This window comes from Triticum dicoccoides, chromosome 7B, assembly GCF_002162155.2.
Source record: "Triticum dicoccoides isolate Atlit2015 ecotype Zavitan chromosome 7B, WEW_v2.0, whole genome shotgun sequence".
NCBI classification, from domain to species: Eukaryota; Viridiplantae; Streptophyta; class Magnoliopsida; order Poales; family Poaceae; genus Triticum; species Triticum dicoccoides.
The window spans coordinates 721,085,062-721,156,330 of record NC_041393.1 but is presented as its reverse complement, the minus strand read 5'-3'; the positions used below and the strand labels follow the sequence as shown (position 1 = coordinate 721,156,330).

At 44.9% G+C, this 71,269-nt stretch overlaps 4 protein-coding genes, 1 non-coding gene and 1 pseudogene across 5 annotated transcripts; 2 read left to right on the top strand and 4 right to left on the bottom strand.

Annotated features, from left to right (window-relative positions):
* Window positions 1-13,360: 13,360 nt before the first annotated feature.
* On the bottom strand, window positions 13,361-14,880 carry LOC119339528 (annotated as a pseudogene).
* Window positions 14,881-15,304: 424 nt separating this feature from the next.
* On the bottom strand, window positions 15,305-17,531 carry LOC119340569. The gene is made up of 5 exons (XM_037612497.1): window positions 17,219-17,531; window positions 16,547-16,664; window positions 16,178-16,365; window positions 15,716-15,889; window positions 15,305-15,613 (listed from the first exon to the last, which is right to left on the bottom strand). Exons 1-5 carry the CDS (start codon window positions 17,414-17,416, stop codon window positions 15,527-15,529), a joined length of 765 nt encoding a protein of 254 aa, XP_037468394.1. The 5' UTR covers window positions 17,417-17,531; the 3' UTR covers window positions 15,305-15,526.
* A 14,079-nt stretch (window positions 17,532-31,610) lies between these two features.
* On the bottom strand, window positions 31,611-34,521 carry LOC119336986. Its single transcript, XM_037609076.1, has 5 exons — window positions 34,069-34,521; window positions 33,076-33,232; window positions 32,349-32,575; window positions 32,077-32,250; window positions 31,611-31,969 (listed from the first exon to the last, which is right to left on the bottom strand). Exons 1-5 carry the CDS (start codon window positions 34,273-34,275, stop codon window positions 31,883-31,885), a joined length of 852 nt encoding a protein of 283 aa, XP_037464973.1. The 5' UTR covers window positions 34,276-34,521; the 3' UTR covers window positions 31,611-31,882.
* A 6,683-nt stretch (window positions 34,522-41,204) lies between these two features.
* On the bottom strand, window positions 41,205-47,123 carry LOC119336589 (PX domain-containing protein EREL1-like). The gene is made up of 10 exons (XM_037608637.1): window positions 46,754-47,123; window positions 45,458-45,586; window positions 44,901-44,999; window positions 44,493-44,585; window positions 44,301-44,409; window positions 43,509-44,182; window positions 43,152-43,316; window positions 42,821-43,063; window positions 42,355-42,573; window positions 41,205-41,944 (listed from the first exon to the last, which is right to left on the bottom strand). The coding sequence occupies exons 1-10, from the start codon at window positions 46,883-46,885 to the stop codon at window positions 41,663-41,665; spliced, it is 2,145 nt and encodes a 714-aa protein (XP_037464534.1). The 5' UTR covers window positions 46,886-47,123; the 3' UTR covers window positions 41,205-41,662.
* Window positions 47,124-58,762: 11,639 nt separating this feature from the next.
* Window positions 58,763-58,834, top strand: TRNAW-CCA. The gene has a single exon. It is a non-coding gene; the product is annotated as a tRNA-Trp (tRNA).
* A 98-nt stretch (window positions 58,835-58,932) lies between these two features.
* On the top strand, window positions 58,933-62,932 carry LOC119339879 (phosphopantothenate--cysteine ligase 2-like). The gene is made up of 8 exons (XM_037611778.1): window positions 58,933-59,315; window positions 59,411-59,455; window positions 59,630-59,715; window positions 59,923-59,975; window positions 60,102-60,161; window positions 60,663-60,764; window positions 61,986-62,105; window positions 62,296-62,932. Exons 1-8 carry the CDS (start codon window positions 58,948-58,950, stop codon window positions 62,539-62,541), a joined length of 1,080 nt encoding a protein of 359 aa, XP_037467675.1. The 5' UTR covers window positions 58,933-58,947; the 3' UTR covers window positions 62,542-62,932.
* The last annotated feature ends 8,337 nt before the right edge of the window (window positions 62,933-71,269 follow it).

Here is a 71,269-nt window from a genome sequence, read left to right as displayed (position 1 = left end):
GATTGCGGAGCGAACCTCTAGGTCTTTCCAATATGGCAGGTCCCAAAATATAGATTTCTTCTTCCACATGGGTGCGCGTCCGTCAGCGTCCTTCGAAACAGGTTGTCCGCCAGGACCCTTTCCAAAGATTACCTTCAAATCCTTGACCATATCATGTACATCAGCACCAGTACGGTGGCGAGGCTTCGTCCGGTGATCCGCCTCACCTTTGAAATGCTTGCCTTTCTTTCTTACGGGATGCCTGCTCGGAAGAAATCGACGATGTCCCAGGTACACATTCTTCTTACAACTATTCAAATATATACTGTCGGTATCATCCAAACAGTGCGTGCATCCGCGGTATCCCTTGTTTGTCTGTCCTAAAAGGTTACTGAGAGCAGGCCAATCATTGATGGTCACGAACAGCAACGCCTTTAGGTCAAATTCTTCCCCCATGTGCTCATCCCACGCACGTACACCTGTTCCATTCCACAGTTGTAAGAGTTCTTCAACTAATGGCCTTAGGTATGTTGGGGAACGTAGTAATTTCAAAAAAAGTCCTACGCACACACAAGATCATGGTGATGCATAGCAACGAGAGGGAGAGTAATGTCCACGTACCCTCGTAGACCGTAAGCGGAAGCCTTATGACAACGCGGTTGATGTAGTCGTACGTCTTCACGATCCGACCGATCCAAGTACCGAACGTACGGCACCTCCGAGTTCAGCACACGTTCAGCTCGATGACGATCCTCGGACTTCGATCCAGCAAAGTGTCGGGGATGAGTTCCGTCAGCACGACGGCATGGTGACGATGATGATGTTCTACCGGCGCAGGGCTTCGCCTAAACTCCGCGACGTTATGACCGAGGTGGAATATGGTGGAGGGGGGCACCGCACACGGCTAAGGAACGATCACGTAGATCAACTTGTTTCCTATGGGGTGCCCCCTGCCCCTGTATATAAAGGAGGAGGGGGGAGGCGGCCGGCCTAGGGAGGAGGCGCACCAAGGGGGGAGTCCTACTCCCACCGGGAGTAGGACTCCTCCTTTCCTTGTTGGAGAAGGAAAGAGGAGGAGAGGGAGAAGGAAAAGGGGGCTGCCCCCCTTGTCCAATTCAGACCAGAGGGGGGGCGCAGGCCTCCTTCCTTTTGGCCTCTCTCCTCTATTCCCGTATGGCCCAATAAGGCCCATATACTCCCCGGCGAATTCCCGTAACTCTCCGGTACTCCGAAAAATACCCGAATGACTCGGAACCTTTCCGACTCCGAATATAGTCGTCCAATATATCGATCTTTACGTCTCGGCCATTTAGAGACTCCTCGTCATGTCCCCGATCTCATCCGGGACTCCGAACTCCTTCGGTAAATCAAAACTCATAAACTCATAATATAACTGTCATCGAAACCTTAAGCGTGCAGACCCTACGGATTCGAGAACAATGTAGACATGACCGAAACACGTTTCCGATCAATAACCAATAGCGGAACCTGGATGCTCATATTGGCTCCCACATATTCTACGAAGATCTTTATCGGTCAAACCGCATAACAACATACGTTGTTCCCTTTGTCATCGGTATGTTACTTGCCCGAGATTCGATCGTCGGTATCTCAATACCTAGTTCAATCTTGTTACCGGCAAGTCTCTTTACTCGTTCTGTAATACATCACCCCGTAACTATCTCATTAGCTACATTGCTTGCAAGGCTTAAGTGATGTGCATTACCGAGAGGGCCCAGAGATACCTCTCCGACAATCGGAATGACAAAACCTAATCTCGAAATACGCCAACCCAACATGTACCTTTGGAGACACCTGTAGTACTCATTTATAATCACCCAGTTACGTTGTGACGTTTGGTAGCACCCAAAGTGTTCCTCCGTTAAACGGGAGTTGCATAATCTCATAGTTACAGGAACATGTATAAGTCATGAAGAAAGCAATAGCAATATACTAAACGATCAAGTGCTAGGCTAACGGAATGGGTCATGTCAATCACATCATTCTCCTAATGATGTGATCCTGTTAATCAAATGACAACACATGTCTATGGTTAGGAAACATAACCATCTTTGATTAATGAGCTAGTCAAGTAGAGGCATACTAGTGACGTTATGTTGGTCTATGTATTCACACATGTATTGTGTTTCTGGTTAATACAATTCTAGCATGAATAATAAACATTTATCATGATATGAGGAAATAAATAATAACTTTATTATTGCCTCTAGGGCATATTTCCTTCAGTCTCCCACTTGCACTAGAGTCAATAATCTAGTTCACATCGCCATGTGATTTAACACCAATATTCACATCTGTATGTGTTAATACCCATAGTTCACATCATCATGTGATCAACACCCAAGGGGTTTACTAGAGTCAATAATCTAGTTCACATCGTTATGTGATTAACACCCAAAGAGTACTAAGGTATGATCATGTTTTCCTTGTGAGAGAAGTTTTAGTCAACGGGTCTGTCGTATTCAGAGCCGTATGTACTTTGCAAATATTCTATGTCCACAATGCTCTGCACGGAGCTACTCTAGCTGATTGCTCCCACTTTCAATATGTATCCAGATTGAGACTTAGAGTCATCTGGATTGGTGTAAAAGCTTGCATCGTTGTAACTTTTTACGACGGGCTCTTTTATCACCTCCATAATCGAGAAACATCTCCTTATTTCTCTAAGGATAATTTTGACCAATGTCTAGTGATCTACTTCTAGATCACTATTGTACTCCCTTGCCAAATTCAGAGCAAGGTATACAATAGGTCTGGTACATAGCATACTTTATAGAACCTATGACTGAGGCATAGGGAATGACTTTCATTCTCTTTTCTATTTTCTGTCGTGCTCGGGATTTGAGTCTTACTCAATTTCACACCTTTGCAACACAGCAAGAACTCTTTCTTTGACTGTTCCATTTTGAACTATTTCAAAATCTTGACAAGGTATGTACTTATTGAAAAACTTATCAAGCGTATTGATCTATCTCAATAGATCTTGATGCTCAATATGTAAGTAGCTTTACTGAGGTCTTTCTTTTAAAGAACTCCTTTCAAATACTCCTTTATGCTTTCCAGAAAAAATTCTACATCATTTCTGATCAACAATATGTTACTCACATATATTTATCAGAAAGGCGGTGGTGCTCCCACTCACTTTATTGTAAATACAGGCCTTTCCAAAAGTCTATATAAAACCATATGCTTTGATCAACTCATCAAAGCGTATATTCCAACTCCGAGATGCTTGCACCAGTCCATTGATGGATTGCTTGAGCTTGCACACTTTGTTAGCATCTTTAGGATTGACAAAAACTTACTGGTTGCATCATATACAACTCTTCTTTAATAAATCCATTAAGAAATGCAGTTTTGACATCCATTTGCCAGATTTCATAAAATGTGGAAATTGCTAACATGATTCAGACAGACTTAAGCTTCGATACGAGTGAGAAAATCTCATCGTATTCAACACCTTGAACTTGTTGAAAACCTTTCGCAACAAGTCGAGCTTAGTAGATAGTAACACTACTATCAGTGTACATCTTCCTCTTAAAGATCCATTTATTTAACATGGCTTGCTGATCATCGAGCAAGTCAATCAAAGTCCGTACTTTGTTCTCATACATGGATCATATCTCAGATTTTATGGCCTCAAGCCATTTCATGGAATCTGGGCTCATCATCGCTTCCTCATAGTTTGTAGGTTCATCATGGTCTAGTAACATGACTTCCAGAACATGATTACCGTACCACTCTGGTGCGGATCTTACTCTGGAAGACCTACGAGGTTTGGTAGCAACTTGATCTGAACTTTCATGATCATCATCATTAACTTCCTCACTAATTGGTGTAGGAATCACTGGAACTGATTTTAGTGATGAACTATTTTCCAATTCATGAGAAGGTACTTTTACCTTATCAAGTTCTACTTTCTCCCACTCACTTCTTTTGAGAGAAACTCCTTCTCTAGAAAGGATCCATCTTAGCAACAAATATCTTGCTTTCGGATCTGTGATAGAAGGTATACCCAATAGTTTCCTTTGGGTATTCTATGAAGACGCACTTCTCCGATTTGGGTTCGAGCTTATCAGGTTGAAACTTTTTCACATAAGCATCGCAGCCCCAAACTTTAAGAAACGACAGCTTAGGTTTATTGCTAAACCATAGTTCATACGGTGTTGTCACAACGGATTTAGATGGTGCCCTATTTAACGTGAATGCAGTTGTCTCTAATGCATAATCCCAAAACGATAGTGGTAAATCGGTAAGAGACATCATAGATTGCACCATATCCAATAAAGTACGGTTATGACGTTCGGACACACCATTAAGTTGTGGTGTTCCAGGTGGCATGAGTTTGTGAAACTATTTCACATTGTTTTAACTGAAGGCCAAACTCGTAACTCAAATATTCATCTCCACGATCAGATCGCAGAAACTTGTTACGATGATTTTACACTTCACTCTGAAATTCTTTGAACCTTTCAACTATTTCAGACTTATGTTTCATCAAGTAGATATACTCATATCTGCTCAAATCATCTTGTGAAGGTCAGAAAATAACGATACTTGCCACGAGCATCAACACTTATTGGATCGCATACATCGGTATGTATTATTTTCAATAAGTCAGTAGCTCGTTCCATTGTTCCGGAGAACGGTGTTTCAATCATCTTGCCCAAAAGGCATGGTTCGCAAGCATCAAATGATTCATAATCAAGTGATTCCAAAAAAAACATCAGCATGGACTTTCTTCACGCGCTTTAGACCGATATGACCCAAACGGCAGTGCCACAAATTAGTTGCACTATCATTATCAACTTTGCATCTTTTGGCATCAATATTATGATTATGTGTATCACTACGATTGAGATCCAATAAACTATTTTCATTGGGTGTATGACCATCGAAGGTTTTATTCATGTAAACAGAACAACAATTATTCTCTGACTTTAAATGAATAACCGTATTGCAATAAACATGATCAAATCATATTTATGCTCAACGCAAACGCCAAATAACATTTATTTAGGTTTAACACTAATCCTGAAAGTATAGGGAGTGTGCGATGATGATCATATCAATCTTGGAACCACTTCCAACACACATCGTCACTTCACCCTCAACTAGTCTCTGTTTATTCTGTAACTCCTGTTTCGAGTCACTAATCTTAGCAACCGAACAAGTATCAAATACTCAGGGGCTACTATAAACACTAGTATGGCACATATCAATAACCTGTATATCAAATATACCCTTGTTCACTTTGCCATCCTTCTTATCCACCAAATATTCGGGGCATTTCCGCTTCCAGTGACCATTTCCTTTGAAGTGTAAGCACTCAGTTTCAGGCTTTGGTCCAGCTTTGGGCTTCTTCGCGGGAGTGACAACTTGCTTGCCATTCTACTTGAAGTTCCCTTTCTTTCCCTTTGCCCTTTTTCTTGAAACTAGTGGTCTTGTCAATCATCAACACTTGATGCTCTTTTCTTGATTTCTACCTTCATCGATTTCAGCATCACGAAGAGTTCGGGAATCGTTTTCGTCATCCCTTGCATTATAGTTCATCATGAAGTTCTACTAACTTGGTGGTGGTGACTAGAGAATTCTGTCAATCACTATCTTGTCTGGAAGATTAACTCCCACTTGATTCAAGCGATTGTAGTACCCAGACAATCTGAGCACATGCTCACTAGTTGAGCGATTCTCCTCCATCTTTTAGCCATAGAACTTGTTGGAGACTATCTCTCAACTCGGGTATTTGCTTGAAATATTAACTTCAACTCCTGGAACATCTCATATGGTCCATGACGTTCAAACGTCTTTGAAGTCCCGATTCTAAGTCGTTAAGCATGGTGCACTAAACTATCAAGTAGTCATCACATTGAGCTAGCCAGACATTCATAACGTCTGCATCTGCTCCTGCAATAGGTCTGTCACCTAGCGGTGCATTAAGGACATAATTCTTCTGTGCAGCAATGAGGATAAACCTCAGATCACGGACCAAGTCCGCATCATTGCTACTAACATTTTTCAACTTAGTTTTCTCTAGGAACACATATAAAAACATAGGGAAGCAAAAACATAGGGAAGCAACAACGCAAGCTATTGATCTACAATATAATTTGCAAAATACTACCAGGACTAAGTTCATGATAAATTAAAGTTCAATTAATCATATTACTTAAGAACTCCCACTTAGATAGACATCCCTCTAATCCTCTAAGTGATTAAGTGATCCATATCAACTACACCATGTCTGATCGTCACGTGAGATGGAGTAGTTTCAACAGTGAACATCAATATGTTGATCATATCTACTATATGATTCATGCTCGACCTTTCGGTCTCCGTGTTCCGAGGACATATCTATTATATGCTAGGCTCGTCAAGTTTAACCTGAGTATTCCGCGTGTGCAACTATTTTGCACCCGTTGTATTTGAACGTAGAGCCTATCACACCCGATCATCACGTGGTGTCTCGGCACGAAGAACTTTCGCAACGGTGCATACTCAGGGAGAACACTTCTTGATAATTAGTGAGAGATCATCTTAAAATGCTACCGCCAAACTAAGCAAAATAAGATGTACAAAAGATAAACATCATATGCAATCAAAATATGTGACATGCTATGGCCATGATCATCTTGCGCCTTTGATCTCCATCTCTAAAGTACTGTCATGATCTCTATCGTCACCGGCACGACACCATGATCTCCATCATCTTGATCTATATCAATGTGTCGTCACATGGTCGTCTCGCCAACTATTGCTCTTGCAACTATTGCTATCGCATAGCGATAAAGTAAAGCAATTATTTGGTGCTTGCATCTTATGCAATAAAGAGACAACCATAAGGCTTCTGCCAGTTGCCGATAACTTCAACAAAACATGATCATCTCATACAACAACTTATATCTCAACACGTATTGACCATATCACATCCAACATGCCCTGCAAAAACAAGTTAGACGTCCTCTACTTTGTTGTTGCAAATTTTACGTGGCTGCTATGGGCTGAGCAAGAACCGTTCTTACCTACGCATCAAAACCACAACGATAGTTCGTCAAGTTAGTGATGTTTTAACCTTCGCAAGGACCGGGCGTAGCCACACTAGGTTCAACTAAAGTTGGAGAAACTGACACCCGCTAGCCACCTGTGTGCAAAGCACGTCGGTAGAACCAGTCTCGCGTAAGAGTACGCGTAATGTCGGTCCGGGCAGCTTCATCCAACAATACCGCCGAACCAAAGTATGACATGCTGGTAAGCAGTATGACTTGTATCACCCACAACTCACTTGTGTTCTACTCGTGCATATGACATCTACGCATAAAACTAGGCTCGGATGCCACTGTTGGGGAACGTAGTAATTTCAAAAAAAATCCTACGCACACGCAAGATCATGGTGATGCATTGCAACGAGAGGGGAGAGTAATGTCCACGTACCCTCGTAGACCGTAAGCGGAAGCGTTATGACAACGCGGTTGATGTAGTCGTACATCTTCACGATCCGACCGATCCAAGTACCGAACGTACGGCACCTCCGAGTTCAGCACACGTTCAGCTCGATGATGATCCCCGGGGATGAGTTCCGTCAGCACGACGGCGTGGTGACGATGATGATGTTCTACCGGCGCAGGGCTTCGCCTAAACTCCGCGACGATATGACCGAGGTGGAATATGGTGGAGGGGGGCACCGCACACGGCTAAGGAACGATCACGTAGATCAACTTGTTTCCTATGGGGTGCCCCCCTGCCCCCGTATATAAAGGAGGAGGGGGGAGGCGGCCGGACTAGGGAGGAGGTGCACCAAGGGGGGAGTCCTACTCCCACCGGGAGTAGGACTCCTCCTTTCCTTGTTGGAGAAGGAAAGAGGAGGAGAGGGAGAAGGAAAAGGGGGCTGCCCCCTTGTCCAATTCGGACCAGAGATGGGGCGCAGGCCTCCTTCCTTTTGGCCTCTCTCCTCTATTCCCGTATGGCCCAATAAGGCCCGTATACTCCCCGGCGAATTCCCGTAACTCTCCGGTACTCCGAAAAATACCCGAATGACTCGGAACCTTTCCGAACTCTGAATATAGTCGTCCAATATATCGATCTTTACGTCTCGACCATTTAGAGACTCCTCGTCATGTCCCCGGTCTCATCCGGGACTCTGAACTCCTTCGGTACATCAAAACTCATAAACTCATAATATAACTGTCATCGAAACCTTAAGCGTGCGAACCCTACGGGTTTGTGAACAATGTAGACATGACCGAAACACGTTTCCGATCAATAACCAATAGCGGAACCTGGATGCTCATATTGGCTCCCACATATTCTACGAAGATATTTATCGGTCAAACCGCATAATAACATACGTTGTTCCCTTTGTCATCGGTATGTTACTTGCCCGAGATTCGATCATCGGTATCTCAATACCTAGTTCAATCTCGTTACCGGCAAGTCTCTTTACTCGTTCCGTAATACATCATCCCGTAACTATCTCATTAGCTACATTGCTTGCAAGGCTTAAGTGATGTGCATTACCGAGAGGGCCCAAAGATACCTCTCCGACAATCGGAGTGACAAAACCTAATCTCAAAATACGCCAACCCAACATGTACCTTTGGAGACACCTGTAGTACTCCTTTATAATCACCCAGTTATGTTGTGACGTTTGGTAGCAGCCAAAGTGTTCCTCCGGTAAACGGGAGTTGCATAATCTTATAGTTACAGGAACATGTATAAGTCATGAAGAAAGCAATAGCAATATACTAAACGATCAAGTGCTAGGCTAACGAAATGGGTCATGTCAATCACATCATTCTCCTAATGATGTGATCCCGTTAATCAAATGACAACACATGTCTATGGTTAGGAAACATAATCATCTTTGATTAATGAGCTAGTCAAGTAGAGGCATACTGGTGACGTTATGTTGGTCTATGTATTCACACATGTATTATGTTTCCGGTTAATACAATTCTAGCATGAATAATAAACATTTATCATGATATGAGGAAATAAATAATAACTTTATTATTGCCTCTAGGGCATATTTCCTTCAAGGTACACATCAATGTCGTTGCCGGGTTGCTTAGGGCCTTGGATGAGCACTGACATCATAATGAACTTCCGCTTCATGCACAACCAAGGAGGAAGGTTATACAAACATAGAGTCACAGGCCACGTGCTATGGTTGCTGCTTTGCTCCCCAAAAGGATTAATGCCATCTGCGCTTAGACCAAACCATACGTTCCTTGGGTCACCTGCAAACTCCTCCCAGTACTTTCTCTCGATTTTTCTCCACTGCGAACCGTCAGCGGGTACTCTCAACTTTCCGCCTTTCTTACGGTCTTCTGCGTGCCACCGCATCGCCTTCGCATGCTCTTTGTTTTGGAACAAACGTTTCAACCGTGGTATTATAGGAGCATACCACATCACCTTGGCAGGAATCTTCTTCCTGGGGCGCTCACCCTCGACATCACCAGGGTCATCGTGACTGATCTTATAATGCAATGCACTGCATACCGGGCAAGCATTCAAATCCTCGTACTCACCGCGGTAGAGGATGCAGTCATTAGGGCATGCATGTATCTTTTGCACCTCTAACCCTAGAGGGCAGACAGCCTTCTTTGCTTCATACGTACTCTCGGGCAACTCGTTATCCTTTGGAAGCATATTCTTTATCATTACCAGCAACTTTCCAAATCCCTTGTCAGATACACCATTCTCTGCCTTCCATTGCAGCAATTCAAGTGTGGTGCCCAACTTTTTTTTGTCAGCTTCGCAATTCGGGTACAACAATTTCTTGTGATCCTCTAACATGTGCTGCAACTTCGACCTCTCCAGATCACTTGCGCAGTTTCTCTTTGCATCGGCAATGGCCCGACCTAGATCATCAGCAGGCTCATCTGATGCCTCTTCTTCAGCTTCTTTCTGCATTGCTGGCTCAGCTTCTTCCCCCATTGTTGTATCATCGTATTCAGGGAACCCATGGCCAGGATAGCCGTTGTCGTCCTCTTCTTCTTCATTGTCTTCCATCATAACCCCTATTTCTCCGTGCTTGGTCCAAACATTATAGTGGGGCATGAAACCGGACTCAAATAGGTGGACGTGAATGGTTCTTGACATAGAGTAACTGTGACCATTCTTACAGCCAGCACATGGACAAGGCATAAAACCATCCGCCCGCTTGTTTGCCTCAGCGGCAAGCAGAAAAGTATGCACGCCATTAATGAACTCGGGAGAGCATCTGTCATCATACATCCATTGTTGGCTCATCTTCATTACACAACACCGAATAGACCAAATTAATACAAGTTCATACATAAAGTTCATATACAACACTTAATTAAATGCAACATACAAATAACTCTCTAGCTAAAGAATTTAAATGCAACAACAAATGCGATGAAGATCGCAATTAAGGTAACAATTGATCCAACAGCATAATGATACCAAGCCACACTATCAATGGCATATTTTCTAATCTTTTTAATCTTCAACCTCATTTTCTCCATCTTGATCTTGTGATCATCGATGACATCGGCAACATGCAACTCTAATTCCATCTTCTCCCCCTCAATTCTTTTTCAATTTTTCTTTCAAATACTCGTTTTCTCTTTCAACTAAATTTAACCTCTCGACAATAGGGTCGGTTGGAATTTCCGGTTCACATACCTCCTAGATAAAAATATCTATGTCAACTTGATGTGCATAATTTGTCATAAACACGAAATGCAACAACTAGTTTTAAAAGAGAATATACCACATCCGAATCATAACAAGGACGAGGGCCGACGGGGATGAATATCAAAACCATGGCACTATGTATAACAAACAACGTACGGGTAAGATAATTATATGAGTAACTATATATCCAAATCACATAAACATCAATTTGGTAATGTAAAACATTCATGAACAAGAGCCTCACCAGAAGGTGGTGCCGGCGACGGGACGGTGCGGGCGATCGACGGTGGTTACGACGGAGATTTAGAAGGCACTAAGTAAACCACACCTACATATGCAAACTAAGTGTTATTTTTATGCTCAAATTGCATATAAATCAAATACTAGCAAATATAATTATTCCTCCCAAATTAATCACTATACAAAGCATTGCAAGAGCTCATCTAGCAATGAGAGTTGAAAGGACAAAGTTGCTAACCTTTGTGATCATTTGAATGGATGGGGGCCTTCAAATCTTGACAAATTTTGGGCAAAATTTGTGAGGAGCTCGAGGAGAGAGGGGGAAGAACAGAGGAAGTGAGGGGAAAGGGGAAGAATAGAGTGGCTCGGGGGGGCGAAGGGTTTATGTACGTCGACCTTTAGTACCGGTTCGTGCCACGAACCGATACTAAAGGTGCTGGACGGGCCCCAGACTGACAACACCCTGCCACCACCCTCTTTAGTACCGGTTCGTGGCACGAATCGGTACTATAGGTTCGCCACGAACCGGTACTAATGAGAACGGCCGGCTAGCCATTGGAACCGGTACTATTGGACACATTAGTGCCGGCTCAAAACCAAACCGGCACTAATGTGTCTCATATTAAGTCCTTTTTCTACTAGTGCATGAAGAAAGCAGTAGCAATAAAACTGAACGATCAATATGGTAAGATAATGGATGGGTCTTGTCCATCACATCATTACACTAATGATGTGATCCCGTTCATCAAATGAAAACACATGTCCATGGCTAGGAAACTTAACTATCTTTGATCAACGAGCTAGTCTAGTAGAGGCATACTAGGGACATGGTGTTTTGTCTATGTATTCACACATGTATCAAGTTTCCGGTTAATACAATTCTAGCATGAATAATAAAGATTTATCATGAATAAGGAAATATAAAATAACAACTTTATTATTGCCTCTAGGGCATATTTCCTTCAGGAACTGCCCAGCGGAGTGGTTGCAACCAGCAGGCAGAGGAGCTGCCATCATTGGGCGGCCGAGCTAGGGATCGTGAAAAGGTTGTGCTGGCACATGTGGGCTGAGAAGGTGCAACCAGCGAGCGACCATGCTAGGACCATGAACCGGCAGTGCAGGAACCAGCGGGTGACGAAGCTACAACCGGTAGGAGCCGAAGCTACGAGCAGTGGCGAGATGGTGGAACCAATGGTTCGGGATGTTGGGACTGGGAACTCTGGGTGCTACAACGGTTACCACTAGATGTTGGGCTCAATCACCCAGGATGCTTCGACCGGGCACAACAAGATGCTGGAACCGACCAAGAGGGATGAGACCACGGGCACCACAATGTGCTGCAACTAGCCACTGGGGGGATTGCTGGACCCGTGCTGGGAAAAGCTATGATAGGGGCACCCAATGTTGCAAGCGGCGGGGCATTAGTTATGCAGCAAGAAAACCCAAATATATTCAATTGAATTCAATTAACATACTCCGGCGCCCTGAGCGTCACACATCCTTTCATGTGCCAGCCTTCAATAAACACCTCTCCTGACGCCTCGCATCCATCCGCTATTTAAGTGTGGCCACGCAAGAAACATACAACACCTCTGCTCTCCATATCCTTGTACCACACCCGCCATGGCCTCCTTGAGCTCCAACCCTTTGGGGCAACCTCTCATCCTAGCAGAAGAAGGAGATCACCGGTATTGCGGCCGGCTGGGTGGCCCAACGAGCCAACAGAATAGAGTTTGGCTTGTCGGCAAGCTCTCTGGAGTCGGCACCACAGTCATCGCCAGGCTATCCTCTCCAGTCAAGTTGGCCAATGTCGTCTCTCGACAAATCGGTCATGAGCGATGGCGGCAACACGTCCAGCAAGCGGAGACAAAAGCCATGTTCGTGGAGGTCGATGCGTCGGTGGAGAAATTTGACCAGGGCACCGACGACATCCTTGTGATGGACATGTGTCCTTAGACTCCGCCTTTGCGACGGCATTTGCTCCAACGTCAGTGCGGAGCTTGGGAGGTAGTCCAGGAGCAGATGTAAATTGTGGTCTGCATCGACGAGATCTGGAAGACGGGATTTTTACTTGGCCCATGGTTGATTGATGGCAGGTATAGTTTCCTCCTTGGGCGTCTTAGTCGTGGTGGGGTGCCGGATCTGGAGTTCGATGTCGTGTCCAGAGTGTTGCCCTTGTCTGAATCGGTCAACAGCAAGGGCTTCACTTTTGGTGAACCACCTTGGAGGTCCGCAAATCTACATATCAGCGATGGAGCCGCGTTGAGCTCGCTGAGGAGGTGATCCGTCATTTTCTTTTTCGTTCGGTGGCTGGTACTTGAATAATTTTCGCCATGAACTACTTCGAGAATTTCCCACAGATCCAAAACTTGAATAATTTTCCACAAGCATCGTGTGAATTTTGAGTCAAATTTGCAGAGCCGCGAGCTAGAAGATCGATCTCCACATGCAAATTTACTTAGAGAGGTGGCACGACGACGGTGGCATGCAGCCACAGGTCGCTCTTCCTCCTCGCCGTGATCCCGAACGCCTCCGCCATGTCCAGCTCCCTCGTGCCGCCGGGGAGCTCCCAGTCGAAATGGAAGAGGAGGCTCGCCAGCGCGAGCTCCATGACGGCGAGCCCGAACGTGATCCCGGGACACATCCTCCGCCCCGCGCCGAACGGCAGCAGCTCGAAGTCCGCCCCTCTGAAGTCCACCGCCGCCGCCGACTCTTCCTCAAACCTCTCCGGCCGGAACTCCTCGGCGTCCGGGCCCCAGCTCGCCGCGTCCCGGCCGATGGCCCATGCGTTGACGAGCACCATGGCGCCCTGAGGCACGTCGAACCCCAGGACGCGACGGGGTTCCCGGCACTCCCGCGGGAGCAGCAGCGGCACCGTCGCGTGCAGCCGGAGCGTCTCCTTGATCACCAGCCGCAGGTACGGCAGCTCCTGCAGGGCCTCCTCCCGGACGCGGCTCTGCCCGGCGAGCGCGCCGCGCACCTCCGCCTGCGCCCGCCGGAGCGCCGCCGGCCTCCGCATCAGCTCCGCCATGGCCCACTGCAGCGTCGACGCCGAGGACTCGCTCCCGGCCCCGAAGAGATCCCTCACCACGGCACGGATGGTCCCGATGTCGAGGGGCGCATCGCCGCCGCCGTCCAGAAGCACGTCCAGGATGTCCTCCTCTTCCTCCCTGCCGGCGCCGGCCGCCTTCCTCGCGCGTTTCTCCTCGATGACGCCGTCCATGAGCCCGGACATCTCCCGGATCATCGCCTCCGCTCGGCGCGTCGTCCTGCTGAGCGCGCGCGCGAGGCGCGACGACGGGAACAGGTCGGCGAGGCTGAACCCGGCGGACACCCTGAGGCCCTCCTCCAGGCACGCCAGGAAGGCTTCGCGGTTCCCGATCCGGCCGCCGACCATGACGCGCACCACGGCGTCGACGACGTACGTGGCGACGAGGGAGCTCACGTTCACGACGGCTCCGGACGTCGACGCCGACGCCGCGGCCACGGACGCGACGAGGGCGGCCGCCTCGGCCTCGCGCGTCCCCCGGAACGACCGGACCCGCGGCGCGCCGAGAAGCTCCGTGGCGCAGAGCTTGCGGACGCGGCGCCAGTGGTCGCCATACGGCGCGAGGGCGATGCCGACGCCGTCCCCATTGAGCGTGGCGATGGTGTTGGTCCTCGGCCGCGTGGCGAAGGCGGCGTCGTGGGTCTTGAGGACCTCCCTCGCCGCGGCCGCCGACGAGGCCAGGACGACGGGGAGCTCGCCCATCGGAGCAGCATGAGCGGGCCGTGCCGGAGGGCGAGGTCCCGCATGGCGCGGTGCGGGAGCGCGCCCACGAGGTGGTGCATGCTGCCGATCACCGGCAGCTGCCACGGACCCGGAGGCGGGTTACCATACTGCTTGCGGCGTCGCCGGAGCTTGACAACGAGAAGAAGAGTGAGCAGTACGATGGCGGCGGCCAAGAGCAGGCCATGGCTCTCGTGGTTCGCCGCCATGGCTTGGGAGTTCTCGTGGTTCCTATGGAGCGTATATGTAGGAGCTTATATCTAGGAGCTAGCCATTGTTGCCATTGTTGCTCCCAAAATGGACAGGTGATGGATGCCATTTGAGCAGCCAGCAGATGCTTGCTAGCTCCATTCCAAAACAGATATATATATATACATTGTTGCTCCCATTTGAGCTAGCCATTGTTGCCATTGTCGCTCCCAAAATGGACTGGTTTCCGTTGTAGCTGTCTAAATCATCATCACTTAGAGTAGTTTAGTAGCCCTGATCAATCAGCGTCTTACTCCCTCCGTCCCATAATATAACACCGTTTTTGACACTGCACTAGTGTAAAAACGCTCTTATATTTTGGGACAGAGGGGGTATTTGTTAGTAAAAGCTAATCACTTATTGCATCTCATCTAAAGTGGTGTTGCCAGACATAACACCCAGTGATCACCATCATATTCACACATGATCCTCCATAATACCGACACGAATTCAAAAAGATCGTGCAGCGCAAAACGTGTACACATATTGTGTCAAACATATAAACTACACAGAGATGTTTTCTTGTATATATGATGATTCCTTCGACAATCGAAGCTTCAGGATCTCGCGTCCGAATCGCAGCTTCAGTGGCACAGCGGTGGCCGCCTAGAAGACGTCGGGGTTGCGGCGCCCGGATATGACACGCGGTTGATTCGCCTGCCTGATATGGGTAGACAGCGCATAGTTCACATCCTGCAACCAAAGGCAACACAAGAGCTGATGAGCAAGCAAAACCATGGAGAAAGGAGATGAAACGCAGATTAAGGCAATACGTTTTCAACGAGTTTCACAGACCTGTAGCTCCTTGATCTGCTGCTGGTACTTGGCGACGATCTCGTTGAACTGGGACCGCTCCTGCACCATGTTCTGGTAGTCCTTAAGCCGGTTGTCCTGGATGACGACGGCTCGCTTCAGGATGCTGGCCTGCTGAAGCAGGGCTCCCAGCATCTGCTTCAGTATCTTGTTCTCCTGGATGGATGGTGCAAACAGCATAAAAGCCACACAGGTGAGCACATCGAAATTTCCAGAAACACATCCCAGAAGTAGCCGGCAATTTGGCAGTATCAACTACTTCCTCTTTTCCAGAAATATAATGTGTTTTTTGATTTTCTAGGCTCAAATTTGATATCATTATACTTGTGCCTTATGTTGTGATTTTCTAACTATTGTACTGTCAATGTCTGAACTTGGACGATTATGATATGCAATGCTTTTGAACGGAGGGTATCAAGTAACTGCAGCAGATGCATTAGTTACCTCACGCAGTTTCTGCTCTTCATCAGGAGTACTGCAGTTTGCCATAGATTTGCCGAACATTTCAAGTATCCTGAAGGCTCGATTCCTGGCATCGGCCAAATCCGAAGCGGCTGACATCTCCTTGACAATTAGCTCCACCCATTCAGTGCTGTTGGTTGGAGCATTCATCACCGGCGCATCAGATGCCACTGCGATTCACAATCATTCTAGTGTCAGACAAGATGCACATTGTACGATTTGTTCTTTTGAGCAACTGCACATTTTGTAAGATTATTGTTGGTCTACACAAGTTACACATCTCCGGTCATTGTTATCAGATAACAAGAGGAACGAGCAGACGGGCTTCTTTTTCAGTCGTGTCGGCCATACCTCCAGATGAGGAGGCACCGGCATTGGTCGTCGCTGAATCCGATGCCAAATAATCCCTGAAGCTTCTGATGGCAGCGTCCAGGACATTTCCCGACGCTTCGAGATAGCCTCGCAGAAGCTAACAAAAATCGCCAAAATTACCCATTAGACGAGTACAGAGCAACAGGGTGCAAATCAAAGATATGTCAGGATTTCAGAACACCATGGATTCTGTGCACAAGGAGAGAACATATGCCCATGCTGTTTGTTTCGAGATATTTAGTTCAGACAGTTTGTTTCTGATGAATCCTAAATTTAGCCATCATATGTGAGGATTCAAAGTGGAATGATCCTCATGGGTGATTCCTACCCTGCTTCCTCTGTAATTTAGCCATCGCGCAAGAGGGAAATCGTGGTGGGTGATTCTTCTGAACTTATGATTTCCAATTTTATCAATCTCTGAACTCTGGTCTAGTCTGATTCAAGAAAGGGGATATGGATCGACAACAGAAAAGAGAATTCAAGATTCAAGGCACTGTCTTTCTTGCATCGTAACCAAGTTCAGCTGGTTCTTGCGGTCAACTAGATGTCTAAATCGGAGGGCTCTATACGTCTGCGCACGACCTATCAATCAACCGAAAGAACAAGAAGCGCGAAAGAAAGAGGCACGGCGGGGGCGGGGGCGGGGGGTACCAGCGGCTCGGCGCCGGGGAAGATTTCCTGGAGCGCCGCGACGGGGTCGAACTCCATGCTGATGCCGAGGTCGGCGACCGCGGCGGCGGCGGCGGACGGCGAGCGCCGGCCCCGCTTCGCCTGCAGCAGCACCTCGAAGGGGTCGTCCAGGAAGGCCGCCGCCCCGCGCTTCCGGGCGCCCTCGACCTCCGCCGCCATGGCCGCGCCCGGCGAGAAAGGGGCCGCGGGCTTGGATGACGACGAGCTTGCCGCGTGCTCCTCCGCTAGGTGCCCCTGCCCGCCCTCGATGGTTTGCGGTGCGGCGAGGCGAGGCGAGCTGTGTGGCCGGTGGATGCGGGCGGGGCGGGCGTCGTGAATGTTTATACTCAGGCCGTCAGGCGGGCGGTGGCGGCGGAACGGCCGTTGGGAGAAGAAGGTGACCAACGGGCCGGCCCGGGCATGCGGTGGCCCGTTTGTAAGCGGGCCGTGCTAAACGGGCTGGCCGGGCCCGTGTGGCACTTATTGGCCGTAGACTACTTCAAAAAAAACTTCAAAAAATGCAGAAGAATACATGTAGGGAGAAAACTAAAAATGAGGCAAAGAGTTCATGTGGGATAAAATCCAGCATGGAAGGATTTCACAGCGACCCCCCTCCCCATCAGGATTTCACAGCGCCACATCAAATTTGTAACTGGCTTCCCGTAAGGGTAAAATCCAGCGAACGGTCTTTTCTTTTATTAGGAGATGGCATTTTTATTATTAAGAGATGTCATTTTAATTTAAGAGATGGCATTCAATTGATGGAATTTTTTGTTTATCAAGAGATAGCATTTGTATTATTAATAGATGACATTTTATAATTGCATTTTTCTTTATTACAATATGGCATTTTTACATTAAGAGATGGCATTTTATTAAGAACTAATATTTTTTATATTAAGAGACGCCATTTTTATTATGTGATTTTTATGGGGTTTCTCACAGTGGGGCAAATAAAGTAAAGCAATATTTTTCATGGCATTTTATTAAATTAACATGACATTTTTTTTATGAAGTGGTAAATTGGGCCTTTGGCCAATGGGGTCCCTCCTTCCCAGCGACTGATCACCAGATATTGGCCTCCATTACAAAAGGATAAGAAAAATACAAAAGAACAAGGAAAATTACAAAAAGGATAAGAAAATTACGATGTGTCGTGCATGTATCAGCCCACTATTAGACATTTTCGTGCTTGGCACGCGGGCCTCACTCAACGGACAGGCATGGCCCGTTTAGTCGCGTGTCAGGCGGGGCTCGTTACGTGTCAGGCCCGCGTGCTCATGGGCCGGCCCGTTTGGTCAGGTTTGGAGGAAGAAACCTTGGAGGAAACGGCCATGGCACAACGATCAAATCTGTAGTTTTAGACTCGTGCACGATAGTACAACATACAAATCTCTACTACTTAAAAAGAACATAATGTTCCCATTCCATCTCTCTTTCACCCGACCTACCTTATATGCGTCCCTCTCTTTTCTTCTCCTGTTTAATTTTTTCATCTCATCTCTGATTTTTCTCCCATCCATTCATCCTAAAATAGAATCAACTGTCTCATCTTTTATTAACTTATCAAAATAAAAACATATTTTCTTGATAAGTCATTAAATTCCTACCAAATAAGTGCTTAACAATAAAATGTCAGGTAAATCATGCGATTGCATACAAAACCTTGGTAAGATTTTAGAGCGCCAATATAATAATAGACGTGCAGTCATGGACTAATCTAATAGAATGTTTATACTCCCGTTGTAACGCACATGCAATTGTTAGTGGTAGAAATATGGCTAGCACCTAAAAAGACGTTTTTTAGGCAATTTGGCCCAAGAACACAGTGGCAATGGCAAAAACTTTGGGGCAGCCGATACAATAGATGTGCAACTGCCCCAAAACAAAATCATGGTCGTGCGCAGCCCAACCGCTACCGGAAACTTCCAGTCTCGCAACCGTTGCCCGCACACGCCAACGCCGCCACCGATTTTGACCACCATCACCGCCACCGCCACATTCCCCCAAGAGCCATTTTTTTTCCGACTAAAATAGCTAGATGGCGATATGGACTCTGACTAGCTCTTATAACTCTGGATTTTCAGTAGTTGATACACTTGTTTTTCCGATTCATTTCTCTTCATATGGGGTACTCTATATGGTCACAGTCTGGAAGGGATCTCATGGTCACAGCCTCTAACTGGAGGTGGTCCTTCAAGTTCTTTGAAAACTTCAGGGAATTGTTGCAAATGTTTTCCTATTTCAACTAGTGTGATATGTGTCATATGACCACAGACAGTTGTATACTATGGTAGTTTGCAGTACATAAGCTGGAGTTGCACTAACCAATAACTTGTTACAGATTCTCCCTTAAAAAAACTTGTTAAAGATCCTATTTTAGTTGCTGGAGAGAGTGTTTCACAAGAAGGGGTAGTTACAAGAGTAGTGCCATTGTAAAACCTTTAACACCAGACTTATAACCAAGAAAGATGCACTTAACAGCTCTAGGCTCCAACTTTCCTGGTGCTCGCATTTATTCCTGAATTTATTTCAGGATTTCTGGCGATGCGCATTCAGTGGGAGGAGACGTTCCATTGACGACGAGGCGCCTACGGTGACTTCGTAAATCTCAAGATGATATGCCAGCTCAGTCTTTCGGAGGTGCTCACAGGGGTAGGGTGTGCGTGTGTGCGTTCATAGGGGTGAGTGTATGCGTGTGTATATGAGCGCTTCTTTCTGTACTGATGTTCAAGAAAAACATAATGTTCCCATTTCATCTCTCTTTCATCTGACCTTCCTTATATGCGTCCCTCTCTTTTCTTCTCGTCTTTGATTTTTTTCATCTCATCTCTGATTTTTCTTCCATCCATTCTTCCTAAAACAGAATCAACTGTCTCATGTTTTATTAACTTATCAAAATAAAAACATATTTTCTTGATAAGTCACTAAATTCTTACCAAATAAGTGCTTAACAATAAAATGCCAGGTAAATCATGCGATTGCATACAAAACCTTGGTAAGATTTTAGAGCGCCAATATAATAATAGACGTGCAGTCATGGACTAATCTAATAGAATGTTTATACTCCCGTTGTAATGCACATGCAATTGTTAGTGGTAGAAATATGGCTAGCACCTAAAAAGACGTTTTTTAGGCAATTTGGCCCAAAAACACAGTGGCAATGGCAAAAACTTTGGGGCAGCCGATACAGTAGATGTGCAACTGCCGCAAAACAAAATCATGGTCGTGCGCAGCCCAACCGCTACCGGAAACTTCCAGTCTCGCAACCGTTGCCCGCACACGCCAACGCCGCCACCGATTTTGACCACCATCACCGCCACCGCCACATTCCCCCAAGAGCCATTTTTTCCGACTAAAATAGCTGGATGGCGATATGGACTCTGACTAGCTCTTATAACTCTGGATTTTCAGCAGTTGATACACTTGTTTTTCCGATTCATTTCTCTTCATATGGGGTACTCTATATGGTCACAGTCTGGAAGGGATCTCATGGTCACAGTCTCTAACTGGAGGTGGTCCTTCAAGTTCTTTGAAAACTTCAGGGAATTGTTGCAAATGTTTTCCTATTTCAACTAGTGTGGTATGTGTTGGAAATATGCCCTAGAGGCAATAATAAAAAGATTATTATTATATTTCCTTGTTCATGATAATTGTCTTTTATTCATGCTATAATTGTGTTATCCGGAAATCGTAATACATGTGTCAATACATAGACCATAATATGTCCCTAGTGAGCCTCTAGTTGACTAGCCTGTTGATCAACAGATAGTCATGGTTTCCTGACTATGGACATTGGATGTCATTGATAACGGGGTCACATCATTAGGTGAATGATGTGATGGACAAGACCCAATCCTAAGCATAGCACAAGATCGTGTAGTTCGTTTGCTAGAGCTTTTCCAATGTCAAGTATCTTTTCCTTAGACCATGAGATCGTGTAACTCCCGGATACCGTAGGAGTGCTTTGGGTGTACCAAACGTCACAACATAACTGGGTGACTATAAAGGTATACTACGGGTATCTCCGAAAGTATCTGTTGGGTTGACACGGATCGAGACTGGGATTTGTCACTCCGTATGACGGAGAGGTATCTCTGGGCCCACTCGGTAATGCATCATCATAATGAGCTCAAAGTGACCAAGTGTCTGGTCACGGGATCATGCATTACGGTACGAATAAAGTGACTTGCCGGTAATGAGATTGAACGAGGTATTGGGATACCGACGATCAAATCTCGGGCAAGTAACATACCGATTGACAAAGGGAATTGTATACGGGGTTGCTTGAATCCTCGACATCGTGGTTCATCCGATGAGATCATCGAGGAGCATGTGGGAGCCAACATGGGTATCCAGATCCCGTTGTTGGTTATTGACCGGAGAGCCGTCTCGGTCATGTCTACGTGTCTCCCGAACCCGTAGGGTCTACACACTTAAGGTTCGGTAATGCTAGGGTTGTAGAGATATTAGTATGCAGCAAACCGAAAGTTGTTCGGAGTCCCGGATGAGATCCCGGACGTCACGAGGAGTTCCGGAATGGTCCGGAGGTAAAGAATTATATATGGGAAGTCGAGTTTCGGCCATCGGGAAAGTTTCAGGGGTCACCGGTATTGTACCGGGGCCATCGAAAGGGTCCCGGGGGTCCACCGGGTGGGGCCACCCATCCTGGAGGGCCCCATGGGCTGAAGTGGGAGGGGAACCAGCCCCTGGTGGGCTGGTGCGCCTCCCCCTTGGCCCCTCCTGCGCCTAGGGTTGCGAACCCTAGGGGAGGGGGCGCCTCCACTTGCCTTGGGGGGCAAGGCACCCTCCTTGGCCGCCGCCCCCCCCCCCCCCTAGGAGATCCCATCTCCTAGGGCCGGCGCCCCCCCTGGGGACCCTATATATAGAGGGGGGAGGGAGGGCAGCCGCACCCTTGCACTTGGCGCCTCCCTTCCCCCTTGCTACACCTCTCCCTCCCGCAGACGCTTGGTGAAGCCCTGCCGGGATCCATGCTGCATCCACCACCACGCCGTCGTGCTGCTAGATCTTCATCAACCTCTCCTTTCCCCTTCCTGGATCAAAAAGGATGAGACGTCACGCTGACCGTACGTGTGTTGAACGTGGAGGTGTCGTCCGTTCGGTGCTAGGATCTCCGGTGATTTGGATCACGACGAGTACGACTCCCTCAACCCCGTTCTCTTGAATGCTTCCGCTCGATCTACAAGGGTATGTAGATGCACTCCTCTCTCTCGTTGCTAGATGAACTCATAGATTGATCTTGGTGAAACCGTAGAAAAAAATTTATTTTCTGCAACGTTCCCCAACAGTGGCATCATGAGCTAGGTCTATGCGTAGTTCTCTTTGCACAAGTAGAACACAAATCTGTTGTGGGCGTAGATGTTGTCAACTTTCTTGCCACTACTAGTCTTATTTTGCTTCAGCGGTATTGTGGGATGAAGCGGCCCGGACCGACCTTACACGTACGCTTACGTGAGACAGGTTCCACCGACTGACATGCACTAGTTGCATAAGGTGGCTAGCGGGTGTATGTCTCCCCCACTTTAGTTGGAGCAGATTCGATGAAAAGGGTCCTTATGAAGGGTAAATAGAAGTTGACAAATCACGTTGTGGCTTTTTCGTAGGTAAGAAAACGTTCTTGCTAGAACCCTATTGCAGCCACGTAAAAGATGCAACAACAATTAGAGGACGTCTAACTTGTTTTTGCAGCAATTGCTTTGTGATGTGATATGGCCAAAAGTTGTGATGAATGATGAATAATATATTGTGATGTATGAGATCATGTTCTTGTAATAGGAATCACAACTTGCATGTCGATGAGTATGACAACCGGCAGGAGCCATAGGAGTTGTCTTAATTTTTGTATGACCTGCGTGTCAATGATTTAACGCCATGTAATTACTTTACTTTATTGCTAAACCGTTAGCTATAGTAGTAGAAGTAATAGTTGGCGAGCAACTTCATGGAGACACGATGATGGAGATCATGATGATGGAGATCATGGTGTCATGCCGGTGACGAAGATGATCATGGAGCCCCGAAGATGGAGATCAAAGGAGCTATATGATATTGGCCATATCATGTCACTACTATTTGATTGCATGTGATGTTTATCATGTTTTTGCATCTTGTTTACTTAGAATGACGGTAGTAAATAAGATGATCCCTCATAATAATTTCAAGAAAGTGGTCCCCCTAACTGTGCGTTGTTGCGACAGTTCGTTGTTTCGAAGCACCACGTGATGATCGGGTGTGATAGATTCTAACGTTCACATACAACGGGTGTAAGACAGATTTACACATGCAAAACATTTAGGTTAACTTGACGAGCCTAGCATGTACAGACATGGCCTCGGAACACAAGAGACCGAAAGGTCGAACATGAGTCGTATGAAAGATACGATCAACATCGACTAGTCCGTCTCACGTGATGATTGGACACGGCCTAGTAGACTCGGATCATGTAACACTTAGATGACTAGAGGGATGTCTAATCTGAGTGGGAGTTCATTAAATAATTTGATTAGATGAACTTAATTATCATGAACTTAGTCTAAAATCTTTGCAAAATATCTTGTAGATCAAATGGCTAACGCTCATGTCAACATGAACTTCAACGCGTTCCTAGAGAAAACCAAGCTGAAAGACGATGGCAGCAACTATACGGACTGGGTTTGGAACCTGAGGATCATCCTCCTAGCTACCAAGAAAGCATATGTCCTAGAAGGACCGCTAGGTGAAGCACCCATCCCAGAGAACCAAGACGTTATGAACGCTTGGCAGTCACGTGCTGATGATTACTCCCTCATTCAGTGCGGCATGCTTTACAGCTTAGAACCGGGGCTCCAAAAGCATTTTGAGCAACACGGAGCATATGAGATGTTCGAGGAGCTGAAAATGGTTTTCCAAGCTCACGCCCGGGTCGAGAGATATGAAGTCTCCGACAAGTTCTATAGTTGTAAGATGGAGGAAAATAGTTCTGTCAGTGAGCACATACTCAAAATGTCTGGGTTGCACAACCGCCTGTCCCAGCTGGACATTAACCTCCCGGACGAGGCGGTCATTGACAGAATCCTTCAGTCGCTCCCACCGAGCTACAAGAGCTTTGTGATGAACTACAATATGCAAGGGATGGTGAAAACTATTCCTGAAGTATTTTCAATGCTGAAGTCAGCAGAGGTAGAAATCAAAAAGGAACATCAAGTGTTGATGGTCAATAAAACCACCAAGTTCAAGAAAGGCAAGGGTAAGAAGAACTTCAAGAAGGACGGCAAGGATGTTGCCGCGCCCGGTAAGCCAGTTGCCAGGAAGAAGTCAAAGAATGGACCCCAAGCCTGAGACTGAGTGCTTTTATTGCAAAGGGAAGGGTCACTGGAAGCGGAACTGCCCCAAATACTTAGCGGACAAGAAGGCCGGCAACACTAAAGGTATATGTGATATACATGTAATTGATGTGTACCTTACCAGTGCTCGTAGTAGCTCCTGGGTATTTGGTACCGGTGCGGTTGCTCATATTTGTAACTCAAAGCAGGAGCTGCGGAATAAGCGGAGACTGGCGAAGGACGAGGTGATGATGCACGTCGGGAATGGTTCCAATGTCGATGTGATCGCCGTCGGCACGCTACCTCTACATTTACCCACGGGATTAGTTTTAAACCTCAATAATTGTTATTTAGTGCCAGCTTTGAGCATGAACATTGTATCTGGATCTCGTTTAATACGAGATGGCTACTCATTTAAATCCGAGAATAATGGTTGTTCTATTTATATGAGAGATATGTTTTATGGTCATGCCCCGCTGGTCAATGGTTTGTTCTTAATGAATCTCGAACGTAATGTTACACATATTCATAGTGTGAATACCAAAAGATGTAAGATCGATAACGATAGTCCCATATACTTGTGGCACTGCCGCCTTGGTCACATTGGTGTCAAGCGCATGAAGAAGCTCCATGCAGATGGACTTTTAGAGTCTCTCGATTATGAATCATTTGACACATGCGAACCATGCCTCATGGGCAAAATGACCAAGACTCCGTTCTCCGGAACAATGGAGCGAGCAACCAACTTATTGGAAATCATACATACTGATGTGTGCGGTCCAATGAGCGTTGAGGCTCGCGGAGGATATCGTTATGTTCTCACTCTCACTGATGACTTAAGTAGATATGGGTATGTCTACTTGATGAAACACAAGTCTGAGACCTTTGAAAAGTTCAAGGAATTTCAGAATGGGGTAGAGAATCAACGTGACCGAAAGATAAAGTTCTTGCGATCAGATCATGGAGGAGAATATTTAAGTCACGAATTTGGTACGCACTTAAGAAAATGTGGAATCGTTTCACAACTCACGCCGCCTGGAACACCTCAGCGTAACGGTGTGTCTGAATGTCGTAATCGCACTCTATTGGATATGGTGCAATCTATGATGTCTCTTACCGATTTACTGCTATTATTTTGGGGATACGCTCTAGAGACAGCTACATTCACTTTAAATAGGGCTCCGTCTAAATCCGTTGAGACGACACCGTATGAATTATGGTTTGGGAAGAAACCTAAGCTGTCGTTTCTAAAAGTTTGGGGATGCGATGCTTATGTCAAGAAACTTCAACCTGAAAAGCTCGAACCCAAGTCGGAAAAATGCATCTTCATAGGATACCCTAAGGAAACCATTGGGTATACCTTCTACCTTAGATCCGAAGGCAAGATCTTTGTTTCCAAGAACGGATCCTTTCTGGAAAAAGAGTTACTCTCGAAAGGAGTAAGTGGGAGGAAAGTAGAACTCGATGAAGTACTACCTCTTGAACCGGAAAGTAGTGCAGCTCAGGAAAATGTTCCTCTGGTGCCTCCACCGACTGGAGAGGAAATTAATGATGATCATCAAGGTACTTCGGATCAAGTTGCTACTGAACTTCGTAGGTCCACAAGGACACATTCCACGCTAGAGTGGTATGGCAACCCTGTCCTGGAAATCATGTTGTTAGACAACGGTGAACCTTCGAACTATGAAGAAGCGATGGCGGGCCCAGATTCCAACAAATGGCTTGAAGCCATGCAATCCTAGATAGAATCCATGTATGAAAACAAAGTATGCACTTTGACAGACTTGCCCGATGATCGGCGAGCGATAGAAAACAAATGGATCTTTAAGAAGAAGACGGACGCGGATGGTAATGTTACCATCTATAAAGCTCGACTTGTCGCTAAGGGTTATCGGCAAGTTCAAGGGGTTGACTACGATGAGACTTTCTCTCCCGTAGCGAAGCTGAAGTCCGTACAAATCATGTTAGCAATTTCCGCATACTATGATTATGAGATATGGCAGATGGACGTCAAAATGGCATTCCTTAACGGCTGTCTTAAGGAAGAACTGTATATGATGCAGCCGGAAGGTTTTGTCGACCCTAAGAATGCTAACAAGGTACACAAGCTCCAGTGATCCATCTATGGGCTGGTGCAAGCATCTCGGAGTTGGAACATTTGCTTTGATGAGATGATCAAAGCGTTTGGGTTTATGCAGACTTATGGAGAAGCCTGCGTTTACAAGAAAGTGAGTGGGAGCTCTGTAGCATTTCTCATATTATATGTAGATGACATACTTCTGATGGGAAATGATATAGAACTTTTGGACAGCATTAAGGCCTACTTGAATAAGTGTTTTTCAATGAAGAACCTTGGAGAAGCTGCTTACATATTAGGCATCAAGATCTATAGGGATAGCTTGATACGCCTCATAGGTCTTTCACAAATCACATACCTTGATAAGATATTGAAGAAGGTCAATATGGATCAGTCCAAGAAAGGGTTCTTGCCTATATTGCAAGGTGTGAGATTGAGCTCGGCTCAATGCCCGACCACGGCAAAAGATAAAGAAGAGATGAGTGTCATCCCCTATGCCTCAGCCATAGGATCTATTATGTATGCCATGCTGTGTACCAGACCTGATGTAAACCTTGCCGTAAGTTTGGTAGGAAGGTACCAAAGTAATCCCGGCAAGGAACACTGGACAGCGGTCAAGAATATCCTGAAGTACCTGAAAAGGACAAAGGACATGTTTCTCGTCTATGGAGGTGACGAAGAGCTCGTCGTAAAGGGTTACGTCGACGCTAGCTTCGACACAGATCTGGATGACTCTAAGTCACAAACCGGATACGTGTATATGTTGAATCGTGGAGCAGTAAGCTGGTGCAGTTGCAAGCAGAGCGTCGTGGCAGGATCTACATGTGAAGCGCAGTACATGGCAGCCTCGGAGGCAGCGCATGAAGCAATATGGATGAAGGAGTTCATCACCGACCTAGGAGTCATACCCAATGCGTCGGGGCCGATCACTCTCTTCTGTGACAACACTGGAGCTATTGCCCTTGCCAAGGAGCCCAGGTTTCACAAGAAGACCAGGCACATCAAGCGTCGTTTCAACTCCATCCGTGAAAATGTTCAAGATGGAGACATAGATATTTGCAAAGTACATACGGATCTGAATGTCGCAGATCCGTTGACTAAACCTCTTCCGCGAGCAAAACATGATCAACACCAGAACTCTATGGGTGTTCGATTCATCACAATGTAACTAGATTCTTGACTCTAGTGCAAGTGGGAGACTGTTGGAAATATGCCCTAGAGGCAATAATAAAAGGATTATTATTATATTTCCTTGTTCATGATAATTGTCTTTTATTCATGCTATAATTGTGTTATCCGGAAATCGTAATACATGTGTGAATACATAGACCACAATATGTCCCTAGTGATCCTCTAGTTGACTAGCCCGTTGACCAACAGATAGTCATGGTTTCCTGACTATGGACATTGGATGTCATTGATAACGGGATCACATCATTAGGTGAATGATGTGATGGACAAGACCCAATCCTAAGCATAGCACAAGATCGTGTAGTTCGTTTGCTAGAGCTTTTCCAATGTCAAGTATCTTTTCCTTAGACCATGAGATCGTGTAACTCCCGGATACCGTAGGAGTGCTTTGGGTGTACCAAACGTCACAACGTAACTGGGTTACTATAAAGGTATACTACGGGTATCTCCGAAAGTATCTGTTTGGTTGACACGGATCAAGACTGGGATTTGTCACTCCGTATGACGGAGAGGTATCTCTGGGCTCACTCGGTAATGCATCATCATAATGAGCTCAAAGTGACCAAGTGTTTGGTCACGGGATCATGCATTACGGTACGAGTAAAGTGACTTGCCGGTAACGAGATTGAACGAGGTATTGGGATACCGACGATCGAATCTCGGGCAAGTAACATACCGATTGACAAAGGGAATTGTATACGGGGTTGCTTGAATCCTCGACATCGTGGTTCATCCGATGAGACCATCGAGGAGCATGTGGGAGCCAACATGGGTATCCAGATCCTGCTGTTGGTTATTGACCGGAGAGCCGTCTCGGTCATGTCTACGTGTCTCCCGAACCCGTAGGGTCTACACACTTAAGGTTCAGTGACGCTAGGGTTGTAGAGATATTAGTATGCAACAAACCGAAAGTTGTTCGGAGTCCCGGATGAGATCCCAGACGTCACGAGGAGTTCCGGAATGGTTCTGAGGTAAAGAATTATATATGGGAAGTCGAGTTTCGGCCATCGGGAAAGTTTCGGGGGTCACCGGTATTGTACCGGGACCACCGGAAGGGTCCCGGGGGTCCACCGGGTGGGGCCACCCATCCCGGAGGGCCCCATGAGCTGAAGTGGGAGGGGAACCAGCCCCTGGTGGGCTGGTGCGCCTCCCCCTTGGGCCCCCCTGCGCCTAGGGTTGCGAACCCTAGGGGAGGGGGCGCCTCCACTTGCCTTGGGGGGCAAGGTACCCTCCTTGGCCGAACCCCCCCCCCCCTAGGAGATCCCATCTCCTAGGGCCGGCGCCCCCCTGGGGACCCTATATATAGAGGGGGGGAGGGAGGGCAGCCGCACCCTTGCACTCGGCGCCTCCCTTCCCCCTTGCTACACCTCTCCCTCCCGCAGACGCTTGGCGAAGCCCTGCCGGGATCCCTGCTGCATCCACCACCACGCCGTCGTGCTGCTGGATCTTCATCAACCTCTCCTTTCCCCTTGCTGGATCAAAAAGGAGGAGACGTCACGCTGACCGTACGTGTGTTGAACGTGGAGGTGTCGTCCGTTCGGCGCTAGGATCTCCGGTGATTTGGATCACGACGAGTACGACTCCCTCAACCCCGTTCTCTTGAACGCTTCCGCTCGATCTACAAGGGTATGTAGATGCACTCCTCTCTCTCGTTGCTAGATGAACTCATAGATTTATCTTGGTGAAACCGTAGAAATTTTTTTATTTTCTACAACGTTCCCCAAGAGTATGTGTCATATGACCACAGACAGTTGTATACTGTGGTAGTTTGCAGTACATAAGCTGGAGCTGCACTAACCAATAACTTGTTACAGATTCTCCCTTAAAAAAACTTGTTAAAGATCCTATTTTAGTTGCTGGAGAGAGTGTTTCACAAGGAGGGGTAGTTACAAGAGTAGTGCCATTGTAAAACCTTTAACACCAGACTTATAACCAAGAAAGATGCACTTAACAGCTCTAGGCTCCAACTTTCCTGGTGCTCGCATTTATTTCTGAACTTATTTCAGGATTTCCGGCTATGCGCATTCAGTGGGAGGAGACGTTCCCGTCAACGACGAGGCGCCTACGGTGACTTCGTAAATCTCAAGATGATATGCCAGCTCAGTCTTTCGGAGGTGCTCATAGGGGTAGGGTATGCGTGTGTGCATTCATAGGGGTGAGTGTATGCGCATGTATATGAGCGCTTGTGTCTGTACTGATGTTCAAAAAAAACATAATGTTCCCATTTCATCTCTCTTTCATCCGACCTTCCTTATATGTGTCCCTCTCTTTTCTTCTCCTGTTTGATTTTTTCATCTCATTTCTGATTTTTCTCCCATCCATTCTTCCTAAAATAGAATCAACTATCTCATGTTTTATTAACTTATCAAAATAAAAACATATTTTCTTGACAAGTCAATAAATTCTTACCAAATACTCCCTCCGTTCCAAAATAGATGACCCAACTTTGTACAAAGTTAGTACAAAGTTGGGTCATCTATTTTAGAACGGAGGGAGTAAGTGCTTAACAATAAAATGACAGGCAAATCATGCGATTGCATACAAAAACTTGATAAGATTTTAGAACGCCAATATAATAATAGACGTGCAGTCATGGACTAATCTAATAGAATGTTTATACTCCCGTTGCAACGCACGGGCAATTGTTAGTGATAGAAATATGGCTAGTACCTAAAAAGTCGTTTTTTAGGCAATTTGGCCCGAAAACACAATGGCCTTGGTGTTACAAAAACTTTGGGGCAGCCGATACAGTAGTTGTGTGACTACCATGCGACTACCACAAAACAAAATCATGGTCGTGCGCAGCCCAACCGCTACCCGGAAACTTCCAGTCTCACAACCGTTGCCCGCACGCGCCAGCGCCGCCACTGATTTTGACCACCATCACCGCCACCGCCACACTCCCCCAAGAGCCATTTTTTTCTGACTAAAATAGCCGGATGGCCATATGGACTCTCAATAGCTCTTATAACTCAGGATTTCAGTAGTTGATGCACTTGTTTTTCCAATTCCTTTCTCTTCATATGGGGTACTCTATATGGTCTGGTGTTGGGGGGACAGTACCAGATTTCAGAGGCATCTCATGGTCAGTCTCTAATTGGAGGTGGTCCTTCAGGTTCTTTGAAAACTTCAGGGAATTGTTGCAAATGTTTTTCCTATTTCAACTAGTGTGGTATGTGTCATAGGACCACAGACAGTTGTATCCTGTAGTAGTTTGCAGTACATAAGCTGGAGCTCCACTAACCAATAACTTGTTACAGATTCTCCCTTCAAAAAAACTTGTTAAAGATTCTATTTTAGTTGCTGGAGAGAGTGTTTCACAAGAAGGGATAAGTTACAAGAGTAGTGCCATTCTAAAGAACAGATAATTTTCTTGGATCGTAACTGAAAGACACTGGGTTGTGTTTAGTCATCCAACCACATCCTAGCACAAGATCATGACCAGGATGGTACGACACTCTGAATTTTTGTTGAAACTGAACTTTACCTGCAGTAAGTGTTATTGTTGCAATCCCTCCACCAGCAAGAGTTACCACATTGCTTCTAGCCGACAATTTTTGAGCAATAGAGCAATTTTTGAACTCATAAAAGTGAAATTTTTGCCTGGGTCTACTAAAGCAATTTTTGGCTGGATGGGGAGCAGACGAGGGTGACAGTTTTGAGGGATCTACTAGAGATGCTCTAGCTCCCAACACGACAGCTTCAAGGGTTTCTTAGGATCTACTAAGAGTTACACGATTCAACGCACACAAAAAAAATCAAGTTTCAGACTGAATGGCAAGCATGCAAAGAATCGGGATTGTTTTGTATATATATTAAATACGAAAATCGTTTTGTTTAAACGCAACACGTTTGAACCAACAACACATGATCTATCATGGGAGCCTTGCGCCCCATCCCACGGGCCAACTGCAACGGGTGGTCAGCAAACCAACATCCACCCAACAAATCCCAGACAACAACATTTTTTCTAGTCACCTTCATCATCATCATACGGCAGAGCACCACTCTCAGTCCCCAAGGGCCAGGGCTCATCATCATCACCCTGGAGACAAGCTAGAAGACGTCCGGGTTGTAGCGCCCGGGCATGGAGCTGCTCTGCTGGGCCTGCTTCAGATGCATCTGCAGCGCGTAGTTGTTGATCTGCGACACCAAAGTAGATTCTTCAGTTCACATGTCAAACAGAAAAGGATGCATGAGTTTGCCCGAAGGAGGGGCCTAAGGGCGAGGAGGGAGGGGTCGACCGTCACCTCGAGAGTCCTCAGCTGCTCCTGGTACTGCAGGACGAGCTGCTTCAGGCCCTGCACCTCGTGGCTCCGCTCATCAAACTCCTTCTGCCGCTCGTGCTGGATCGCCACCGCGCGCTTCAAGACCGCGTTCTGCGACAGGACGGCCGTCATCTGCTCCTTGAGCATCATGTTTTCCTGTTTTGCCAATAAGAAACAGGGTCTTGTCAGGCATTACTATTTCCTCCTTATAATCCTAAGGCTATTTATTTCCTCCTTAGACATTTGGTGGGTACCTGATGCAAGCTCTGCGCTGCTTCAGCTCCTGCACCCTCCAGGATGGACTTCGTCAAGGCTTCCAGAGCTCTTGACGCACGAGCCCGCGCATCGTCCATGTCAGAAGCATTTGACATCTCCCTCACAAAAAGATCAACCCATTCAGGGCCACTATTGCTTGGCTGTTGGCTAGCTGCGGCAGGTTGGTGTTCAGTAGCTGTGTCCACACCGGCGCTGGTAACAATGCCTGCCAAGTGCCAACAAAAGAAAATTCGTTGCTCTTGTCAATATGATTCGAAGTTTATGAAATTAGCAAGATGTGGTAGAAAATAAGTCAGTCATGTGGTATGTAATAATGCAAGAAATAGTGCTTGGTGCTACTAGATAGACAGATGTGAATTGTTATTATAAATTTCTAATCAATGCAAAGCATATAAGAGTGGCCGAGGGTGTGGTGATCTGAATCTACGGGTAGAGAACCACATAATGACATGCAAACTCCATAAGTTCATATGACACAAATGGATCCACACATGTTATCTGTTTTGAATTGACAGCACATGAACTTGTATAAATGTAACAATGAAACATAAGTGAATGCAACATGCAGGGTTTCTAGATATATTATACGAAGATAATATTACTGCACTGTTTGGTTTCAACTGGGGCAAATGCATGAGGAAGCACGATAATATGCAGCACTACTATGTGCCATAGAAATGAAATAGCTTTTAGAGGAAAATAGACCTTCAACAGATGGTTGGACTGCAGTCGGCCCGTTTTCAAATGCGGAACCAGCGGCCGACAGGTTAGCCTGATTTGACTCCATGAGGTGCAGCTCCTTCAGACTCTTTATTGCATAATCCAAATCATCTCCAGACGCTTCAAGGGCCCTCTCAAGCAACTGAAATGTTTTTGAGCAACCATAGTCAGCTATATGCACAGAAACAATACTAGCAAACATACATCTGCACGTTTAATCAGTGGCACAGCGGTCAAGCTCATAAACTAGAGAAGCAATTGAGCGCATCAGCATTCTAAGAAGAGGGTCCCTGGGAGCAGGAAACCCTTGCAATTCATCCTCTGCAACCGCAAGCAACACCATGCAAGACATTACCCGTCTATCGTTGGATTTCTAAGCATGCATGTACATGTATCAAACTGAAGTAGAAGCAGCTAGTTTCCCTGCATCTGCACTTGTAAGCTTCCCAGGAATGCCATAGTATAGCAAACTCATTAGAATTAACAGTCATATGCGTTCTCAATTGCATTTTTTCGTGTATAAAAAAGACCAATACTTTCCCATTTGGTCCAGAATTGGGTTGACGCTGCCCGAATTCAGAACCAAGTTGTGCTTCCTCACCGCATCGGGATGCCTTACCCCCTGCGTGACCCAGAAAGACCGACTTCATTCAGACTGGGGTTGCTTGTACGCATCCCCTTTGCACATCAGGCAAGGAGATGAGCACGCGTGAACCTTTGGGGATCTAGCCTTCGGCATCGAGGCGCCCATAAATAGCAAATCTCAAATCTAGCAGCAGCGTCCAAAGCCGCGCCCGTTGCCATTCATCACAATTAAAAGTAACGGAGGAATCCGCCCGAAATGGCCGGGAAATCTAGCCGGCGAACGCCTACCCGCAGTCAATCCGTGGAAATGGCCCGTCTTTCGGCGCCGGAGACCCGGAAACTAGGTCAAATCGAGGGGAAAAGGTAAAGCTGGGGCGGGGGTGCGGCCTTTACCTGGGGATCCATGGCGGGGAAGGCGGCCCGGAGGTGGTTGAGGAGCGCGTCCCGGCCGTCCCGGCGGAGGTGGTGGTGCGCGTAGCGGGAGCGCTTGGGCGCGGGGCTGTGGCGGGGGGAGGGAGGGGAGGAGGAGGAGGCCTGTTGGAGCAGCAGGTCGTCCGCGAAGATGGAGGAGGACCTCTTGCCGCAGACTACCGCAGACATGGTGGTGCCGCCGCCGCCGCCGCCCTCGCCCTCCTCCCGCCGCTCCAGCCGCGTCCCGCCGCCGTCCTACTGCCCGCCGCCCATCCGCCCGTCCGTCCCCCGATCCGCCGCCTCCTCCTCCCCGGTCGTCGCCCGCCGCCTGGCCCGGCTTGTGGGTCTGGTCGGGCCGGATGGATCGCGACGGCGGACGGGTGGATGGGTTCGGTGGTGGCGGACGGATGGGTGGGGGGGAATGGCGAGGCGAGGAGGCTCTCCTCCCCCCTCGTATTTATCGGAGGGTTGCCACGGGAATTACTGCCTGCCTTTTTCCAATTCCAGCGGCGGGGACGCGGCTGACAGGCGGGCCCCACCCTGGCCAGCGCACGCGCTTTTTCCCCGGCGACGCGGCTGACGGGTGGGACCCACCCTGGCCAGGGCACACGTTTTTTCCCCCGGCGACGCGGCTGACGGGTGGGACCCACCCTGGCCAGGGCACACGTTTTTTCCCCGGCGACGCGGCTGACGGGTGGGGCCCACGTGCGCCTTTCCGGTCGGGCTCCGATGACGGTCGCCCGTGGAAAGGAGAAAGCCGGAGAACCTGGGTGCGGGACGGTGGGATGACGCGGCGCCATTATTATTATTATTATTATTTTCTTTTGAGAATTATACAAATCTATGTCGCTGCATGCAACCGGCGTCGACACGTGTATTTGGGCACTAGCAAATGATTCCTTCTTTTTTGTGTGTGTGTTCAACATATAAAAAAAAAGGGAGGGATTCCTTCATTTTTCAAACAGCGCCGCGACCAGAGACCACCTCCAATTAATAAAAAGAAAAAAAAAACCCACAGGAAACAGCAGGATCTCCTTTTTTCTTATTCCAAAGGATTTCCATTTAAGCACCTCCCCCTGTCTGGACACACACAAAAATTGATCTGTCCTATATGAAAATTATACTCTTCCGTCGGACCGTGCGGACGGGTTTTGAAAAAAAAAGCCTATAGAAAGCCTTCCCCTCGCCTCCCGCGTAGCAGCATTGGTTGTTTTCACAAACATGGCACCACCGATGTTGTTGTTGCAACCCATCAACGGATCCCCTCGCCTCACGCGTTGCAGCATTGGGCGTGTCTTACAAACATCATCGCCCCGTGAGATCCCGATGGCAGCACCTGCGGATTCGGTGGTCGTTGCCCCTCGTAGCAGTCGTCGGGCGCCATACTCGCGGGTCGCCGCATCCCTTCTTTCCAGCAACCACCACCACCATCCATCGTTGTCACATCGCGTGATGCCCCCGGTGCGGGAGGCAAAGCGGGCACGAGCGAAATCAGTGGTTCTTCCCTCTTCATGGCGGCGCTGGAGTGGCGCGTGTGAGGCTGCAGCTCGGTGACGGCGGACGAAGCAGTGGTCGGTGGAGGGATGAGAAAGTGGCAGATTTCTTCCGGAAATCAGTCGGGTGAACCGAAGCATTTCCGTTAAGAATCATGTATGACTTTGCAAGACATGGCTCGCGGTTCCTACATTTTTCCCATTCTTGTTTTCTTTACTAGGGTGTGTTTCAACCGGGGAATGAAAGATTCTAGTTTTTTTTTGACATCAAAATGAAAGATTCTACTGGTTGATATGATTTTCTTTGTTTAACTAGCAAAATTTCCTGTGTGTTGCAACGGGAGAAGAAAACATATCACACCCCATCCTTCTCATTGATATACACTTGTCTTTGTCCTTTATTTTTACATAAGACCACACATGTATTGTCACTTATATTCCTTTCTGCCCTCATCGACGGTCGTAGTGATGTCCACCTTGTGGCATATGCTATATCCAGCTAAAAAATCTGATGCAAGAACATAAGAGGTCAACTATAGTGGGGGGAATTCAGAAATGGGTATCCAAAAATAAGTGACATGCATGTTTGAAGTTTCCGGTGCGTTGCAAGGGGAGAAGAAAACATATTACAGCACATCCCTCCTCGCCAATACACACTTGTCTCTGTCTTTTTATTTCAACACTAGACAATTGCCCGTGCGTTGCAACAAGCGTATAAACATTCTAGTAGATTAGCCCGTAACTGCACGTCAATTATTATATTGATGCGCTAAAATCTTAGCAAGTTCTTGTATGCAATCGTCATGATTTACCTGCCATTTCAATGTTAAGTACTTATTTGGTAAGAATTTAATGACTTACCAAACAAAATATATTTTTATTTGGTAAGTTAATAAAACATGAGACAATTGATTCTATTTTAAGGAGAACGGATGTGAGAAAAATCAAAGATGGGAGAAAAAATTCAAGAGAAGAAGGAAAGAGTAAAACGTATATAAGGAAGGTTGCACGAAATAGAGGTGAAATGAGAACCTTATGTTCCTTAAGTAGTAGAGATTTATTGACTTACCAAACAAAATATGTCTTTATTTTGGTAAGTTAATAAAACATAATACAATTGATTCTATTTTAGGGAGGGTGGATGGGGAAAAATCAGAGATGGGAGAAAAAAATCACGAGGAGAAGGAAAAAGTGAAACATATATAAGGAAGGTTTAATGACTTTCGAAAATGGACGCAGAGTTTCTACACCCGAGCTCAAATGAGTTCGGGTGAACAGCAAAATAAAAACTAAATAAAAAATCCAAAAAAATCCACACTTTTTTGGGAGAAACATTGACAGAAGTTTCAAGTGCTGATAGAGGCAAAGGTGTCCCGTCTTTCGATGAGATGATGGATATCGCTTTGGTGGAAGTCGACTTTGACGATCCGACTACGAACGTGCGAGGACGTCACACCTTAGCAATCGCTAAACCAACTCCGAGAGGTTATTGACCACGCCGGAGCACGATCAACCTGACCACGAGGGTCCGTTTCCTGCGAGCAAACGAAGAACAAGCAAGAAACTGAGATTGCAATATAAGATGAAAGCTTTATTGATCAAGGTGGGGTTCTGTGACGCCTTTGTCTGGTCGTTGAACACAAACGAAGTACGCGAAGTTGCAAATATGGCGAACTTTAATCTAAGCAAAACCCAAAGTCTAAACGGTGCCCTAAGGGTTGTATATATGGAGGAAGAGGGAGGAATTTCGTGGCCCTTGGTGGAGGGGTCTGAAACCAACCCTATCTCTTGTTTCCCCACACATACGGACTCTAAAAATAGCCTATACTTATGTATTTCGAAATTACATGGGCCTGGCCCAATAAAAAGGTGACGCAGCACTTAGAATAGCCTCTGGACGAAATTTATGAAGTGGCATCTTGTATATTTCGTCCAAGGCTTCATGCACTCGTTATGGTGGCTTCAAAGACCTGAAATCATCACTTGTAACTCCGTTCTTGTTCCCCTTGCGCATGTCATCATCTCCATGCTGCTCCAATGTTCATCCTTCTCGAAGCTAGGCCCTTCATTTGTAAGCAAAACAAATGTATCCAATTTAGGCAGCATCATATTCTCATGAACATTAAAATCATTACCAAGAAACGAAAGTACCTGGTAATTTAGTTGGCGTGCGCGAGCTCTAGTAATTGGTCCAGTATGTATAGCAGCAGGGCTGTGGGTGTAACAATGGTATTGATGTCCTCATCAAGTGCTTGCAAAAATTCGTCATGAATGAAATCACATTTCTAGAAGGCGTGGCAAAAAAAAACAAAATCGGTACTCTGAAAATGCTACTTTCAAAAGCATTTTGGAGCATTGAATTTGTTTAGTTTTTTTTGCCACGCCTTACAGGAATGTGATTTTATGATGAATTTTTGCAAGCACTTAGAACTTTTTTTCAATGTTTCTCCAAAAAAAATTGGAATTTTTTGAATTGTTTTCGACTTTACTGTTCACCGAGCTCAAATGAGCTCGGGAGCAGAAAGGCACTTTCGGTAATGAGAACCTTATGTTCTTTTTAAGTAGTAGAGATAGGTTGTTTGGTTTGCTGTCCCACCCAACTTCGCCGTCAGCCAATCACCACCGTCCATAGCCAATCCCACCACCCCGTGGCCAGCATCCTAGCCGCACCGCCTCCTCTGGCGACGCCCCGGCTATCCCTCTAACCCCCTCCTCCCAGACATTCAGCAGTGGCAAACAAAACAACTTTGCTCCAACCCTGGGACTCCCTTCCACCGCCAGCAGGGTCGTCTCAGTGCTCTATAAGGGATTTTCTCCAAGCGACCGAAGAATAGCAAACTTTTTTCGAAGTGCGTTTTCCGGCGCGAGATCGGGAAGGGGCAGTAATGCTGAGGTGACATGTTTGGCGACATGAGCACGCCTGCGACGGGTGACCGTGCGGCGCCGCTGCCGGGCTGATCTCCTTCCTCCAACCCCCCTGCCTCCGGCGGCCCCGGATCTGGAAGCTCCGCCCCGTCCGCTCGCCGCCCGTCCCAGCTTTGCTGCTCGTCGTGCCCGAGCAGCCCGTGTGGAAGCTGCGGGAAGCCGCGTCCGCGGCGGCCCCATGTTCGCGATGGCTGCGCCGTCATCGTCGGCCGCTTCAGGCCCGTCGCTCTCCGCCCCTGCTCTGGCCGCCGCGCTCGCTGCGGCCTTCCTCGCGGGACGCAAGGCTGGCCCGGCCGTGCAGGGGCGCCTCGTCTCTGCGCCGACCAACCACCCTCCGCCGCCCGCCGCCCCCGTCCACCTTGGCGCGGCCCCCGCGCCCCTCCACCAGACCCCACCGGCGACGGCCACACTGCCAGCGCCTCCGACCCCGCGCCCGCGGCCACTGCCTCCAGCCTGTCGGCTACGGTTGGAGAACGACGGCCGGCAGGTCTCCCGCCCGCGTTCCCCGAAGGCTGCAGCGGCGAGCTCTTTGGCCCAGCCGTCCGTCACCCCCGCCTGCTTTGCCGGTGCCGCCTTCGACCACCTGCTGAAGCCACCGGCTACAAGCCCCATCGGTTCCCCACCGCTTGATCCAGATCAGGCGGATCTGGATCCCGTCTCTCAACCGGCTCCGGCTGTGCTCGGCTCAACGCATGTCTCCCATTGCTCCATCATCCATGGTGAGGGGGGAGTGGCGGCTTCTCTGGATGCAGCTTCAGCTCCTCTCGCCACTGTTGCGAGCGAAGGGCTCGTCGTTCAGGCGCCTCCGGTGCGTCTGGGCTGGGGAAATTGGCGAGGATGTTTCGACCGGGTGGCGGCGTCAACAGTTCCTATGGCTCCATGCGAGAATGCTTTGGGAGGTTGGCAGCTCGTCTCGAGAGGGCGCTGCTCGGCTCCTGCTGCTTTTCGTCGCCTTACTGTCAATGTGCGGAGTCCCCCTCCGGCGTGGCTGAGAGACAGGTGTTTTCGGTGCCTCTGTCGAGGTCACCGAGCATACTCTTGTAGGGATCCAATTTGATGCACGGATTGTCTTCGATCCGGCCACATCGCCCGCTTCTGCCGTGCTGAGAAGCATGCCCATGCTTCGCCACTCCAATGTCCTGCTCCATCACCTGCATCCATCGATGATGTCTCCATGACAGATGTGCAGTTCCAACCTCTCTCGACTGAGCAAGTTGGGTTGGCGGAGGAGACCGAGCTGCTTCGCACCGAGCTTCGTGATTGCCTAGTGCGAGCCGGGAATGTTTTGGGGAGGGCGGAGGCCGCTCTCGCCAAACTAGAGGTGGTGCCGGATGTGTCTTCGCTGCCCGAGCTTCAGATTGGGGTTGTACCCGATGTGTCCTTGCTGCCCGAGATTCAGGTTGGTTCTGTCGATGGGGAAGCATGCATGTATGGAGATCTCTCCCCTCGTGCTACATCCTGTCGGTTGCCGTTGCCTGCCGTGCCGATTACTTCTGGGAATGAAGTTGTTGTCGAGATCGTGGCTCCGGTGCTGCAGATTATGCCTGAGCTCCAGAAGGTTTGTGGGGATCCTACTTCGCCTATTTCGATGGTGCTTCCTAAGGAGATGGGGCCGCTTGGAGGGAACTTGGTGATGTCGATTATGACCTCTCCGCCGCCGTTGGAGCCCATTCAGACGCCCGACTTTGTGGACTGTGGAGGTTTGGCTGCTACTATTGCTCTCTCACCTGAGGTTGTTGACCAGGTGGCGTCTGCAGGTGATGAGGTAGGTGCTTTGGCACCTAATTCTGAGGTGATGAAGCCCATTCGGTCGCCCATCTTTGACCGTGATGCTATGATGGCACATATTGACGAGGTAGTCTTTCTGAAAAAGCTTGGCCGCTTGCTCGCCTCCTTGGAGGTAGCTTCTCCTGGGTCTGGCAAGGCGATTGCTTGCCTTCTAGCGGAGGAGGTTTCTACGGGCAAAATAAAGAAGGTGAAGAAGGCTCTCAGGACCATAGGCAAGAAGAGGGGTGTCATTGGTAAGGCGCCAGCGGCTGCTTAATGGAGGATACTCAGTCCCATTGTCCTCCATCTCCGTGGATTTGGTAGCGTTTAATGTATGCAACCTTGGTTTTGTTGGGGGTTTCTTTGAGGCATAGAAGTGTGAGGGTTCATGATTGTTACATGTTATGTGTATTTGTCGGGTTGATCGTGGGGTTATGGAGTTTGGTTCTTAGCGAGTAGTCCGCATGTGGTCTATATGTATCGGTTTTCGCCCGGTTTTCCGTTAATTAACTGGGCAATTCTCTTCTTCTTAATTAATCGGTGAGGCAAATCTTTTTGCCTCCGTTTCAAAAAAAAAAAAAGAATAGCAAACACAAATCATTAGGTTTCCAAAAAAAAAGCTTTTCATTGGTTGCATGAATTTCAGGCACAAATGTGAATTTCATTAAAAAAAATCATTTCTCACATGAAGGAGAAAACATATTCACAACTGGTCACACAAGAATTCAAGATGCGGCGGAATGCACTCCATGGGTTTCAATTCTCGCATGACTTTCAAGAATTTCAAATTTTTCAAGAGCAAACGTGAGGTTCGTTAGGTTTCATGTAAAACCATTTTGCTTCTAGCAGGAAACAGAAAACATATTCATAACCGGTCACAGCAATTCAAGATGCAGCTTATCAACAGCTCGGCAGAATGCGGAATGCACCATGAGAGAACACAATTCTTTCCCAGTTACAAATTCAAAACAGCGAAAACGTCTGGAGCAAACTGTGCAGTGGAGTTCTCACCTCACCACCTCAAACATCTACACAGAGATAAAGCAACCATGTATACCACCAGCTCTGCAGTTACATATATAGAAGCATGGCACAAAATGGGGAACTTGTTTATTTTCTTTCTATCTATCATCATCACTCAGCGCCGAAAACCCTCCCCATATCCATCTAAATATAGATATATATTATCCTCCCACGGATTTTCCACGTCGACAAGCAATAATACAACACCACGACAGTACCGCCTCCACGCCGAGACCAGAGGGGGCAGGACAGTGTGAGACTCCTCCTGCTGTTACTCTGGCAGTATGCTCATCATATCAACTCTCATCAGGCCGGCCGCATAACTAGGGGGGCAGCTAATTCACAAGGATATATATACACCGGCGCTTCTATCTGTCCAGCAGCCAGTTGAGGACCGTCTTTTTCGGGACGACTCCGTCCGCGTCTTCCTTCCCCGGCTTCACGGAGGTATTTACAGCGTTGCGGATCACGGAGTTGAGGTGCATCCTCAGCTGCGCGTTGTCGATGAGCAGGTCAGACAGCATCTTTGTTGTCTCTTCGTCGGTGAGGCTCGAGTCTTCGCTGCCCATGGTAATTGAGGATTTACCATCGGAATTTTCGCCATCATCGGAAGAGCCCCCCTGTTCGTCGTCCAGTGCTAGATGCTGAGCCTACAGAGATCAACGTAAAGCAAGGATTTCCCCCACATTTTAAGTCAGCAGGAAAGATAGTAAGTACGTGCGTACATTAAGATATTGAGATTGATTGCGCATGTTGCAGACTACTAATTAGCTGACAGGTAGCACATTCATGATCAAAACTTGGAACGAGGGAAGTCTAGCTACAGTGCTTTCAAGTTCAAATAAATGCTATTTCAATGACGGCTGCAGCTCCGAACTAAAAATGATCTGCAAGTAAAGTCTTTCTAATACAAAAGCAGGACTCCACTGGTCCAAGTTCTCAACTGAAACTTGAGCTCCAATTTACGACTTTGGCTTCTATACGAGAAGCTAGAGCTGGAGTTTGGCAAAGCAGGGCTTCATCTCAAATGAAAACAGCCTACCAGAAGAAGAAAATTTACCTGAGCAACAAGAAGGCGTATTCTATTGTCTGACGTCGCCAGAAGGTCTAGTGCATCAGGCAAAGATGATGGGTCAACAGTCAAGTTATCTTGTTCTTCTGCAAGAAATTTAGCACTACATTCCTGTAGACGCTCACGGAGCAGTCGGCATTCATGAAGCATTTTTTCACGGGATGACTTCACACGTGCTGACCGCTGCTTCTCTCTATTAATAATCCTCTGAACAAATGGAAAATAACTAAAAATTATAGAGAGAGAAACACTGATCACATACAACTAGGATACTGTTATAAGTGAACAGAAGCTTGAATTAAGGAAACATTGATGAGTTGGTATATAAATAATTGGTTTAAAGGTGTAAACAGGCATAACAGAGTTAATCTGGTGGCAGCAAGCCTGTACCGATATTAAATATTGCTATTGTTGCGATTCTCAAAGGAGGAATGGATTATAATTTTACGAGTACCTCTAGTTCAGTCTTCTCCTCAACATACTGATTCAGCACTTTCTTCATCTCTCTTTGAGAATTCCTAAGGGACTTGACTTCTTTAACAAGAACCTTCATATCTGTTTTAGACTTTGCCTCAACTTCTCCAAGCTGCCGTTGCAAACTCTCAACTTCTTTTCGTTTCGTTTCAAGTTCTTCGGCTAACTCTTCTCTATTACCACTGGCGGTAGCTTTCTCTGATTCCACACGAGTTTTCTCATCCTGTAAGTAAATAGAGGAAGATAATCAGAATCCTCATAATATGAAAAATTAAGAAATGCTAAGGCACAGGAACAGAGAAAAAACTGACTTGTTCCGCCTTCAGGTTTGACTCCATCTCAGAGTACTTCCTGCGAAGCTCATCCATATCCCATTGCATCTGGGTAATCCTCTCTCTTTCAGCTAAGATAGCTTGATGTAATGTGTCTCTGCCTTTTTGCTTTGTAGCTTCCAACTCACCCTCCAAGTCTTTTACCTGCATCAGAAGTCATCAGTGGAAGGAAATTACCTAGAATCCACATAATAACTATACGAGGCCCAAGAAAGTCCACTGAATGCCAATGAAAAACGCATAAAAGCAACAAAAGACGCTTGGCCTGATCCTGGAATACCAAGAGCCTGATTTACACTAAAGCATAGAAAATAAATATCAGATAAAAAGTGATACCTTTGTGGAAAGATATTCTTTGACCGCTACTTCCTGATTTAGGCGTGCTATGAGATCCTCCATATCGGTTTTTGCTGTCCCTATTCTTCTTTGCATGGTTACCAAAAGTCTACTCAACTTCTGTCTTTGATCAGTTGGTAGGATGACTTGGGCATCCATATCATACAAAAACTGCATATCTACACCAGCAAGATTTTCTGTTTGACTATGTCCATCCACACCACTTGGGAGATCCACAGGACCATCCCATAGGGAACTACTAGCCCCTGGAGTTGACAATTCACTTCCTCTTAAAGAACTCAAATCACTGCCTAAACTTTCAGAAGAATCCTTCCGAGCATGACCAGGGTTAGAATCACAATCCTCTTCAGAAACTACTCCCTTGGAAGACTCTACTGAACCATTCCTTCCATCATGTTCCGAAAAGACAAGACCCTGTTTCCTGCTTTTTGACACACTACCAGCATGCTGATCAGACTGACCTGATATAGATTCTCCCAGCACACCGTTACCAGTTACTCCTGTCAGACTGATGCTACGAACAAGTCCCGGGTTTATTTGACTGGACTCAGAGAGAGCACCTGAACCAGGATCATCAGAATGACGAGAAGAGTCTGTACTGCTTTTTATTGAAGTACCTGCTTCGGGGGGACGCTGATTCCAATCTTGGAAATCTGAATTCAGTAAAATGGAAGAATTCAATTGTCGATTATGATATATAGCACGCACAATTAAGACATGGATCAATGCACACACAGAAAAAAAATCTTCATTATGGACCAATGCACATACATGAGCGTGCGGCAGCTTCAAGTTCAAGAAAAGCAGCAACATGAGCACTTCTCGATAAGTCAATATCAGAAAGTAGCTTTTGCATCCACTCCTCCAAAGTATTCCTTCTCTGCAACCAAAACATTTTTAGAACCACAAGTTCAAAAGGCAAAGCACAACAGAATGTAGCAATTAACAATGGGTACAGCTAACCTCTTCTAGAAGCAACCTGCTTGAATTTATTCTTAAGAAGGCATGTTTCGGTGGAGCAGGGGGGATGTCTTTTCTGGGAAAAGCACGCTTAAGCTGAAATATGGGAGAATTGTAGCATGATGAGTGATGAAATAAACAAAATCTTGCATTATATAGCATTACAAAGCACATAGTTATTCTTTCTTCAATCAGGAACACATCAAACATGGAAATTGTACAAAGCCATACTGTTGTTATATTCAAGAAATATGATGCAATTGAATGCAAATGACACTGCACCAACTATCTGAATGCACATTGTGTGTGTGAGAAGAGTGAGCACACTCATAAAATCACAAAATGCACTCCCATGGCTTTAATATGCAAGACATGTACAACAATATCATAGCAACAGTTGTATTAACTTACATCAGAACACAACTTCAGAAAGTCACTAAACCTTCGAAGAACTCCATGGCTAGAGCTAACGCCTTCCGGTGATTGTATACCAACATGTATCCTGTAAAACTGTCCTTTATGGGCATTAAAGAAAGGTCATGGAAAAACAGGAACATTTACATGAAGCAAGACCTCAAAAACAAATTAGTGTCCTATAAGCCTATGAGGCCAAAAAATAGAACAATGTAACGTGCAAGATATCATCTACAACTTGGAATTCTTAAATTTAAGTCCATGTCTCCATGGTATACTAAATTTTATAATACATCCACATGATATGAACTTAGATACCCCTTAAGTAAAACTTCAATATAGGCTTGATAAATGCCAAACAATTTTTGTCTTTTTATTGATCTGTCAAAATTTTCTCGCTTGTATTCCCATCTAGCTCATTTTGTTATAGCACAAAGTTTTAATACTAGCGACGTGTCAATTACTATCTGAAGACATGTAACAAAATTGATTGACTAAACTCCTGGACCGAATAAGTGAGAAAAACAAGAGGGTAAAAGATAAACGATACTCACAACTATAGATTTCAAGAAGTTGTCAGAGGCTACACCAGCTTCGGGTGTTTGAGCAATCCAAGAAGGTATCGTCACACAGTAACTCCAGCCTGTTTGAGGGTTATGTGGCCAGACGGTGTTCCTTCCCTCCTGCGTGCAGGCAATAAATATGAGCTCGTAAGAAGACTCGGATAATGTTCAGAGCATTCTGTCGGTAACGCCCTCATCTTTGCAACGGAACCTGTTCTAAAAAACAATTCACTCTAAATGCAACTACCTAATTGCGTATGCACTAGTAAATTTTGCCAATTAAACAAAATATCCAATTGGTTGTGCACAGCAGTTAATTTCTTTCCTCTTTGGGTTGGAACAAATTCAATGCATGGGATCAGGCAAAAAAACGCAGCAACCGTGCTGCATGGTGTGTTGCTGCAGAGGATCGCAACCCCTAGTAATGAGGATCAGGGACTCTCAGTGTATCAACCAAGGTGTTTTTCAGTACAAAGGCGTCATTCAGTTGGTTGTGTGAGACCATTTCTGGCGAATGCATGGTAAGGATGTCTGTCGTTCAAACAGGGTACAGGCATGATCATCACACAACATAGGCAGGCCTAAGAGCATGGTTAATAGCATATCCGGCTGCAGGCCTAAGAACATGATCATGACACAACATAGGCAGGCCTAAGAGCATTGTTAATAGTACGGCTGGCTGCTGGCTATAGGTCGTTGCCAGCACCTATAACAGTTAGCTATAGAGGTCAATTTAATAGCAAGCTTGTTGGAATAATAAATAAAAGGAGGACAAAACCTACATCTATCATGAAATGAACTGACCTAGCTATGTGGGTGGTAAAATTCATAAGCCCAACTGGGTGGTAAAATTCATAAACCCAACTTGTTGATATTCAGATGTCTGAACCCTAGCGTAGGGCAAGCTCCAAATCACTAATCACTGAACAGGCAACCGCAGGCAACTTGGCAACACTTAATTCGCAAAATCCCAATGCAGATAGATCCTATCCCCAACATTAAATACCTCGGCGGACTTAACTAGCTGCTGCCACGGACCGCGCATCCGCAACGAAACCGAGGTGAAACCCTGCTCGGCGCGGCCCACTCGGGCGATCGGTGGAGAGCAACGAAAGTAGAAGCAATCCAGCAGCGGAACCGAACAAATCTGACGCTCGCGGCGCGGGATCACGAGGCCCCCGGCGCCACCGGGCCGGGCGGCGCGGCGTCGGCCCCCGGACGGATCAGAGCGCGGGGTGGGATCGAGGCGGGGAATTCAGAGGGGAGGGGATCGCGGGGGCTGCTTACCCATCGCTTGGGGGGCGGGCTCCAGTCCATGCCGAGCGGCAGCGGCGAGGTGCCGTCGTGGCGGTGCTTCGGGGGGCCGCCGCGGGGCGTCCTCCTCGCGGCCGCGGACGACGACGACGACGCCGACGCCATCGCCGGGCCCGCTGCCTCCCCCTCCTCCGGGGCGGGGCGGGGCGGCGGGATCGAGCTGGGGGCGGGGCCGACGGTCCCGAGGGAGAGATTGGAGCTGGGGCGGAGGCGGAGGCTCCCGCGGCGGTGGCGAATCTAACTGTCAACGCCACCCTCCCAGACCCAGCAGCTTCTTCTTCACCGTGGCGTTGGTGGGAGGGAGGGAGTGGTGGGGGGGATGGAGCGGAGCTGGGCCGGCCGGGCGTGGGCGTGGGCGTGCCGTGCGGTGCGGCTCAGCCTGGGTTTCTCAGCCCAGCCACGCGGGTTGGACAGGGAAGGTGGGACATGGTTGTCAGACACGCCACGCTCAAAGAAAAAAGAGGTATTAACTTTTTTTTCCTTTTTCCTTTTTTCCAATAGAGCCGAAATCAAACACAACCCTAGAAGAATGAAGGGAAATACTACCCCGCACGTGTCGGTTGTGGGTGATGTTGTCGTCGCCCCCTAAGTTCCGCGTCGTAGCCAGAGCAAGAAAGCAACGTCTATGGCTCCGAGAAGAGGATGGCCCAAAGACGGGGCTTAACTGCAACTCATGTCGGTATATGCATCTCGTATGCTTGTATTGGTTATTTGTTTGTTATTTGGTTATGTTTTCCTTGGGAGGTTTGTTATTTGCTTGTATTGGTTATTTGTTTCATGTGTTGGGTTAAGTTGTAATCACTGTCTAGTAGACCGGCGGCCGGCTGATGGTTCGCTAGATAGATAAAATATTTTCAATTTCAACAAATTTTCGCTTACTTTCCACGGTTAGTTGCTGGAATGCTTGAACATGATCTCCTAATTGGTCCTTTAATCAGGTCCAGAATTTTATGTTGGTTATCTTGTCAATAAAGTCCAGAAACATCCTTTCAAATCCAACTTATGATTTATGTTGTAAACCGTAATTGTGAATGAGGCCATGTCCAATGTCCCTCGACCCTGTCAACATAAGGAAATCACATGCTGGAGAGGGCCTATAGATTGTGCGAAATCCCGAACTATAACTGATATGATTTACTATAATGCAACGATTACGAAGGCGAAAAATGGCACGCATCACAATTAGGAGGCCCATGTCACTTGGGGGGCCAAAATGCATTTTCACACTTCGTGCCCTATTGAGCATCTAGAATTAATTTAAATAGAATTCACGGAATGGGTCAATTAGAGTTAGTTTGCATGTTCCGTTGAAATATGCATTTTAACTTAATAGTGAGTTACAGAAATGTGTGCATAGCTGCACTTTTGTTTGACCACAAACTTAAGTATAATGTGCTTTTCTCGTTCCACCGTGCAAAATATAGTTGTAGAAAATGTTTGCGTCATCTATGGTTTGAATAATGTACTAGATGGACATTGTTCTATGACACCGCCGCGCCTTTGCTAGTGGCAAGTTGCCTGAATTCGTAACTCGTGTCGGTCCATTTCTAGATAGTGCGACCCTGAGGCAGAGATGGGGGCATTGCCACGAGCTACGGCAAGGCAAGGAGACGACAACGAGTTGAGCGTGGAATGAGCCGAAGCTGGAGATGATGGTGTAAGGGCATATTTATCCCTAAGGTGTTTTGGTGATTGATGACAATGCTTTTGTGGACTAATCGTGTGCCTTGAGTATTTCAGACGTTTCATCACTAGGCACAAGATGGTTTGGTGCCCCTCGAAGACTATTGAAGACAAAGTTTTTCTACGTTTCTTTTCGGTGAATTTGAGTCGTAGGAAAGCCATACTATTAAGAGGGGGTCCGCGTTGGAAAGGTTTGGGTGGAATCATCACGTACAGGTTTACTCCCTCTGCACCGTCTTTCCCTTTGCGCTTTGGAGCATCCTCCGTTTTCTTCATATATATGCAAAGAGAAGGATTCCTAGTGTTGTTGTTCTGAGGCATGCGGTAGTACTGCTCTTAGGAGCTACCGCAGGCCCTCGCGGTAGTACCATAGGTGCCCACGGTAGTACCGCTCCTAAGGAGATGTAGTACCATGGCCTCAGACCAGACTCAGCCGCTCGTGCGGCTGTAGGGGCGGATGTAATTTTTTACATCCGCGCCCTACGCGGTAGTACCGCCCCATGCGTGCAGTAGTACCGTGAGTCCTGGTCTGGCATAGCAACATGAGCGGAAGTAGGGGCGGATGTAATTTTTTACACCCGCTCTCTGCGCGGTAGTACCGCATGCCATGCGCGGTAATACCGTGTCAGATATTTGCACTGTTTGATTTTCAGCGGAAGTAGGCACGGATGTGTTTTTATTCATCCGCGCCCTTCCCAGGCTAGTCCAATCCGGCGTTGCGGTAGTACCGCAAGGGGGAGCGGTAGTACCGCGTCAGCGGCAGTACCGCCCTCAGCCTTTGCGGTTCAGGCCTGGACTAGCTCCTGCCGTAGCAACGGTAGTACCGCGGTCCGCCGCAGTAGTACCGTGAGCCCTTGCGGTAGTACCGCTTGTCTGGGGCGGTAGTACCGCAGGTCGCGGGCTGGTTAAGTGGATAACGGTCGGATTTGTCTCTCCACTATATAAGGGGTGTCTTCTTCCTCTAGTTGACTACCTCTTCCATCCCCAAGCTCCATTGTTGCTCCAAGCTCCATTTTCGCCTGATCTCTCTCCCTAACCAATCAAACTTGTTGATTTGCTCGAGATTGGTTGAGAAGGCCCCGATCTACACTTCCGTCAAGAGAAATTTGATTTCCCCCACTAATTCCTAGCGGATCTTGTTACACTTGGGTGTTTGAGCACCCTAGACGGTTGAGGTCACCGCGGAGCCATAGTCCATTGTGGTGAAGCTTCATGGTGTCATTGGGAGCCTCCAATTAAGTTGTGGAGATTGCCCCAACCATGTTTGTAAAGGTTCGGTCGCCGCCTTCAAGGGCACCAATAGTGGAATCACGGCATCTCGCATTGTGTGAGGGCGTGAGGAAAATACGGTGGCCCTAGTGGCTTTTTGGGGAGCATTGTGCCTCCACACCGCTCCAACGAAGACGTATTTCCCCTCAAAAGGAAGGAACTTCGGTAACACATCCTCGTCTTCACCGGCTCCACTCTTGGTTATCTCATGCCTTTACTTGTGCAAATTTATTTGTGTTGTATTCCTTGCTTGCTTGTGTGCTTGTTGTTGTTGCATCATATAGGTTGTTCACCTAGTTGCATATCTAGACAACCTACTTTGATGCAAAGTTTAATTTGGTAAGAAAAGCTAAAAATTGTTAGTTGCCTATTCACCCCCCCCTCTAGTCAACTATATCGATCCTTTCAATTGGTATCAGAGCCTCGTCTCTTTATTAAGGACTTTGCCGTCCGAAGAGTATGGTTGACACCGTAGACGGTGTGGAGGAGCACTCCGGTGTGAATCCGAGCTCGTCTACGGTCGATGGGGGAACCGCGGTTTCTTGTGAGGAATTCAATGTGGCTTTGGACACATTGAAAACCTCCATGACAACTGAGGTTGAAAGCATGTTTAATAAATTCTTAGAAGGACTTAAACTATCTACCTCGCCGATGAAAGTGGGTGATCCCACTAACAAGGTGACGGATGCTAACTCCGACAAGGGGGAAGCTACTAGTGAAAAGGGTCCTTCTACTAGTGGTAAAAATGGCACCGACATCTTTGCCAATGTGGAACCTCCAATTTATGGAGGACCGATTCCCTCTACTCATTTAAATCATGCCGTCCCTCCTCCTAAGATTGTGAAAAATGAGGACTTTGATTCTTGGGTTTATCGCTTCAAGCGTCATTTAAATCATGTGAATACTAATCTTTGAAGAATCATTGAAGAAGGTTTCCATCCACATGACCGAAGCAACTTCACCCCTAGAGAAGACGTGGATAATCAATTCAATGAGAATGCTCTCTTCATCATTCAAGATGCGGTTCCACCTGAAGATCTCCCTCATCATCGACCCTTCGACATGGCCAAAGATGCATGGCATTGTGTTGTTTCCCTTTATAAGGCAAGCACAAGAATTCAACACTCCAACTATGAAGTGGTGCAAGATGAAGCCGATGAGTTTGAAATGAAAGAAGATGAAGAACCTCGTGAGCTCTTTCGGTGAGTAACCAAACTCGCGGTCTCACTCCGAGATCATGGGAGAAAGGACACGGATGACAATTGGATCAAGCGCAAGTTCCTCAAAGCAATGATGCCTTACCACAAGGCCATGTCCTCCGTCATCCGTCAAAGACCGGACTTCCACTCCTTGACCTCAAATGAAGTGTTGGATGAGTTTGTGGCAATGAGGATCTTGGACAAGACCGCCGACAACGTGGTGTTGCGTTCTCAAAGAGCAAAGAAGCCCAACCTTGCCTTAAAGGCCAAGGTTATTGTGGAAGAAGAGGAAGATGAGGAGAGCAACCCCGAAGATACAAAATATGATTATCATGAGCACATGGCTCTTGCTTCAAGGCAATTTTGGAGCAAGAAGAACACAAGGCCCAACTTCAACAAGAACAACTCAAGTGGGTTCAAGGGCAAGCAACGTGTGAGAACATGTTACAATTGTGGCAATGTGAGTCACTTTGTTGTGGATTGCCCTTACGAGAAGCGGGAAGACAATGATGGCAACCTCATCTGAAAAGACAAAGCCAAGTCCTTCCCAAACAAGAACAACTTCACCAAAAAGACTCCTACTCGAGGGTTGGTGGTTCAAGAAGAATACCATGAGGATGACGATGATGATGAAGATAGTGAAGCCATGGCCATGGCCTCCGTTGCCATTGCCACAACTCCACGGGTGTCCCTCTTTGACTCGCCCAATGAGAACATCACCGCCAAGTGTCTCATGGCTAAAGCCACCAACAAGGTAACCCCCAACATCAAAACCATCATCATTACTAATCCCTCCTTGACGGATGGCATTGATGAAAGTGAGGGGTCTAATGAGGAAGTAAATGAATTTGAGTCTTTTATGAGTAAGCTCAAGGGCAAATCCAAGAAGCACTTCGTTGCTCTCTTGGAACAACTTGGTGAAGCCAATGACATGATCGAGGCTCATGAAGAAACCATCTCTAAGATGGAAGGTCATAGTCATGACTATGCCGATGAGATATCAGATCTCTCTAATGCTCTTGAGGAAGAGCGTGGGCATCATTTGGCTCTTGAGGAGTCACACAACGATGACCATGCTAAGTTAAAGAAAGATCTTGATCACACTCTTGTTGTATCTCGTGTGCTAACTTCCGAGAAGGCTAAACTTGGCGTTGACCATGCAAGACTCAAGGAGGAGTTTGATACACTCGACAAGGCCCATAAGGTCTTGAAAGGTGCTCATGCTAGCCTCAAGGAGTCTCATGATCAACTCCAAGTGAAGCTAACCAAAGAAAAAGCCACCTTTCCTTATATGGTATTAATTGATAATGCAAATGCCACTAACCCGTGTTGTGAGCATGTGCATCTTGTGGAGGAGAATGCCAAGTTGAAGGAGCAACTTGAGAAAGGCCTTGTGACGTGCATACAAGGTGAGAAGAACCTCAATGACCTTTTGAGCAATCAAAAGGAAGTTGTGGCCAAGGAGGGAGTTGGGTTCATACCCAAGTCCAAGAACAAGAAGAAGAACGACAAGGCCAAACGACCTCCCCCTCTCAAGCAAACTTTTGTGAAGGAGGGAGAGGGTGCTCCTAAGGAGAAGAAGAACAAAGTGAAGGGTGGTAATGTCAAAAAGGGCAATGCCACCCCTACCAACAAAGCCGACGACTTTAACCCTTCTTATGTGTTGTGTCGTGCTAGTGATGGGCATGTTTATGCTAAATTTGTTGGTTCTCCTTATGAGTTCATTGAATGGTCTATTTGGGTTCCTAAGACCCTTGTTACTAACATCAAAGGACCCATTACAAAATGGGTACCTAAAACCAAGCATTGATCTCTTGTAGGTGTTTGCTTCCGGTGGGGGATCATGGTTGCTCGATAGTGGAGCAACAAATCATATAACCGGAAGCAAGGACTTGGTGGTGGACGTGCACAAGATCCCTTCTATGCCCACCAACGTTGAGTGGGGTGATGCCTCGTATTCTAAGGTATTGGGTCTTGGCAAGGTTGTCATTTCTCATGATCTAACGATCGAGAAAGTCATGCTTGTTGAGTCCCTTGCTTACAATCTACTTTCCGTTCGTCAACTTGCACTCATGGGCTTTGCCACTTTCTTTGATATTGATACCGTGGCCCTCTTGTGGAGCAAGACTCTTAAAGTAGCCTTTGTTGGGCATGTCGAGAACGGTCTTTATGTGATTAACTTTTCGGAGCGACCCACTAAGACCGCGACATGCCTAATGGCTAAAGTTGATGTGGGATGGCTTTGGCATCGCCGTTTAGCCCACGTCAATATGAGATCTTTGCAAAGTCTTCTCAAGGGGGACCATGTCCGTGGACTAACAAATGTTAGTTTTGCCAAAGATCGTGCTTGCAGTGCTTGTATCGAAGGAAAGCTTCATGAGAAGGCTCACCCTCCCACGACTATCATCTACTCGAAGAGACCCTTGGAGCTCCTTCACATGGATCTCTTTGGGCCTCCATCCTTTGATAGTCTTGGAGGTAGAAAGTATTGCTTGGTGATTGTGGATGATTATTCAAGATACACTTGGGTATACTTCTTCAAGAGGAAGAGTGAGACTCAACAAATCGTCATCGACTTTGCAAATGAAGCTCAACGCCAACATGATGCAAAGATCTTGACAATAAGGAGTGACAACGGCACCGAGTTCAAGAATTGCACCTTGGACGAGTTTCTTAGTGATGAGGGGATCAAGCATCAATATTCTGCACCATATACCCCTTAATAAAATGGTGTCGCGGAGAGGAAGAACCGGACGTTGATGGATGCGGCAAGAGCTTGTAGCAAGGCGGGACTAGTCATGACATCTTAGGTGGGGGCAATGCGGGGGGCTCGATAGGGGCAGGTAGGGTTTTTTTGTTTTTCAGCTACTGCTTGGATTAAACAGCTATGAGCAGTAGCAAGGCACGCCCATCGCAACCGAAGGAGAAGCATGGAGGTGAACAGTCGTAAGAGAAAGAAGGGAGGAGGAATATGAAGGGAAGATAGAAGGAAGGAGGAAGAGAAGGAATGGGAGAAAGAAATTGACTGATGTCATAGGCAACTTACAGATAGCCACGCCCATATAACACATATGTTATTGTATAGGACAAGTTTGTTAGTCCACTTAAACAATGAGTTTTATCTTAAGAGCTTGTACATAAACATGAATGTATGAAAACACATGGCCATGAGGGGTAGGCCGGTAGGAGAGCTTGCATGCAAAGCATCAGCCTGCAGCACATTCTTGGAAGAATAGTATTTTCAAAATTCAAAACTATATATTTTTTCTTTGAGTTTTTTTATATCTCCTAGTAGTTTTGTGCATTATAGAACAATCTATCAAGATATTTACATATAATAAGATAGAAAAGAAAAGTAAAAAAAGGCACAATATAACATATAAAATACTATATATGTGGTTTTTTCGTCATCTTTATAGAACTCACTTTTTAAAGAAGTCCAAAACTAATAATACGACAATTTTGAGGATAAAAGGCTTATACTTTAGAATTGTTATATTCATACTAGTATACATATGATTTTGTAATGTTGAATTGTAACATTACCAACATAATTATATGGTTAATAATGTTAAATATCACAGAGCAATAAATATGACATCAATGGAAAATCTCATAAATATTTTGTTACAGAGGTCAATACAAAAGTAAAAATGTTTAGTATAAATAGGTGATGAGGTTTTGTTTTGAATCGCAGTAGGTGTCCCAAATGGTACATATACCATTATTTTCGCAATCATGTATTATGATGGATTTAGGAGATTTGCATATAACAAGAACATTGCATTCTTCATATTCTGTGAATAAGGCTAAAACCGCTACATGTAGAACAAGCCAAGTAGAGGGCAGGGGCAGAGCCAGGATTTGAGCATAGGGGGGCCAAACCAAGTAGATGTAAAAAAATATTGTTCAACTTTTTTATGGAGAACAAGGTTGAGAACTTGCACATCAGTCTCATTAACAATCATTGAGAAGCTAAAGCATCGGCTTAAAGAAAAATGAATGCATCTTAATGTAGTCGTCGGCGTTTTTCTCTTCATAGTAGAACAATTTTAAGTTAAGAATTAGCTATAATGTACTATACGGTTGGCATGCGGAAATTTTGCATTAGAAATAGAAACTCGTACAAGGTAATTTGCATCACTATAGTTTTTAGGACAGATACAAGATATGAATTCTTGATAGCATCTCAAACAGGCCCTGATCTCAAACTACAGAAAGAAACAAGTAAAATCTGATGTATAATTTCAACACTGATACGAGAATTGAGAGAGATTAGTATGATTTGGATCACGACAATTTCTACCACACATACAAGATAAGAATTCTTGATAGCATCTCAACTCAGAAAACAAAACAATTAAACTCTGATGTATGATTTTGGTACTGATACGAGATGAGAATTGAGAGAAATTTGTATAGAGTGTGATTTTTTAATACCTTGTTGGCTTAAACAGTGAATTAGGTTATGCCGCCCACTCGTCGTCGTCGTGAGATTACATATTAGAGGCAGACAGGCGGCCAGGGCATACGACGACGACAACAATCTCTAATCCCATCCACGTACGCGCTAGTCTCGGACAAAGAACGCAGCTCCAGGAGGCTACCTTGTTAATCTAGTCACTAATGGGCTTTTACCATGGGCTTTTCTTTAAGTAGCGTTTAGAACTTGAGATGGGGGGGGGGGGCGAGTATACGTGTACGTGTGAATGAATCGTTGGTTGTGGGGGCCAGGCCCCTGCTCGCCCCCCTGGCCCCACACCGGTTGAGGGTCTATTTAGATGGAACTTTTTTGGACAAACAAAATCTTGGTTTGCTCGGGTACGCCCTGTTGTTTTTTAATCAAAATGCAGGCGAAGCAAGGATGTGGAAAATCGCCGCCAAAGATCTGTCTGTCAAATTGTGCATTAGCTAGGCCACCAAATATAGAAGTTGTGCACAATCTCTTTCTTATCCTGTTACTTTCTGCTCCTCTTCTCAGACGCACAACACAAGCCCCAAGTAGAGAGCTGCTTGTTCTCTCGTATTAGAAGTCTAAGAGTGATGTAACATAGCAAATAAGTATTACATCAATAAACAATCAAGGTTTATCGAACCAGTAAAAATTATCTATTGATGTCACCCGAAACTAATTGAACCAACAGTATCGTGCATGCAAGGAGAAGGGCTTTGGATCCGTAGGACCAAGGCTCGTAGTGCCAATGTTTTTGAACTGTATTCCATGCAAATTCACACTTCTAAGTCAGAGAAGGAGAATCTTAACGCGGGTGTTGATGTGTTTTCCTTTTTATGTTATGGTCTAACTATTCTCCTCCTATTTATGTTGACAATTAACAAATCATTTATACTTTTGGCTAACAGAAAATAATGGTCAACTACCTTACTAGACCAATTAGGTCCTATAATCTCTTAGAAGAACTATTCTCATACCAGTTCCAAGCGGATGGATCACTTGTAGCTGACCAAACCACTTCAAATGTTGTTGTTGATGATGATGGTGATATTGATGATAGTGCAGACATAAAGGAACTTGACAATTGATACGTCTCAAATGTATCTATAATTTTTGCTTGTTCCATGTCATTTTAATTAAGTTGGCAGACTTTTGTCACCAATTTAAATCATTTTATATTATTTTTATGGAGTAACCTATCAGTCCAGTGCTCTAGTTGTTGTTTTTGGACTTCTTTTAGGAAAACCAATTTTATCGGGCTCAAAAAAATCCAAAAAAAAAATCACCGAACATCTAAGGTCCAAAAGTTTTGGGGGAGCACCTGTCGCGTGGGACCAATGAGCCACCAATTTACCGGCTTCTGGTCCATGTGCCTTCATATACTTCCAAAACCCTTTGGGAATTTATCGCCATGATTTTTTTGCCGCCGCACACCTCTATTTCGTCAAGATCCAATCTGAAGACCGTTTCAGGTAGTCTGTCGGAGGGGGAAATATTCATGGTGGCCGTCTCCATCAATTTGAAGGCCACCATGATCGCTGGTGAGTAGTTTCATTTAGACTATGGGTCTGTAGCAGTAGTTGTTTGGTTCTCCCTCTCATGTTTCTATATACAAAGATCACGTGAGCTGTCCTACATGACCGTGATCCATCTGATGTAAGTCTTGCGGTGTATTTTGTCGGGATATGATGAATTGTCACTTTTATGATCAGATCTATCCATGAATTCTTTTGAGATCTATTTGGTTTTCTTTTTAGCATAAATCCTATTCATATATGTTCTCCTATTTATTCTTCTTTTTCTGACCAAGTTAGAGGTTTGATCTCCAAGAGGGAGTTGTGTATGACAATTGGGTTCAATCTTGCCAATAATCTACCACAGTGAAAAAACGTGAAATGGCTTGCATTGTATTGTTAACGTTAAGGATAAATATATGATTACGTAGTTGTCCTTTGAACGTAGGGGGAAGACAATATTTTCATTGACTTCATGTCACTACTGAATGCAAATACTCTATTTTACTTAATACATTGAGATGCATGTTGGATACTGGTCTTGGGGTGGAGTATTAGCTATAGATGCAATCACATTGTGTTCTAAAAATATTGGGACTTGATGCTCATATGCTAATTATGCCATGGATAATCCTACTCACAAATACTGCAATTTAATCGCTGCCCAACTGTACTTTGTTCACCACACCGGTGCAACCTTTTTGGAGAGAACCAATAGCGAACCTACGGATCCCGGTCCATATTCTTCCTATAATCTTTCAATCGCAATTTATGTCTTTTTTTACTGTCTTACCGCATTCAAATCTTCCATACGCTAATGCTTTTAATTCCTTTGAACTAGCAAGTCTAGTGAGATTGACAACCTCAGTAGTTTAGTTGGGGACACAAGGACGTTTTATTTGTGTGTGCACGTATCCAACACTCGTTGGAATCTCGTAGCTCTCATGGATTTGATAAACCTTGAGGTCACTTGAGAGAAACTGCTGATTGTTGTAAACCCTTGCACTTGGGGGCCCAACAGCTTCCTAGTCGAGAGGAAGCAACAACTATGCAATTCCAGTGGATAGCGACGAATCTGACTCTAATACAATTGGTCGACGTAGTCCTAAAGTTGATATGGATGGCAAGCCATCAAATAAGAAGCGCAAGTGTGCCACATCGTCACCTTGCAAGAATCCAAGCAAACGCAAAGCAAGAAACAAGTGCAGGATATGTGACGATGAGATGGCATCAAGTATTAAGAGACTAGCGAAATCTCTTGCAACACCTCCCGTCCCCCGTGCAACCAGTCCCACCTCCAGATCCTTATGCAGATTTGTGGAGGTCTATAAATGCCCTCCCCTTATCAACGAAGGATATGCTTGTGTTTGCAACCCATTTGTCGAGGCCAGATCTAGATGCTTTTCATTGTTACCTCCAACCATGCCAACAATGCAATGCTTGAAGTGTGGGTTCTTGCTATTTCGAGCTTCAGTCTGAGGATGCCCATTCCAGAGCCGCTCCATAAACCGCCTCTCCGTATGTCAATCATGTTTTCATCTATTTGTTTGATTATCAACTATTGTTTATGTTGTGGCATAGTTTTTTTGTTGTTCTTACCATGATGTTGTGGAATCTACTTTTCCATGCACGCGAAGGCACACGTACACCTTCGACACATCTCGCTGTAAAAAATGATCCCGCAGTTTGTCCCTGCCGTCTTGAGTATGCAGTCCATATGAACAACAGTGTAAGGCCACATTCTTGACCATGCTATGATCAGTTGTAAACAAGAAATTTTATGCAAGTGTGTGTGAGGATGGATTAAATCTTTCGGCAGACAGGAACAGGAGATTAGCGCCTATATCGTGGTACACACATCACCGGATCCGTGGCGCAATGGTAGCGCGTCTGACTCCAGATCAGAAGGTTGCGTGTTCGATTCACGTCGCGTTCAAACCCCCCAACTCTAAATCCGGTTCCTTTTTTTCCTCCGAGATTCGCACCGCGTCACTGCCATCACTCTCCTCCCCCCCCCACCCCCCCACACACACCAGCGCGGCAGCCGCCATGGATCCACCGACCAGCCCCGACGACGAGGCGGCGGCCTTCTTCCGCGCCGCGCCGCCCCTCCGCGGCCGCGACGCCGTCGCCGCCAGCCTCGCCGCCTTCGTCGCCCGCCACCGCTCACGCCCCGCCGCCGGCAAGTCGCCCCCTGCGAACCAATCCCCGAATTTATTTAGGCTCGCCTCCACGGAACTGAAAGAAAGCTCCTCTTTTGTGCGCGCTGCAGGCGCCGGAGGAGGAGGAGGGCCCCCGGCGGCGGCGGCGGGGGTGGTCTGCGTCACCTCCGGCGGCACCACGGTGCCCCTGGAGCAGCGCTGCGTGCGCTACATCGACAACTTCAGCTCCGGCCAGCGCGGGGCCGCGTCCACCGAGTACGTGCCCGCTCCCATCCCCTGCTGCCAGCCGCGTCCCTGCCTGCCGAGACTGACTGACCGACTGACGGCCGTTCGTGCGAATGCGAATGCAGGTATTTCCTCAAGGCCGGCTACGCCGTCGTCTTCGTCCATCGCCGGTGAGTCTTCCCGGCTCAGAGATTTCTCAACCAGGCTACCTCAGCTAGTCAACCAATTTTTTATCCGGATGCTTCTAGCCTTAGTTGGTTTCCACGAGCAGCAATTTTTTATTCAGTTATTATGAATGTCAACAGCGAGTCGACAGTTGAGACTCACTCTGCTCCTCTTTGCAGCGGGAGCAAGCAGCCGTACTGCAGGTTTCTTCCGGAGGACTCGTTTCTCGACCTTTTCGAGCTCGGCGAAGGATCCGAGATCCAAGGTCTGCTCTGTGGTTGCAGTCCTGAGTCATCCATTTCATGCAAACCGTACCAGATCCATCTGTGCCTCTTTCTCACTCTTGTTACAAATCCATGCTGTTTCATGTTCTTTGCTTCCTTGTCTCTGTATCCTGCTTTGCAGTAGTTTAAATAAATGACTCTGCATCCTGCTTTGGAACTTATGTGCTCATTTGAGCTACTTGTCTCAGTCCCAGAGTCTCACACTACAGTGGTCAAGACCGCGATTAGCAGTTATCGCAAGGTATGTCGATAATTTACAGACACCACTATTTATTTATTTATGCCGAATTCACTTGTGGTGCATCAGCTGCCACTCAGATTGAAGACATGTTACCATGACCACTGGCTTGTATTCTCTTGATTGCAGGCAATCGATGAAGGTCTACTTCTGAAACTTCCTTTCACTACAATTTTCGAGTACCTTCAGGTATTGCACGCCTATTTCCTACCAGCACATGCTGCTGCATATTATACTGCCCATAAAGCATTTTTGTAGGATGTTGGATCAGAGATGGTATATTATTGTCTTTTGTGGTTCCTCACGAATTCATCACAGCTTTGGTTCAGTGCCTTGCCGGGTTATACTGAGGATAATGTTGGAAGAAAACCACTCCCTCTGGTCACGAATATAAGATGTTCTAACTTGTTTCTGAATCGGATTGTGTATAGACACGTTTTAGTCTGTTTGTTCACTCATTTCAGTCCGTATGTGGCCCGTATTGAAATATCCAAAGCATCTTATATTTGTGAACAGAGGGAGTAGGATATAATATGTTTTTTTTTGCACTCGGTCTTATAAATGGAATGTAATACTTGTGGCAACTAGTCATTAATTTATTCAGTAAAAGCTTAGCTACGGGTTCATGATGCGTTCACCCTATGAATGAGATACTGATGCAATACATGTTTCTGTTTGTATTGCGAACAGTTACTGCAGCTTGTATCCACTGCTATGAATTGCTTGGAGCGCCATGGAATGTTTTATTGTGCTGCTGCAGTGTCTGACTTCTATGTTCCATGGGAGAGTATGGTAGGATCTATATCTTCATTTATTTTTTGTGTGCTCACTATTTATATTTAAACAGACCAATATGTTAGTGCATAGCGGATGATCACGGCGATAGGTTTCTATATTGCCATCATCAGTGTACTTGATTTATAAATTTGCTTTGTCATTGTGTAGAGGGCATAGCAAGGTTTAACAAGTCACTTGGTCCAATGAAAATCAGTTTGTTGAAAGGAAAACTTATTGATAAAAATGTTCAAACTGCCTTGATGCTTAATGTTTATTATCCTCTTATGCTGTCGTGTTGCCTGATACTTTAATAGATTAGCGTGCATCATGTTAGGGTTACCTGAAACACAAAAATCTTGAAATCCTCCCTCCCTCCCTCCCAAGATTCGCATTTGCAGACGGAGGGGAGTGACTGAAGTGACATGCACAAGTAGTTGCAGCCTTGCAAGCATTATTATGACACACATACTTGTGGTGGTATTGCACTAGTATCTGGAGGTTAATATTTGTTGATAGCACTCAGAGCACTGGTCTGTGAAACGTCTGCTAAGATACATAACGATTTGGCACCATTACAAGGTCTATTCCTCCTGACACAATCGTTATCGCAGGCTAAACGTAAAATTGAGTCAGCAGGTGGCCCTTTGAAACTGGTTTATCAACACAACGATTATATTTAAACAAACGAATCAGTCAGTGCCTAGCGGATGATCACGATGATAGGATTCTATATTGCCATCGTCAGTGTATGTGGTTTATAAATTTGCTTTGTTCGTTGAGTAGATGGTGTAGCAAGGTTTAATGAGTCACTTGGTCCATGAAAATCATTTTGTTGGTAGAAAAATATATGTGAGAAAAATGTTCAAACTGATTCAATGCTTAGTGTTAATTGTCCTCTTATGCTGCCATGTTGCCTGATACTTCTTTAATAGATTACGTCCATCATTCAGCATCATGTTAGGCTTACATGACAACACACAAATCTTGAAATGCTCCCTCCCACCCGAGATTCGCATCTGCAGGAGGGGAGTTACAAGTGACACACACAAGTAGTTGCAGCCTTGCAAGCATTATGGCACACATACTTGTGGTGGCGTTGCACTAGTATCTGGAGGTTGATATTTGTTGATAGCTGTCAGAGAACTGGTCCGTGGAACTTCTGCTAAGATGCATAATAGTTTGGCACCATTACAAGGTCTCAGTTGTTGTTCATCCCTGACAGAATCGTTATCGCAGGCTAAACATAAAATCCAGTCAGCAGGTGGCCCTTTGAACATGCAGCTCAGTCAAGTTCCTAAGATGCTTTTCATCCTCAGAAACCAGTGGGCTCCTTCTGCGTTTTGTGTATCCTTCAAGGTCAGGTTCTTCGTCCTGTCCCTTTCCTGCACCTTCTAAATTCTGATGTAAGCTAGTAATGGCTACCCCCTTTTCTGCTTTCAAGAAAAGTAACCGAACTCGGTACTTCCTGTAAGTGTTGCCATACTGTATGATCTAGATCCAGCGTAATGATTCTGATTGTCCGCAATGCGTACCTGCAAAACTGCAGCTCGAGACGGATCCAGACATCCTTATACAGAAGGCAGAGGCGGCTTTGAGAAAATACGGTATGAATGTGGTGGTGGCGAACGAGCTAGCGAACTACAAAGACGTGGTTGTCATGGTCACAAGCAGCGGGAAGACGACCGTGAGCAGGCGGAGCAAGGAAGACGACCTAGAAGAGCAGCTCATCGCTCTCCTGGTTAAGATGCATTCAGATCACGCTAAGCAGTCCAATCCGGAGCAAGAAACATGAGCTGGTGTGTTAATGAATAAGGAGGTGCTACAAGTTATTGCGCTCATCCTGGTTTAATTAACATACCGGTAAGCAGAGTACTCCCAATAATCCAAAATAAGTGTCACAGTTTTGAACTAAACTGCAACACTTATTTTGGATCGGAGGGGGTCGCATTTTCTCTTGAGAATCGCATGTGCGGTCATCTCCCTTATCCCTCATGTTATGCAACACCAGTTGAGATGCCTGTCTTTATCGGGCGTGGGTGGTGGTTTGGATTGGACAATTCTCACCAATTCAAACTCCAAATCTGAAATGTGTCTATTGTGAGCGATCCAAATTTGATTAACGGGAATCTAGGCTCCTTTGATCCAAATTTGATTTACAGGGATCGGCACCATTGATGGTTCAACCAATTATGTAGTGACTGTTACTGGGTAAGTTTGGGATGTGATGAAGCTCCATTTTTTGTTACATATACTACTACAGAACTAGGCTCACAAAATACAACCATGCACAGGTGTGTGAATGTGCACAGGAAGGGCATAGCAGCAGAGATCATGAATGTTCAGGGTTATGAAGCATGTTGAGTTCTATCCGAATGAATGTTCTCTTGCTTACTCAAAGTCAAAAAAGGATACCCAAGGAAACTGAAGTATTCTGCTGGGGATTTAATATCCTACGGTGCCAGCTGGAGAAAAACAACGATCGTTTCGACACACGTTGGCCCTTGTTGAACATGTTATTTACAGTTCGGACCTCAGAGAGGCTAGTTTGTCAGGTGAGGTCGCCACTTCACCTAGGTCATCAATGGTTTTGTCCAACATACGTAAAGCTCGATCATGTGCTTATGGATACCGAATAGGAACTAAAGTTCCCCCTCATAACAGTGCACGCTCTTGAATGAACTAAAGTTCCCCTTGATAACAGTGCACACTATCATCAAAATAAATTGAAAAAAAGACAGTGCACGCTCTTGAACGTATCAAGACAATTCCGGGCCTTCCATCAAAAAAGAAGAGAGACAATTTTGGGCCATGCCCTCATAATTCTTGTTTCAAATTCTATGACGATGGTCACAGTGACATAAAACATCTTATATTTATTTATAGAGGGGTACATGATACTATTGTATGATACTAGCTCCACAATGTATACTATCATAGCTTGGTATCATAGTGACCTTATTTATTGCCATGCATGTCACATAATAGTAGATCATTTAATATGATACGATATATCATATCATGATACTTAATCCTATTTCCCCCCATTTAATCATATGCCACCTCAGCAAAAATGCCTAATTGGCATGCATGTGACCAGCCTGAAACTCAACGACATGCCACCCATTCAAATTTGAGCTGGGATGGTTGCAACGGGATCCGCAAAATGCCAAGAATCTTTGTCATAGGCCTATTGTTGATGGAACGCCAATCCAGAGATAGAATTTCAAAATCTGTGCCACACGGCAATTCCTAAGTGGCCGATTGAAACATATCAACGAGATATAAAAAAGAGGAAAGACAACACCTCTCTGCAGTAATTTATGAACTCGATAAAATTGCTGAGACTCACACACTGACACTGTTTGCACAAGAGAATTATAATTAAAAACAACACATAGCAGGAGTAGGTGTTTTCAATGCACAACATCATGATATTGCACGAGTAACTTCCGCTCCCAAACATTGACTGACGTATGAAAAGAGTTGTAGGCTTACAAAGTTTCCTTGTTTTCAGACGTTGTTGTATGGTTTGGTCATCATTACTTTGTTAGCGATAGTAGTTTTAAGGTTTAGAGCATACATCTTACACATGTTTTCCACAATAAGGGATACAAAAAGAAATTTGTAACTACAAATAATATAAATCATTAGTAACTTCTAAACAATATTCTACAAGGTGTGCTATAACAAATACAAAAAAGTCTTTCCAAAGCTATATGAAACTATACTTTTTATTGACTTTTTTGTATGTCCAGTACATTTGTGCATTATGGAATAATCTAACAAGATATTTACAGATACTAAAGTAGGCATAAAAACATATAAATACACAATAAGTGGTTTTGTCATCCTATATTTGTGGTTTAGGTTAGATACAATTCAGCTCAACAAAAAATCTAAAACTAGAAATAACCCAAATTCCATGATAAAATGTTTATAATTTAGCATTGGTGTTCAACTAATATGCATCTAATTGTAACATTTAATTATAATATCACCAACGCAATTGTGTGATTAAATATTGTTAAAATAGAATATTATATAACAGTTAATGATTTCTGATAGATGTGGCATCAACAAAAAATATCATTAATATTTAGTACATTAACAATACAAAAGTATATTTATTTAGTATAAATAAGTGATAATGTTTGTATTTAATCACCCTAGGTCAACTCGATGAATATGATCCAATCATCAAGGAAAGCATGCGTTGGCTAGCACCGGAGAGAATTCACACGGAGAAATCATCCAGCCACGCCATGTTCTTCACTAGATGAGTGTATCATAGAATCCCACACAAGAAGTATGCAAGAAACAACCAACCGTGTAAAGGGGGGATAACGAGGGAAATGATCACGAACGACCGGGATGAAAGGAGAGCAGGGCATGATAATGAACTACTGGCTGGGGGACAGGGTTGTCATCTTCGTTCTGCTGTCACTCCATGGTCCTCGGCGTTGGCGCATAAGCGAGTCAAAATAATCTCTCTAAAGGAAAAGGATCTCTTTGAAGGGCTTCTTTAGCAACTGGACTGACCCATTAGCACAGAATAGTGGAGAAAAACGGAGCAAACGTGGGAATCGAACACACATCTCCTCAATAGTTGCTAGGGATGCTAGCCACAGGGTCTGTGTCGAGTTTGTGGTGAAACTGTAGGGCGCGACATACTTGAGGTAAAATGACCGGTTTTCTGCATCGTTTTTTGATTTATTTTTATACCGGTTTTCGTTGTTTTTTCTCCATTTTCATTATTTTTTCTTTTCTCTATTTTTTTTGTTTCTTTCTCAATTTTGATTGCCTATTTTCTTTTTTCTTTCTTTTTTTCTCGTTTTTCATCAGGTTTTCTCTCTCTCGGTTTTCACTGTTTTCTACACACATTCTTGGTATATATCTAATACACTTTTAGTACACATTTAACATTTCTCAGATACAAGATCAATTTTTTTAATACCAAGTCAACATTTTTGTATACGCATTCAACCTTTTTCAAATGCTTGATTAATAAGTTTCAAATACAAGATCAACATTTTTTGAATACATGGTCAATATTTTTTCCAAAAACATTTACCATTTTTCAATGCCTGATTAACATTTTTTCTATACACATTTAACATTGTCCAAATGCTTGATTAACTTTTTCCGAATACTTCTTCAATATTTTTTCAAATCCTTGATTAACATTTCTTATATACATGACCAATTTTTTCATTTTTTTAATACATGGTCACCATATTTTCTATACACATTTAACATTTTCGAAATGCTTGATTAAATTTTTTGAAATACTTGCTCAACATTTTCAAATGCTTGATTAACATTTTTATTGACATGATAAAAAAATTTCATCAGTTTTTAATACTTGGTCAATATTTTTTCTATAGACATTGAACATTTTTCAAATGCTTGATTAATATTTTTCAAATAATTGTTCAATAATTTTTCAAATGCTTGATTAACATTTTTTAAATACATGATCAATTTTTCATAAACATTGTTTTTTTGTATACATTTTTCATAGACGTCAAAAACATTTTTTTCTATACACATTTAATTTTTTTCAAATGCTTGGTCAACGCTTAGAAATGTTTTCTATAAAGTGCTTTTATAATATAGAATATCTAGAAATATAACTAAAGTAAAATAAAATAATAAATAAAAACAAAAAATTAAAATAGAAAAACACGAGAATATGGGCTGTGGCTTGTGGTCAACGGCGCGATGGGCCGGCCCAATATGGATCTCACCTTCATCGACACTTCCTCTTGTCTCGTTGTAGGCGAGACAATCAGGGAGCTCCTATACGGCGCTGCAGGCGCCCGTTGACGCTCCTGGCGCCTGCAGCGCCCCTCGCTGGGCCGGCCCATGAGGAGTGCAATCCAGTGAACATAAAACACTCGCAAAGCCAAAAACGGGTAAAAATGATGCTCTCCTCAGGATTCGAACTCTCCATTGCATGCTAACAAACAGGTGCCACCAGCCACACGAGCTACTTGCTATCTGTGACTACTAACAGAGGCAGCAACTTAATAACAAGGCCACAGTGCTATTCTATTGAACATAGTCATTCATCTATGGTAGCACTTTTTTTTGAATTATATGGAAAAAAGATCGTGATTTTGAAAAAAGTTCTTCATTTTGGAAGAAAACGTTCATTGACTTAAAAAAAAAGTTCATGAAATGAAAAAAAGTGCAATAATTTTGAAAAAACAGTTCACAACAATGAAAAATGACCATGAGTTTGAAATAAGTTCATGGATTTGAAAAAAAGTTCACCGAAATTTGGAAAAAGTTCATTGAATTTCAAAAAGTTCATTGGATTTGAAAAATAGTTCATCAAATTCAAAAAAGTTCACCAACTTTTCAAAAAAGTTCATCATATTTGAATTTTTTTTGCAAAAAGTTCACAACAATTTTAAAAAAGTTCATCGGGATTTGAAAAAAGTTCATCGGATTTGGAAAAAGTTCATCGTATATGAAAAATAGTTCGTCAAATTCGAAAAAGTTCACCAACTTTTCAGAAAAGTTCATTGGATTTGAATTTTTTTTGCAAAAAGTTCACAACAATTTTAAAAAGTTCATCGGATTTGAAAAAAAGTTCATCGGATTTGGAAAAAGTTAATCGGATATGGAAAAAGTTCATGGGTTTTTGAAAAAGTTCATAGATTTTGCAAAAAAAGTACATCAAATTTCAAAAAAGTTCATTCAATTAAAAGAAGTTCATCGAATTTGAAAATAAGTTATCGATTCTGAAAAAGTTCATCGGTTCTGAAAAAAGTTCATCGAATTTGAAAAAAACCGCGCACTGAAGTAAACAAAGAAAGATGAGAAAAAGAAGAAAAAAGAGAAAGAATAAAAAAGAAACCGAACTGAAGAACAAAGTAAAAAAGAGAAAAACGAGCTAACTTTACACTAACGAGCGGGTGTCCCTGGTGGCTACAGCAGTGCACTTTCAACGAGTTGGTCGTGTGTTCGAATCCCCGTCGGCACACAATTTTTCCTGGTTCGAAACCAGGAAAAAGAGAACGTAACGGGCCGGCCCAATTAGAAATGCCTGCAGGCACCGGTTGGTGAACCTAGGATATGCCAGACAATCAGGGGACGTCCAATGTGTCGCATTTTGCGGCAAATTGCTGTCGTATCGCACAGGGGCGCCAATGAGTGGGCCAGCCCATTCGCAGCACTGCAGCGAGGGAACAAATCAGGGGACGTCCAATGTGTCGCATTTTGCGGCAAATTGCTGTCGTATCGCACAGGGGCGCCAATGAGTGGGCCAGCCCATTCGCAGCACTGCAGCGAGGGAACAAATGCGGTATCTAAAAATAGAGCGCCCCGTAGGGGATCGAACTCGCCACCTCTGGTTATTGAATGCTAAGAGCGCACTTGTGACTAATATACACCGCGGAATTCTAAAAGCACCAAGGTGAGGGCAGCTCAAAGATGTACTGTAGCAACCGGGCTGTGTACTGTAATTACACGAACAAGCCAAGGTAGAATTTCTTTTCGAAGCTCCAAATCTTTCTTTTTAAAACGTGAACATTTTTTAAAAACACAAATAAAATTTCGAATTTCAAACATTTTTTGTTTACACAAAGGATAAACAAAAATTAGAAACTACAAAAGTATTTTGTATTTGTGAACAATTTTTTTTGAAAAAGCAAACATTTTTTAAATTCCGAACAACTTTGAAAGCCTGAACATTATTTGTAGCTCCCCGAACAATTTTTTAATTTGTGAACAAATTTTGAAAACAAGAACATTTTTTGAAATTGTGAACAAAACTTTGAAACCACAAACATTTTTTGAAATTCTATTTTTTTGGAATTTGTGAACAAATTTCAAATGAGAACGTTTTTTGAAATTCTGAACGATATTTGAAATTTGCAAAAAAGATCGACAAGAAAAATAAACTTGAAAAGGAAAAGGAGACGAATTAAAAAGAAAACAAAAAACAAAAATATTTAAAAATACATGATGAAAATATTTTTGAACAAATTTATAAAAATATATTTCCGAAAATCATATTTTTTAGAAGAAACAGGAACATTTTTCCAAATTCGAAAACAAAGTTTGGAGATGCAAACATATTTTGAAGTTCCTGAACAATATTTGAAAACATGAACATTTTTAAAACTTGTGAACAATTTATGAAACATTAGAAAAAATTTGAAACTCCGAAAATGGTAAAAACATGAAAAGTTCCAAAACAAAATTTGGAGACATAACACTTTCCAAATTTCTGAACAATTTTTATTTAAAATGTAAAATTTGGGGAAAAAGAAAAAAATTAGAAAACATGAAGATTTCTTCAAACGGGAACATTTTTCCAAATTTAAAAAAAAAATTTGGACATGCAAACATATTTTCAAACTGTAGAACAAAATTTGAAAACATGAACATTTTTTAAAACTTTTGAACAATTTATGAAATTGAGAAATTTTTTAAAACTTTGAAAAAAGTAAAACATGAACATTTTTTGCTATTTGCGAACAAATTTTAAAAATGGGAAAAACAATTAACAGCCCAACATTTTTTGGGAAGTGGTGAAAATTTTGAAGAAAAGCATTAGCAACAATTTTGGAAAATGAGAACATTTTTTGAAAATCCCAAACATTTTTTGAATTTATGAATAATTTTTAAAAGGACCATTTGTTGAAGTTCAAATGTATTTTAAAAGCAAGAACAATTTTCAAACATGATTTTTTTAAAAAAGATAAAATAACCTTAAAAAAGAAAAAAAGAAACAGTAAATGATAAAAAGAAAAGAAAGAAGAAAAAGAAACAGAAACTAAAACCGAAAAATAAAAAAAAGAAACAGAAAAACCGGTTCAGGGATCCTTCTGGAAGGTTCCCAAAACCCGGCTGGAGCAGGTGCACTTTCTACGCAAAAGTGGGCCAGCCCATCTCTTCGCTGCTCGGTCGCTCACCTGTGAGGAGCGCCGGCAGTTTGACACAGAGAGCGTCAAATAGGAAATTCCACATATCAGCACGATGGAAGTGGGACTCGAACCCCCAACGCCCAGGTCAACGCCACATGTGCTAACCATTGCACCAACGCGAGGTTCTCGTTTACATTAGGAAAACTGTTCTCTTTGACCTTTCAATCAGTACAAACATTAAACATATACTACTCCCTCCGTTCCTTGATGTAAGGTATATAGATTTCCGAGAAAAAAAAAATCCAAAATATAAGGTATATTGCGGTGCATCACTCGTCTAGATAATGTTTTTAGGGATTTGATTACATTTCCTTATATTAGGCAAGCTCCTCTATTTGCTCATGTCAATTAGTTAGGTGTAATCTCGCCCAAAACTTGAGAAATTTTCCCTCCATGTGAGTTCTTTAATTTCCGTGCCAAAAACTATACACCCTATATTTAGGAATGGAGGGAGTATTATATATCCACTATAAATTATATTTGAATAAAGAAAACATAAATGTGAAAACGCATTCACATAAACCATGAATTCAAAAGAAAAGTTCACAAAAATAGAAAAACTTTGTGAATTTGAAAAAAGTTTATTGATTTTGAAAAAAAGTTCACCAAATTTGAAAAAGGTTCACCGAAATTGAAAAGGGTTCATCGAATATCAGAAATAGTTCATCAAATTCGAAAAAAGTTACCAAATATGAAAAAAGTTCATCGAAATTGAAAAACATTCATCAAATTTCAGAAAAAGTTCATTGAATTTTAGAAAAAGTTCACAAATTTATTGAAGACTTCGTAAATTTAGAAAAAAAAGTTCATAATTTAAAAAAAGGTTCATCGGATTTAAAAAGATTTCATCAAACTGAAAAAAGTTCATTGGATTTTTAAAAAAAGTTCATTGAATCGAAAAAAGTTCATGAAATTTGAAAAAAAAATTATCGAATTGAAAAAAGTTCATCGATTTTGTTTTTAAAATAAGTTCATCAAAATGTTAAAAAGTTCATTCATTTTCATAAAAAAGTTAATCGAGTTTGAAAAAAAGTTCATTGAACTTGAAAAAGTTCAATGAAATTGAAAAAAGTTCATCGATTTAAATAAAAAGTTTATGAATTAGGAAAAAAAATAACATCTATTTGTAAACATTTCACGCATTTAAGAAAAAAGGAAACAGGAAACAAAAGAAGAAAGGAAAAAAACGCAGAAAACATATATGGCATTTCCTGTATGTATAAAAGAATGGAAAGGAGGTTTGTGTCCACCAATCAAGGTGGTGGCGTAGTGGTTAGTCTCAGTTTAGCCATCAACATAGTGATCCTCGGTTTGATTCTTGGCTGCGCACTTGATCTCCGTTTTTTGAGTTTCAAAACAGGGGGGGAAATGGTACTTGGGCCGAGCCCAGCTAGCGCCGCTGCAGGCGCCGGTTTGCAGAAAACAGCTATAACCGGTGCCTGCAGCGCCAAATAGGAAATGCCCAGCACGGTGGTGGGAGATGGATATCAGGTACAACAGATCGGGCCAAGCTTGATAGGTGGGTGCATGGGCCATGACCCATTCGAGGTTGTTAATTTTGGTGGGCACTTGTGGATCTGG

Bases quoted from the DNA above. Each gene is read 5' to 3' on its own strand.
- LOC119336986 (XM_037609076.1), bottom strand. From the start codon at position 34,275: ATGTCTGCGGTAGTCTGCGGCAAGAGGTCCTCCTCCATCTTCGCGGAC. The intron at 33,233-34,068 runs GTAAAGGCCGCA...AAAACATTTCAG, and splicing joins TCCCCGCCATGGATCCCCAG to TTGCTTGAGAGGGCCCTTGA. The intron at 31,970-32,076 runs GTGACGGTCGAC...TTGGTGTCGCAG, and splicing joins AGCAGCTGAGGACTCTCGAG to ATCAACAACTACGCGCTGCA.
- LOC119340569 (XM_037612497.1), bottom strand. From the start codon at position 17,416: ATGGCGGCGGAGGTCGAGGGCGCCCGGAAGCGCGGGGCGGCGGCCTTC. The intron at 16,665-17,218 runs GTACCCCCCGCC...GATTTTTGTTAG, and splicing joins TCCCCGGCGCCGAGCCGCTG to CTTCTGCGAGGCTATCTCGA. The intron at 15,890-16,177 runs GTAACTAATGCA...CCATCCATCCAG, and splicing joins AAGAGCAGAAACTGCGTGAG to GAGAACAAGATACTGAAGCA.
- LOC119336589 (XM_037608637.1), bottom strand. From the start codon at position 46,885: ATGGCGTCGGCGTCGTCGTCGTCGTCCGCGGCCGCGAGGAGGACGCCC. The intron at 44,183-44,300 runs GTATGTGCATTG...TACTGAATTCAG, and splicing joins TGAAGCTGCCGCACGCTCAT to ATTTCCAAGATTGGAATCAG. The intron at 43,317-43,508 runs GTATCACTTTTT...CTTCTGATGCAG, and splicing joins AAGAATATCTTTCCACAAAG to GTAAAAGACTTGGAGGGTGA.
- LOC119339879 (XM_037611778.1), top strand. From the start codon at position 58,948: ATGGATCCACCGACCAGCCCCGACGACGAGGCGGCGGCCTTCTTCCGC. The intron at 59,456-59,629 runs GTGAGTCTTCCC...TCCTCTTTGCAG, and splicing joins GTCGTCTTCGTCCATCGCCG to CGGGAGCAAGCAGCCGTACT. The intron at 59,716-59,922 runs GTCTGCTCTGTG...TACTTGTCTCAG, and splicing joins CGAAGGATCCGAGATCCAAG to TCCCAGAGTCTCACACTACA.